This window comes from Prunus persica, chromosome G8 (genome assembly GCF_000346465.2).
Source record: "Prunus persica cultivar Lovell chromosome G8, Prunus_persica_NCBIv2, whole genome shotgun sequence".
Classification (NCBI taxonomy): domain Eukaryota; kingdom Viridiplantae; phylum Streptophyta; class Magnoliopsida; order Rosales; family Rosaceae; genus Prunus; species Prunus persica.
The window spans coordinates 4564626-4623374 of NC_034016.1; the positions used below are offsets into that span (position 1 = coordinate 4564626).

At 39.1% G+C, this 58749-nt stretch overlaps 6 protein-coding genes across 11 annotated transcripts in view; 3 read left to right on the forward strand and 3 right to left on the reverse strand.

Annotated features, from left to right (window-relative positions):
- LOC18767749 (ras-related protein Rab7) overlaps positions 1-74 on the forward strand; it is a 4008-nt gene extending 3934 nt beyond the window's left edge. Inside the window, exon 7 of the mRNA XM_007201789.2 lies at positions 1-74. This exon is cut by the window's left edge and continues 311 nt beyond it. The gene's annotated coding sequence lies outside the window, so the exon portion shown is untranslated.
- LOC18768068 (TMV resistance protein N) lies at positions 1820-7211 on the forward strand. 2 transcript variants are annotated; one of them, XM_020570725.1, is made up of 7 exons: positions 1820-2136; positions 2221-2281; positions 2723-3265; positions 3412-4507; positions 4632-4907; positions 5011-6030; positions 6115-7211. In XM_020570725.1, exons 3-7 carry the CDS (start codon positions 2754-2756, stop codon positions 6973-6975), a joined length of 3765 nt encoding a protein of 1254 aa, XP_020426314.1. In that variant the 5' UTR covers positions 1820-2136; positions 2221-2281; positions 2723-2753; the 3' UTR covers positions 6976-7211. The 2 variants fall into 2 exon arrangements, with proteins under 2 accessions (XP_020426314.1, XP_020426313.1); XM_020570724.1 differs by having other exon boundaries at positions 1820-2281.
- LOC109950790 lies at positions 13858-25345 on the reverse strand. Its single transcript, XM_020570914.1, is given in 5 exon segments — positions 13858-13917; positions 18451-19856; positions 19859-20360; positions 20826-23722; positions 25270-25345. Coding segments are annotated over 5 exon segments (4941 nt in total).
- LOC18768851 (TMV resistance protein N) lies at positions 32274-40498 on the forward strand. Of its 4 annotated transcripts, XR_002272884.1 has the most exons (8): positions 32274-32975; positions 33370-33909; positions 34049-35147; positions 35274-35555; positions 35670-36692; positions 36765-37663; positions 37981-38102; positions 38929-39138. XR_002272884.1 is itself a non-coding variant. In XM_020570244.1 (7 exons), exons 2-6 carry the CDS (start codon positions 33398-33400, stop codon positions 37635-37637), a joined length of 3789 nt encoding a protein of 1262 aa, XP_020425833.1. In that variant the 5' UTR covers positions 32275-32975; positions 33370-33397; the 3' UTR covers positions 37638-37663; positions 38929-39138. The 4 variants fall into 4 exon arrangements, 2 of the variants coding, with proteins under 2 accessions (XP_020425833.1, XP_020425832.1); XM_020570244.1 differs by lacking the exon at positions 37981-38102 and having other exon boundaries at positions 32275-32975; XM_020570243.1 differs by lacking the exon at positions 37981-38102 and having other exon boundaries at positions 32275-32975; positions 38934-39138.
- LOC18768678 lies at positions 41155-44156 on the reverse strand. The gene is made up of 2 exons (XM_007199340.2): positions 43432-44156; positions 41155-41700 (listed from the first exon to the last, which is right to left on the reverse strand). Exons 1-2 carry the CDS (start codon positions 43792-43794, stop codon positions 41488-41490), a joined length of 576 nt encoding a protein of 191 aa, XP_007199402.2. The 5' UTR covers positions 43795-44156; the 3' UTR covers positions 41155-41487.
- LOC18767069 lies at positions 44763-49172 on the reverse strand. 2 transcript variants are annotated; one of them, XR_002272886.1, is made up of 3 exons: positions 46587-49172; positions 45110-45262; positions 44763-44939 (listed from the first exon to the last, which is right to left on the reverse strand). XR_002272886.1 is itself a non-coding variant. In XM_020570245.1 (2 exons), the coding sequence occupies exon 1, from the start codon at positions 48939-48941 to the stop codon at positions 46593-46595; it is 2349 nt and encodes a 782-aa protein (XP_020425834.1). In that variant the 5' UTR covers positions 48942-49172; the 3' UTR covers positions 44764-45262; positions 46587-46592. The 2 variants fall into 2 exon arrangements, 1 of the variants encoding a protein (XP_020425834.1); XM_020570245.1 differs by having other exon boundaries at positions 44764-45262.

Here is a 58749-nt window from a genome sequence, read left to right on the forward strand (position 1 = left end):
ACGGAATCGATGCTTCTAGTTTTGACTTATGAGAATCAACTTCATGGAATCTTTAAATTAACTTTTGGGTAACAGTTTCTTATGTGGTCTTAAGCTATTATCTTTGGTTCTTCCTTATAACTTTTGTTTTCTTGTGTCCCAAGTATGTGGATTTTCATGTTTATTATACAATATTTGAGTTTAATTCAGCAAAGCTTCAGTAGTTCAAATGCATTGCCATCTCCCTTTCTCTCGGCTGTTTCTCATGCTTGTCCAAAATTACTTCACATTTTGGTTTTTTTCTTTTGGGTCTTTCCAGCAAATTTTCTTTTATATTTGTATGCTGAAATTGGCATACCCCTTTATATCTTAAACTAAAGTTCAGATTGTTATCGTACATCATCATGTGTGCAAAACTTCGTATGAATATATGAGTTGCACCACTATGAAAGTCGCGCTACTAACATATTCAAGCATCCTCTTTAGATTAAATACAGCTATAAGATTATTATTTACCTAACCAAATTAGAGGACAATATTTTGTGCTTTATTTATTATTATTTTTATTTATATAAGTGATATGTTGGAAAATTGGCTCACCTAAAGGATGCAAGGAGGTGAAGTTTGGAGCAAAGTGATCGATCGCCCATCACTATCGATTGATCGGTTTTTAGCCGAGAGGATTAGTTGCTGAAGAATTGAAAACAATCGATCGCCTGTTGAAAGCAATCGATAGCTTTTGTCTAGAGACGTTCAGAAGCTCTTCCTCTTCAAAGCGATCGATCACCTGTAACAAGCGATCATTCAGAAGACTTTTCCACGTGTTTTTAGGCCTCTCTCCATGTGCTTTGTCTCTCCATTTCAATGCAACGACTACCTAGTCATTTATGAGGTCTTGGGGCGTTGGCAATTTGCTAGGAGAGCTAGGAAGGCACTTATAGATGTTTGTTGACTTGTTTCAAGGCTTCCCACTCTGGCTTTATGAAGGGTGGTTGAATGTTGGGTGTGCATCTGGAGGAGCTTCCCTTCCAAGTTCAAAGGCTGATCTACACCAGCATTATAAAAGGGAGTTGATGCAAGAAAGTTAAGAAGCTGAGGGCCAGTGAGTAAGCCAAGAAAGCCAAGAAGAGAGAGTTCAAGAGTTGGAGTCTTGTAAGTCTAGAAATCCAGGAGGGAAAACTAAGTGGGAGAATTCACAAGTACATTAAGGGTTTGAGCTATGGGTGAGAGGGAAAAGAGACCTTGGGGAGATAATAGAGTTCTAAGGAGGTTTCTTTGTAAACCAAAGGTGTAACTTATTCTTTCGTTAGTGAATTTTCTCGAGGGGATCACCAAGAGGACGTAGGCATAGCCGAACTCTTATAAAAATTTTATGTTCTTTGTGTGCTTGCTTATTTTTCTGAGTGCGTGAGTGTTAATCCTTGTCAATTGTGAGGATTTGTTACGCAGTCCATTGAGAACAAGATCAAAGGGAGTTTCCGCACAACATGATATTGGTGGCGGGGAAATTGAACGTAAGACCTTTGGTGCAGGGATAATTCTCTTAACCAACTATAAGGTCATTATTTAATAGATTATACTGAGAAGAAATTTAATATGACTAATAGCTTGATTAAGGCCCTGAGTGTTATTTTGAAAGATCAAATTATTACTATGATGCCAAATTTTCCAACATATGCTAAAGAATCCTTTAAGAAAAGAAGGTGGAACCTGATGCCATCGGGACATGATCCTCTACATTAGCAGGTGGGGGATTTCATGCCAAAATCTTGTAAAATGGACCAGAATTGTTGTGCCTAATTACAATCCTGCACAATATGATTTGGGATTCAATAAAGTTATGACAGAAGGATAACACTGTAAATTTGCCAAAAGGTTCGACAAAAAAATAAAATTTGCTGAAAAGGAAAATCCTTGATGCTTTAAAATGTCGACATTATTGATTAATCGATTTACCAAGAAAGCAAAAGATACGTGTGCTCTCACTACGGTAACTACACGGTTTCCAACTTTACTCTCTCCTCTCTCTCTCTCTCTCTCTCTCTCTCTCTGCTCGCTACTTACTTATCTCTCTCTCTGTGTATCTCTTGACTGAGGCTGTTAGCTTTGCTTCTTGTTGTTGGATTCTTGGCTGATCTTGAGAAGTATTTTTTCTTTGTGAGTTTCTGGTTGGCTTGCTGGTCTTGTGCTTGTTATCTTACCAATTCTATCTGGCTTTGTAATTTTTCTTTTGGTGTTCAGGTAACATTAAACTAAAGCTGCTGCCGTACTTCGTCTCCATTTCCATAATTTCTTTGTTCAGGTAACATTAAGATAAAGCATCTGCATCATATTTTTGTTTTAAATGTTGAAATTGGTGCATAGCATGATTATATGTTGAATTTCTCTGTTTCTCTCTGCTGAACTGGAAGTACAAAGTAATGTTCTCTTGTTTGCTAAGATGGACCATACTTTGAAAGTATGACGACATAACATATAATATGGTCCAAATTGACATGTTTGCTGAGTTGTTGTTTCCTTTTCTTTTGCTCTGAAACTTGTTTTGCTGCTTATATGCCTTCAACGCCCGTATTTTTTCTCTGGTTCATTAAATCTTCGTTTACCCAAAAAAAAGAAAAAAAAAACCTCTTCAAAGTTCAATCCTTTTCATTTTTCAAGCCATTTGTGATCATCTTTGCATTTATTCAGTCGAGTGTTTGGATTTTTGTATTTTAATTAGGCAACTTCTTGTTTCATTGAGTAGTCTTTGCAGCAGCAGCAGCAGCAGATTGCCAATGGCGTTGAGCACCCAAAGAACCTCTGCCTTTCTTTCTTCAGCTGATCAGTCGGCTCCTCGTCAATGGAACCACGATGTGTTTTTGAGTTTCAGGGGTGTAGACACTAGAAACAGCTTTGTCTCCCATTTATACCACGAATTGCAGCACATGGGCATTAAAACATTCAAGGATGATCCAAAGCTTGAAAGAGGGACAACTATTTCTTCAGAGCTCTTCAATGCAATCCAAGAATCAAGGCTTGCAATCGTTGTTCTCTCGCAAAACTATGCTTCTTCTTCCTGGTGCTTGGAGGAACTTACAAAGATTCTCCAATGCATGAAATCCAAGGGCACAGTTCTGCCAGTGTTTTATAATGTGGATCCCTCTGATGTACGAAAACAAAGCGGCAGTTTTGCAGGCGCGTTCATTGAGCATGAGAAAAGGTTCAGGGAAGACATAGAAAAGGTGATGCGCTGGAGAGATGCTTTAACAGAAGTTGCCAATTTATCTGGGTTGGATTCAAAGAATGAGTAAGCATGAATTAGCAACTTCTCCATATGTCTTAATAAGACCCATACTTGGGTTTTTTGTAAGCCAATTTGCACTTTGTTGTACCTTTAGACCTTGTTATATCTATGGCTTATACTTTTCACTTAATCATTGTTCTTCCTTGTAGGTGTGAAAGAAAGCTCATTGAAAAGATTGTTGAATGGGTGTGGAGCAAAGTGCATCGCACATACAAATTGTCAGATTCCACAGAGTTAGTGGGAATTAAGTTTACACCTGAGCAAATAGACTTGCTTTTAGCTCCTTCAGATGATGTTCGTTTTATAGGGATATGGGGGATGGGCGGCATTGGCAAGACTAGCATTGCTAAGCTAGTTTATGAGAGCATTTCTATTCATTTTGAAGTTAGCTGCTTTCTTGCTAATGTTAGAGAGGTTTCTGAACGTGGTCATCTTGTTGATCTACAAAGACAGCTTCTTTTCCCGATCTTGAAGGAGCAAATTATTCGAGTTTGGGATGAACAGTGGGGTACCTATTTCATTAAGAATTGCTTATGTAATAAAAAGGTTCTTCTCATTCTTGATGATGTGAATGAATCAAGCCAACTAGAGAAATTGGTTGGAGAAAAGGATTGGTTTGGTAAGGGGAGTAGAATCATCATTACAACTAGAGATGAACGGTTGCTAGTTAAGCATGATATGCAGGTATCATACAAGGTAGAGGGATTAGGTGATGATGAGGCTCTTGAGCTCTTTAGTCGGAATGCCTTTAAAAAAATTGAACCCGAGGAAGGTTTTCAGGAATTGTCTAAGTGCTTTGTAAATTATGCTAGAGGCCTTCCATTAGCTCTTAAAATTTTGGGATGCTCTATGTATAAGAGAGATCGAGATGAATGGAAAAGTGAATTGGATAAGCTACAGAAAATTCCTAAGTCAACAATTTTCGATTTGCTCAAACTAAGTTATGATGGACTAGATGAGATGAACAAGAATATATTTCTTGATATTGCATTTTTCTATAAAGGAAAGGGCAAGGAGGAAGTAATTGAAATACTAGATAGTTATGGCGTATGTGGTCGTATTGGGATAAATGCTCTCATTCATAAATCGCTTTTAACTATCGTCCGAAACAACATTGTTGAGATGCATGATTTGATACAAGAAATGGCATTGAAAATTGTTCGCCGAGAGAATCCTGAAGAGCCTGGTGAACGCAGTCGATTGTGCCATCATAATGACATTTCTCATGTATTTCTAAACAATACGGTAAGAAGTTACGTAGAAAATATTATTTTGTGTATTTTTTTTGTTGAAGAAATATGATTTCTTTCTAACTCAATTTTTGACTTGAATGTGGAATTAACTTTTCATTTACTATTCTTTATTACAGGCAACTAACAAAATTCAAGGCATCGCCTTAAGGATGGCGGAACTTGAAGAGGTGGGTTGGAATTGTGAAGCATTTTCTAAGATGCTTTACCTGAAATTTCTTGAATTTGATAATGTGATCATTTCTTCAAACCCCACATTTCTTCCTAATTCCTTAAGAATTATGAAATGGAATTGGTATCCTTCCAAAATTTTCCCATCAGATTTTCAACCAATTTTCCTTGTTAGAGTTGAGATGCGTCACAACAAACTTGTTCGGCTTTGGGATGGAAGAAAGGTAAGATTATTGACCCTATGCCATCTTACAAATTTTTTGACAAAAAGTAAAAGTTTTTTCAGTCGCTAATTATATATTCTACTTTGTTTTCTGAATTGTACAGGACTTGCCCAACTTGAAATATATGGACCTTGGTTACTCAAAAAACTTGGCAACAACCCCAAATTTCACTCGCATTCCAAAACTCGAGGAGTTGTATCTTGAAGGGTGTGAGAAATTAGTTGAGATTCATCCGTCAATTGCAGATCTCAAATGGCTAAAAAGGTTGGATTTTGGTGGTTGCTCAAAAGTAAAAAAGATTCCAGAATTTTCAGGAGAAATGAAAAATTTGTTAATGCTTAATTTAGGGGGGACGTCCATTGAGAATTTACCTTCATCAGTTGGATGTCTTGTTGGCCTTTCTGCTTTGCATCTAAGCAATTGTAAAAATCTCTTGAGTCTTCCTAGTGCAATTTGTAATTTGAAGTCTCTTGCATGGCTTCTGGCGAATGGATGTTCAAATATTGAAGAACTCCCAGAAAACTTGGGGGATATGGAGTGTTTAAAATGGCTTCGTTTGGATGGGACTGCTATAAGACAGCTCCCACCCTCTATTGTTCGTTTGAAAAATCTGGAATATCTAGTTTTGAGTAGATGTGGATCAGAGGCTAATAAATCAAGGTTTTGGTGGGGCCTTCCCTGCTTATCTCAAAGAAAAGATTTTGTGATGGGTTCGCTACATGGTTTATGGTCTTTAACGGAATTGGATCTGAGTGATTGTGGTCTTTGTGAAGGGGATCTTCCCGGAGATATTGGCTGCTTATCCTCTTTACAAGAATTAAAGCTTAGTGGAAACAATTTTGTTACCCTTCCTGCAAGCATTAGATATCTTTCTAAGCTTAAGTCATTTTACGTGGATAGGTGCCAAAGGCTTCAACAATTTCCTCATCTTACATCAAATTACTTAGTATATATAGACATAGACGATTGCACTTCCTTAATAATGTTTCCAGGTCTGCCAACGTGGAATGGAAACATAAGAAATTATGATGTTAAGTTGAGTTGTGTGAATTGCTTTGGATTGGTTGAGAATGAAGGCGGCTGCGATAGTTTAATACTTGGAGTGATATGGAGATTCCTTCAGGTTCTCTCTTTCTATCTGTCTCTCGTTGTTTGCTATAATAGTAATAATAATAATTAACAAGTTATTAACCTATGCTTGGTACAGGTACAAGTTGGCCAATTAAACATTGTAACTCCTGGAAGGAGAATTCCAGAGTGGTTCAAAAATCAAAGTGTGGGAGATTCCTTAATTGTGGAGCTACCTCCGGATTCTTGTAGCACCTGGATGGGGTTTGCTTTATGTGCTGTCTTTGAAGAAGATCACCCAAATCCAGCTCGTGACCTTTCTGAATTTGATTATTTTACAATTGACTGTTCCTCCGGAGAAAAAGAGCTTGCGTATGTTTGGTTAGAGATAGGGCATGTTGTGTCAGATCACCTTTGTGTATTTTATGTGTCTAGTGAGGATTGGAAGAGGCAATGCAGTCAGATGAAGATTTTATTCCAAACTTATTATGAGAGTCGTTCTAGGCCCTCAGACAGAAGAAATTGCTCGAGTATAAAGAAGTGTGGGTTGCGTTTGGTGCACGAGCAAGACATGGAACAACTCAACCAAATCATGATGATGAACCAAGCCATCAACATCAGCATTACTGCTTCTCTTCGCAATTCAGCTGATGCAAGTTCAAGTGGTAGCTCTCAACAAAAATCTCTCCGCTGCAAGAAAAGCTATGCTCTTGCCAAAGGGTTTTTAACAAAACTTGTAAAGATTTTCTCCCTCCTTTTAACAACTGCAGTTTTTATGAAATCTTTCAACAATGGTGAAAAATGGGGTTGCGTAGGACTTTTGATTTGGAGGGTAACCACTTTGATGTCCTACTTAGGCCTTGCCCCCTCTTATTTTTCACTATTGCTAAAAAGTTTAATCAAAAGTGTTATTCTTAAGAGAGGAGCTAAATTTTTGCTAACTTTGTTAAAAACTCCTCCTCCTCAAGTGTCTGTACATAAATACTTGAAAGGCCAATAACGCTCTTCTCACAATTGATATTGTTAGTAAGTCACCACCTTCTGTCTCCTAGCACTATCTGTACTTCTATGCTGCAATGTACATACATTTTGCTGTGATGTAAATCTTGTTTTGTTACTCCAATCGCACATAAATAGGACATATTGTAACTTTTTTTCCTGCATTGATAGTGTATAAAACCAAGAGTGCTGTTGAAGCATTGAGAATTGATCTGATCTTCAATTGCTTTGTTGGAACTCCTCCCTTGTCTGCGTCATTGATCGTGTCTTTGATAGTTTGTGCAATCTCTTTCAATATGCAGTCTTCTCTTATTTATTTAGCATATCTTAGTTTTAAATAAATTATGCAACAGACTGGAATTATGAGAGGTTCATTAATATCGCAATATGTTGATTAGAATTGCGCAGTGCTAGTTGTATCTTGAATTACACTGTAGTAATTAACTTTTAGGAATATGTGGTTGTTAAACTCAGTGTCTATCATATAAATGATCAAAACCTATAAGATGAATCCTGCAGGTTCTTCAGGGGAACTTTTGCCATTTTGTTAGATGAACTCCAAGAAACCCCAAACTGTAGGAACCCATTTTGGATTGTCTCACTATGAGTTATTTCTCCAACTTTCGAAATGAAATCGATGCTTCTAGTTTTGACCTGTGAGAATCAACAATTATGTTAACTCATTCATTATTGAAACTGGTCTTATTATATATTTATTATTATTACTTTCTATTTGGGGACAAACACTCAACAAAATGAAGGACTGTTAGTTTAAAAAACCGAAATTCAGGACACCATGGCAAACGTATTTTGTGGGTTGTGTAGAACTGAGGATTCTCAGATATATTAACCCATGCTGCGGTGGGTTCATGTTGAATATCACACTACAAAGTTGTAAGCATTCAAAGAGCAGCAACTTTGAGCTAGCTTAAATAGTTGACCCTCCAACATGGATGAGTCCCTTTCCCACAATGATGGAGCCCATGCATCCTCATATTCTCGTTGCAGGCGCGGTGGTTGGATCATTTTCCCATTCATCATTGGTCTCTCTCTTTCTCTTGATCTCTTTTCTTTTAGTTTGTTAACTCATTCTAGTGATTGTCGAACATAATATTAGAGTTATAATTCTCATAATGCTATTTAGACACACAATATTGACCACCTTAGCTGACTATTTTAAGTGGCAGTTGACGTGTTAAGTCATGTCAATTAATGAATGTTGCCATGTGTATTCTATTTTTTATTTATTCTCTTTTCAATAATCCTTATAAAAAAAAAACTGAAATAACAAATTAAAAAACCCTAGCGTCCTTGGTAAGTAGCCTCACGTCTGTTCTCAACTCTTCCTCGCATCTCCAGCACTCCTTGCCTCCATTGTTGTTGCACTGTGATAAGAGTATCGCTAGAACGTGGCTGAGAGTTGAAGTCCTCTCAATTACCTAGATATATAACATATATATATATATATATATTATTTTGGCAGTGCTTATTATTTTGGTTACCAAAGGTAGTTGCAGCAGTCCTAACAATGGCGCTGTTAATCCTTCCAAGGTCAGTCGCTTTGTCTCAACCATACAGTACTAAATAAGCAGGATGTAGAAAACCATGTTGCATGAGGGATTGCTTATTTAAACAATCAACTTTGTTCTTGTCTATCATGATTCATCACAAACTCGTTACTCTCTCCTAATTGGTTTTCTCTTTATTGTAAGAATATACCTAAGTGCTCCTGAATTACATACACATACCTATATACAATATTAATTTAATTGGTATTATACTGTGTATGTATTACAGGAAGTTTATATTAATATTTTGAATTATTCAGGATGGAAGAATCTTCAAGAATCCATTCAAATTTGGAGATTAGTAAAGAAAATGATGAGGTTGAGATTGGTGAGACTGGACTAGAGAATACAATGAGCTCAGAAGAAACAACACAAGAACCTAAGGTGTTGATGCTCAAAATGGTTAGACCAAGGTTGAGTCTAACTTAGTGATGAGGTGTGATAGATGATGGATGAAGGTGAGGACCTTCACCAAGTGTGTGAGGATTTGGGCAAACGATAAACATATAGAAGACAAGATATACGTGGTTCACCTGAATGATGGGCTACGTCCATGGAGAAATGTGTTCTCATTATGATAATGTTTGTTTACATTTGTACAAGGGGATTAGACCTAAATATAAAGATAACAAGTGAGAAGCCCAGTCCAGAGATGGATCCAGAAGAAAGAGTCCCTTTCTCAGGGGAGAGTAGTCTTCTTTTATAGGTGAGGGGGAGTCTCCATCTCTTGTAGTTTTCCGATGTGGGACTCCTTTTGCTTTGCTTAGAGTTGTGATTTATGGTGATGCTTCTTTGGCTAAGGTGATGACCTCTCAAAGCATGGCACTCGGATGATCTAGCCTAGCTAGTTGCTCGGTCAGTTATGGTACAAACAGTAGTCCCCCAAGTTCTCGAGTAAGAAGGTACTTCTTGGTTGGGGACTTGTAATTTTAAGTGCATTGGCCGAGCAACACCATAATTCATCTTCCAAGCTGTATAGTGCACTGCCCATAGTTCCCCAAGTCCCCGGGTAAGAAGGACATTTGGAAGGGAGAGAACTTGACACGAGGGTGCCGAAGGTGAAGGGGTTGCCGAAGGCACAAAGTTGCATGTCGCAGGGTAAAGTGGCTGGGCACGGGGGGTGCCAAAGGCATAAGACTGGCATGTTGCAAGACAAGGTGTCGAAGGTGTAAAACTTGCATGTCTCAAGGCAATGTGCCTAGGCATGAGGGTGCCGAAGACGACACAAAGCGTGCATGTTTGTAAGGAAATGTAGCTAGGCACGGGGTTGCTGAAGGTCAAGGGGATGCCGAAGGCACAAAGCTTGCATGTCGCAAGGTGATGCGCCTAGGCACGAAGGTGCCGAAGGCGACACAAAGCGTGCAAGTCGCAAGGCGATATGCCTAGGAACGAAGGTGCCGAAGGTGACACAAAACTTGCATATCGCAATGCGATGTGGCTAGGCACAAGGGTGCCGAAGGTATAAAACTTGCATGTGGCAAGGCAATGTGCTTAGGCATGTGGGTGCTGAAGGCGAAGGAATGTCGAAGGCGACACAAAGCTTGCATGTCGTGAGGCAATGTGACTAGGCACGATGGTGCCAAAGGTGACACAAAACTTGCATGTCACAAGGAAATGTGCTTAGGCATGCGGGTGTCGATGGCGACACAAAGCTTGCATGTCGCAAGGCGATGGGCCTAAGCACTAGGGTGCCAAAGATGACACAAGCTTGCATGTTTGCAAGGCGATGTACTTAGGCACGGGGGTGCCTAATGTGACACAAAGCTTGTATGTCACAAAGCGATGTGACTAGGCACGGGGGTGCCGAAGGCGACACAAAACTTGCATGTCACAATGCGATGTGGCTAGGCATAAGGGTGCCGAAACACAAAGCTTGCATGTCGCAAGGCAATGTGGCTAGGCATGGGGGTACCGAAGGCGACACAAAACTTGCATGTCGCAAGGCGATGGGCCTAAGCACGAGGGTGCCGAAGGTGACACAAGCTTGCATGTTTGCAAGGCGATGTGCTTAGGCACGGGGGTGCCAAATGTGACACAAAGCTTGCATGTCGCAAGGCAATGTGGCAAGGCACAGGGGTACCGAAGGCGACACAAAGCTTGCATGTCACAAAGCGATGTGGCTAGGCACGGGAGTGCCGAAGGCGACACAAAGCTTGCATGTCGCAAGGCATTGTGCTTGGGTATGGGGGGAGCTGAAAGCAAAGGGGGTTGCCCAATACACAAAGCTTGCATGTCGCAAGGCATTGTGCTTAGGCACAGGGGTGTTGAAGGCAAAAAGGGTTGCCAAAGGCACAAGGGTGATAAAGGGAAAAAATGCATTATTATTATTTAGGAAAGAATAATAATAATAGCTTTTCTTTTCTTTTTTTAATTTTTTTTTTGGGGTACCTTGTGGGTGTGGCCCGATGTTTCAGCAAGTGGGATGGGTTGGGCCACGTGGAGCTGGGCCGCTTGAACTTGCGTGAGCCCAGGTGTGGAGAGTTGAGGCAAGTAGTGAGGGCTTGGCAGGTGGGCCATGTACATGACCATTGCCGTTCGGCAAGGGGGGCCAAGACTATGCAAGTTGGGCTTCGTTAAGATATTTTGGTAAAAAAGGCTGGGCCTTCGGCAAGCTTGACTTGGAACTGTGTTTTTTGTGACCCTCCCCTCAATTCTCATATGGCCCTTGCCGTTCGGCAAGGGTAGGCTTGGTAAAAATTCTTTGGCTCGTGGGTCTTTTGGCAAGGTTGGCCTTCGTAGCCCTTCAAGGGATTTTGTGAGTTGGACGAGGCTTCGGCAGCGTGTCGGGGGTTCGGCAAGGTTCTGGGTCTTTGGTTCTGGCATTCGTAGCCTATGGATTTGACAAGGGCAAGGAGGGTCGCCAGCTTCTCCGCCACTTCTGCATAGCCCTTGCCGAACGGCAAGGGTCGTGTGAAAATTTTTTGAGGCTTTTGTGTTTTTCTTGGGTGAACCAAGACTGCTCGGCAAGATGGGAGAAGACTTTTCAAGTACCAAGCCACACTCAGCGACTCTGCCGATCGGCAAGGATCGCAAGTATCCTCAGTGGCCTTTGAGCTCTTTGTAAGAGTATCAATGATGATGATATTGCCAAGTGTCAATAAATCAATGAGTAAGCTGTTAGAATGTGGTTAGAGTTGTTAGCAAAGTGAGTAGCCAGCTAAGACTGTAATTAGGCTGATATAAAGATTGTAATGTGCTCAGTTAGAGCTTAACAAAATACAAAAACCTACAATTCCTTCTCTAAAATTCTCTCTGCTTCTACAGTTTCTTTACTCTGTTCTTCAGTTTCTCTTCATCTTAACATGGTATCATTCGCCATGGATCGATCCTGATATTCTGTTCTTCTGCTTCTGCACTTTCTTCCTCTTTGTTTTCTCTCTCTGGCTTCTTTCTCTACTCAAACACAACAACCAATTTCGTGTTCTTTCCTCTGCCTATTACCTGTTTGATGTTTTGTCTCATTGAAAATTCTTCTTCAATATTTCTTTTTCTGAAAATTTCTTCTTTCTCAACCCTAAATTCTTCTCTTTTCTTCTTGGATTCTCCAGTGGTGACTACTACTCAACTTCAGATTCTCCAATCTCCGATTACCTCTTTCATTCCTACTGTTTCTACCTCTGTCACTACATCTATTTCTTCATGACTTTCTCCTCTACTTCTCCTTCTTGAATTTTATTCTTTCTAGCAAGTTTAAAGAATAGTTTTGCCTATCGGCTATTTGCTAAATTGCTCCAGTGAAATCCTAGTCTTGCTTTTCTCCAAAATTGACCTTTCAAATTATTCTTCTTGCTCTCTTCAACTTGTGCTCCTTATTTATGCTCAAATCTTGAAATCTAGCACAATTACAATTGACTCTTACTTAGAAGTAAGGCTCGATGGTGAAATTTGATTGGGAACCTTACATTCCTCTGTTTTTCTGCTTCCTCTGACATTTGAGTTGCAATTCTTGCACTTATGGTTAAAGAACGATCATTTCTAGCCCACGACTGTCATTACTCAGGTTATCTTCTTCATTATACTCTTTTGGGTTTTCTTGGGCTGCATCTCACTTATTAGTTGGTGTGAGTAAAGATTCGTTTCTTGGTCCAAATATGGTGACTACCTCTCAATTAGTGATTCCTCACTCTTCTATTGCATCACTGGTTCCTATGGTTTCTAATGTCCATGTCAAGTTGGATGATACTAATTACTTGCAATGGCACTTCCAAATGAACTTGTTGCTAGAATGTCATGGCATACTTGGTTTTGTGACTGGTTCCCATCCATGTCCACCTCAGTTTGTTGTTGGTTCTAATTCTAAGGAAATGGAAGCATATAAGGTCTGTCAATTACATGACAAAGCTTTGATGCTATTAATCTCTACTACTTTGTTTGCCTCTGCTATTTCTTGTGTAATTGGTAGTACCAATGCTAGGGAGATGTGGTTAACTTTGAAAGAAAGGTTTGCTATATTATTACCAAGACTAGTATTTTTCTTCTGAAGACTTGTCTCTACAATATGAAGAAAGGTTCAGAATCTATAGCTCAATATCTTAATCATATTAAGGATGCAAGAGATCAGCTATCCTGTGTTGGCGTGCATTTTGCTGATGAAGACATTATCATCTTGGCTCTCAATGGTTAACCTGCAGAATACAACACTTTTAGGTGTGTTATGCAATGCCGAGAAAGTATGCTCTCATTCAAGGAGTTTCAATGTCAATTGCTTGCTAAAGAAATAATGCTTATTGCTTGCTATAGAGGTTCAAAATATCACAGTCAAGGTGGAGCTGCTTCCTATTATCCTCAGGAATCAAGATTTTGTAATGCTACAGTCCCACAGTCGGTAAGTCAACAAGAGTTTTTGTTTACTACCTCCGCATCAACTGTTCCATCGTTACCAATCAAGACTATCTTTAGTATTGATGCATTTGCTGAAGAGGAAGCCACTGTGTCTCCAATTGGTTTTTCAATTTCTAAACTCCAACTTTCAGATGAAATAATTGCTGCAGATGATGTGCTGCCTCAGACAATGACCTTACATGATGGCAAGGCCTCTGGTTCTCATGATGAGGGTGAAACTGGCAAGACTGTTATCTTTGGAAATGCCAAGTTTGTTGGGGACATTTCTTTAGTGACGCCAAAATTGCACTTTGATCGCATCTCGCATTTTGATCTCAACGTAGTTCCAGATATACAAAAATGTGTGCTAGCCAATGATATTGATTACAATGCCACGGTCCTGCTAGTAGTTCCATCGACCATTGTTAGTTTCATTTTGGCATTGGCTGGTGGTTTTCAGTGGAAACTCAAACACATGGCTCAGCCTCCTAGTTTTACAGAAACTCTATATCTTGTTTGTACACTCTGGTCTTCCACATTTTGGATATTGCTTGCTCCTATTCTTTCTGTATCATAGTTCTTCACTATTCCAAATCCTTGTGCTCATGCAGTTTGTTACTCAGCCATGCTTGCGTCTGCAGCATGTTTCCTCTGCCGAAAAGTTTGAAGATATTCTTACGAACGGCCTCATTGCCTTTGTTTTACCACATCACTGTTCCAATCTTATGCTTGGCTCCTCCAAGCATGAGATTGAGGGGGGATGTAAGAGTATCAATGATGATGATATTGCCAAGTGTCAATAGATCAATGAGTAAGCTGTTAGAATGTGGTTAGAGTTGTTAGCAAAGTGAGTAGCCAGCTAAGACTGTAATTAGGCTGATATAAAGATTGTAATGTGCTTAGTTAGAGCTTAACAAAATACAAAAACCTACAATTCCTTCTCTAAAATTCTCTCTGCTTCTACAGTTTCTTTACTCTGTTCTTCAGTTTCTCTTCATCTTAACACTCTTAACACCATCTGCATGGAACCTACCGTTCGGCATAGAAACTGGTTCGGAAAGGGGGCTTCAGAGCATAACAGCGTTGGCAAAGGAGGGTCCGACTTTCGTGGCGGCTAGGTCCTTTGCTATTTTTGTGAACAAGCATTTACTTCTGCTCAACCCTTGCCGAACGGCAAGGGTGGATTGAAAATTTTTGAGAGCCTGTGGTGTCCTCGGCAAGAGGGCTTCGTCATTAGCTGTGCTGAAGGAAGGCTGCTTCGGCAAGCAGCAAGGTCTTCGTGGTGGCTTGGGTTCGAATATAAGGAGGTCAAGTCTTCGGCAAGGGTGTGGTTTGTTGTGATTGTGAGCCGGGCAGGGCAGCCGTAGTGTTGGCTCTTGGACGTTCGGCAAGCTTGACTTGGAACTGTGATTTTTGTGGGCCTCTCAAGTTCACAGCATGGCTCTTGCCGTTCGGCAATGGTGCTGGGTCTTTGTGAAAAGTGTGAGCTGTTGGGGTCATGACCAAAGGAGAGAAATCTTGTGACGTGAGTTTCGGCAAGGGCCAAAGATCAGAGAGTTGCTAAGGCTCAGTAAGTTGCTGTTTCGGCAAGGTTGATAAAGAAGGGGGCCTTCTCCAGTTCAGCAATTTCCAAAGGGGTTGTGGAAGAAGAGGTGCCGTGTGCTCCAGCTTTTGGCAAGGCTCCTGCAAATCGGCAAAGGTCTATCAAAGGAGTTTTGGTGAGCTTCCAGACCTGCACATGTCCTTGGCGTCGGATCCGGGGCTAGGCCCCTTGAAATTTGGTTGTGGGTCTTTGGTGATCACAGGGGTTTGGTGCGTTGGTTTGTGCTGGGCTCTAATTGGGTATTGTGTAAGATTTTGACAAAGTGGGTGCCTGTTGTGTTCTGTCCAAGTGCCAATATATGGTTAGTATAATGGTACAAGTAAGGGTGTCGAACCACAGGGACCGATTGGACCTCTATAAATTACTAGTTTTGAAAGAACCCTAACTAAAAATGAAAGTGACAATTTGAAAGTAGTTTTTGTGTTGTAAATGAAAAATAACTTCAAATGCAAAAAGAGTATGGTAGTGAATAATATATTGATGTAGAAAGAATAGGGAAGAGACCAGGGATTTCGAATTCACCATTGCAAAACTAATTCTATGTTTATAAAATTAAACCAAACTCAACTACCAACCTGTTTGCAGAGTTCGTTTTACATATATATGATCAGCCATATGATGTGTGGTTTTGATCAAATTCTCCTAATCTGCAACCTAGTTGGGATGTTCAACTTTGGTTCCAAGTTAAGAGTCATTAGCATGCAAGAAAACGTTAAAGAACCAAAGAAAATACACAGCATGATGTTTGCATAGCATTCTCTTCATTCATTCACATGTCTAACAAGATTAAGCATGATGTTTACTATAACCTTGTCTAGATAATCTGTAGGCGACTCTAATGGTGATCAAACATTAAAATTGACAAACAAATTGAACAATAGATTCAGTGAATGAAACAAGAAACAGATTGATGAACTGAATACTTTAACTTAGAAACATGGATCAATGTTGCAAGGCTACATCGAAATCCCTAGCTAAGAATTTAGTTACACATCACGTTCAAAGAGATTAAAACAAAAATAAAAAACATGAGTGAAAATAAATTCATGAGAGGAAACCCTTGAACCAATTCTGATGTTGAACTTCTCCAAGAACCACCTCTTGCGATGAGTCCTGATGGTGGAAATATATGGACGGCTAGGGTTTTAGTGTGCGTGAAAGGAGAGAATAACCAAGAAGTCAGATCTAGGGTTGTGAAATTCGTCCAAAATAAATAGGGTTTTTAAAAGTGGCTAAAAGGCAAGTTTTTATGTGGTAAACAAGGCTGCAAGATGTTCCAAAGATATCCTAACGAATCAGCCTTTATTTTGCACGTTTTTGCCTTATTTGGCACCTCCAAATCAGGCTAGAAATCCGCATTGCTTTCCCATTCTGCTCTTAGTCTTCAAACAAGCCAGGTTCGCCTTGGATTCTTTATTTGGACTTCAAAACAGGTCACGAAACTTGTTTCCACGTTTGAATAAGGGTCAGCTCCAAAAATGGCATGTTTTCATTTCTTTTGCCTTCAACTTGATCCTAAAGTATATGCAACTGCATACTAACACAAAATAGGATAAAACGCAACAAGTTTAACTCAAAAACATCACAAATATACTAGAAATGGATGGTATAAATGTATAAATATATGAGTTATCAAATACCCCCAAACCTGATTTTTGCTAGTCCTCGAGCAAAACTGAAATTAAAAACACACAAGACAATAAAATCTAACTAGACCACTTTTGCAGGTTAAACGATTGCACTGAGCATGTGCAACAAGCCTTTAAACCCCTAGGTGTCCCTAGTAGGAGGAGTTGTGTCTCCTGAGGGTTTACAGTGATGACGCCCACAAACATCTGCATACTTGCAAGCCAATTGGTTAAAGCATACTTATAGCAAACTAATAAGAACCAATGAAAGCTTAGTCATACATTCGAACCACTAGTCTGCCACTTCAAAGAATCATATCATAAGTATAGTGTAAAAATAATAATTACTCCATGTCCCATGATTTCAAAGACACCATACTCAAATGCCAAAGATAGAAATCGCCTCAACTCTAGTCCTCACAGATATCACTCAAATTTTCACTCAGATCCTAAGGTGTGGTCTCTCCTCAAACATATGTGAGTGAAGTTATGTAAAAGGGAATCAAAATCCTCACATATGAAATATGAAATAAAAGCACAATTTCTGGACATATCTCATGAAAGGAATTAAACACTAAGAATATGGACAGCACACATACTTAGCAGCACCCATGAATACATCCCCAAAGATCAGCTAGGTCTTTCACAATGTGTGTAATGTAAGGCTTAGGTCAGGAGCTATGAAAGAAAGGATAGGAAATACTAAAGCTTGGGACATACCAAAGTGTCTTCCTTGTGAAAGCAGCAAGCTCTCCTCTTGAATTGATCTTTGTTGTTTGTTCGTGGCATCCAGGACCCGTGCGATAATGGAAGGATTTAGAAATTACATCCTCTTTGATTCTTTTTCTTTTCTTTTCTTTTTCTAAAACTTTGTTTCTTTTTTCTTTCTTTTTTTCTACAATTCCAGCACACATACCTCGGTACATACCACTTTCTTGATGTAGAGCTCGAATTATCTTTGTCTTCATCACTTTGGTATTCCCCAAACTATAGGGTATAGCTGTAATGGGCTAAATATCTCATATTGAGATAAAAGGATATGGGGAAACAAATGTGAGAAAAGAAAATGGCTAAAAATGATTGGCTTCAAAATGGGGTAATGGCACACACATAAAGGTAAGAAATTAGGCCTTTTGGTGGTTAAGACATGCATAGCCTAACATCGTCTCAATGAGTTCATTCATGAATGTTACCAAACACATGGTATCTGCGAAAGCGAACAATTCTTAGCGTTCAATCAAACAAAAATAATGAGATAATTTGAAATGACATTGAAGCAAAAAGATAGGAGTACAAACACTTTAAACCCTCTCAAAGAAGTAAATAGGCTCAAAATCACTCACTAGGGTAGTCTCCACAATTCTTCTTCTAGAATTTGAGCATGATACTTTAACCGCCATGATTCCAAGAGTAACAGCTTTGAAAAAAAAAAGATATGATATGAACTTTTTCATGACATCGCAGTAGTACTCATTGTAAACCATAGCCCTCATATACATTCACATTAGTAAGCAAAAGCAAACTTTAACCAGAACTAAAAACAAACGAAAATCCCACACCCCCAAACCTAAACTAAGCATTGTCCTCGATGCTTAAAAAAAAAATGAATGGAATGGATGCAATGCAAATTGGCACAGTGTGCATGGAAAGAAATAAAATAAAAACTAAAAACCAACACAAATAAACGGAAAGAACACAAACCCAGCTAGGTTGCCTCCTAGCAAGCGCTTTATTTAATGTCTAGGCAAGACATAGTAGTGTGTCTAAGTTGCCATAAACCTGAGAGAATCTATAACGACATAAACCTGCTCCTGTGAAACATTCTCCAAATAAGGCTTCAAACGCTGTCCATTGACCTTAAAACGGGTGCCATTCTTGATGTTTTCTATCTCCATAGCTCCATGGGGAAATACTTGAAGCACTTTGAATGGTCCAACCCATCTAGACTTTAATTTACCTAGAAACAATCGCAAACGTGAGTCATACAAAAGTACTTTCATACCTGGTTGAAACTCCTTCCTAAGAATTGCTTTGTCATGGTAGAGCTTGGTTCGTTCTTTGTAGATCCTTGCATTCTCATATGATTCATTTCTGAGCTCTTCCAACTCATTGAGTTGGAGCTTCCTCACTGTACCAGCTTCTTTGAGATCAAAATTGAACTTCTTTATGGCCCAATATGCACGGTGCTCGAGCTCCATTGGCAGATGACATGCCTTTCCAAACACCAGTCGATAAGGGCTCATTCCAATTGGGGTCTTGTACGCTGTTCGATATGCCCAAAGTGCATCATTCAACCTTAGTGACCAATCCTTCCTTGTAGGGCCGACGGTTTTCATCAAGATGTTCTTTATTTCTCTATTGCTGATTTCCACTTGTCCAGAGGTTTGAGGATGGTATGGAGTTGCCACTTTATGTGTGATGTTGTACTTCTTCATCAATGCCTCGAAAGGTTTGTTGCAAAAGTGACTGCCACCGTCGCTAATGATAGTTCTCGGAGTTCCAAACCTAGTGAAAATCATATCTTTGAGAAAATTCAAAACAACTTTGTGATCATTAGTTCGCGTAGCTATTGCCTCAACCCATTTTGATACATAATCTACTGTCACTAGTATGTATATGTATCCAAAGGAAGATGGGAATGGTCCCATGAAGTCAATTCCCCACACATCAAACAGCTCTACCACTAAAATGTTGTTTAATGGCATTTTGTTCCTGCGACTGATGCTCCCCATTTTCTGACACCTATCACACTTAGAGCAAAAATCAAAAGCATCTTTAAACAATGTAGGCCAAAAGAAACCAGATTGTAAAACCTTTAAAGCTATCTTTTTGGCACTAAAATGACCTTCGCATGCCAATGCATGACTGAATGTTAGTATGCTTTGCTGCTCACTCTCTGGAACACATCTTCGAATGATTTGGTCAGGGCAATACTTGAACAAATAGGGCTCATCCCACATGTAGTGTTTCACCATTGAAAAGAACTTCTTTCTCTCCTGAAAAGTCAAATCATCTCTAATTACACTAGAAGCAAGATAATTGACAAAATCAGCATACCATGGCTCTTTATCTTGAATGACAAAGAGTTGTTCATTCGGGAATGATTCGTTGAGAATCAAAATTTGTCCATCTCCATGGTTTTCATCAACAAGACGTGACAAGTGATCAGCAACAACATTTTCACTCCCTTTCTTGTCTCGAATTTCTAGGTCAAACTCTTGAAACAAGAGTATCCATCTGATCAAACGTGGTTTAGCATCTTCTTGGTCAACAAAAACCTAAGAGCTGCATGATCAGAGTAAACAATAACTTTAGAGCCAATAAGATATGAACGAAATTTCTCTAAAGCAAAAACAACAGCAAGCAACTCCTTCTCAGTTGTAGAGTAATTGAGTTGAGCATCGTTTAACGTCTGACTTGCATAGTGTGGCAGCTTATTTACTCTTTGACCTAAAACAGCACCAATAGCATAGTCAGAGGCATCACATATTAGCTCAAAAGGCAAAGACCAATCTGGTGCCATAATGATAGGAGCAGAGGTTAGTTCACGTTTCAAGGTATTAAATGCATTCATACAATCTTTATCAAAGTGAAATACAACATCTTTGGCCAAAAGATTGCACAATGGATGAGTGATCTTGGAAAAATCCTTAATGAAACGACGATAAAAACCAGCATGTCCTAGAAAGCTTCTCACTCCCTTCACTGAAGCAGGGGCTGCCATATTTGAGATGATGTCAATTTTTGCTTTGTCAACTTCAATACCCTTGTTGGATATTACATGCCCCAACACAACACCTTGTTAAACCATAAATTGACACTTTTCCCAATTGAGAATCAAATTTGTTTCCTGACATCTTTGAAGCACTAGAGACAAATGGTTAAGACAATTATCAAAAGAAGAACCAAAAACTGAAAAATAGTCCATGAATACCTCAATAAATCTCTCAATCATATCTGAAAAGATTGCCAGCATACATCTTTGGAATGTTGCTGGGGCATTGCAAAGGCCAAAAGGCATCCTCCTATATGCAAAAGTGCCAAAAGGACAGGTGAATGTAGTCTTCTCTTGATCTTCCGGAGCAATCACAATTTGATTATAACCTGAATATCCATCAAGAAAACAATAATATGAGTGACCAGCTAATCGCTCAAGCATTTGATCAATAAAAGGCATAGGAAAATAATCTTTTCTAGTGTCTGAATTCAACTTCCTGTAATCGGTACAAACACGCCAACTAGCTGCAGGTCTCGTTTGAACAAGCTCTTTATAATCATTTTTTACCACTGTGATTCCAATCCTCTTAGGCACTACGTGAACAGCGCTGACCCATTTGCTATCAGAAATCGGGTATATGATACCCACATCTAGCAACTTCAGCACTTCAGCTCTCACTACTTCCTTCATGTGTGGATTGAGCCTTCTTTGTGGTTCACGAGTTGGTTTTGCTCCCTCCTCCAATAAAATTCGATGCATACACATGGTAGGGCTTATTCCCTTGATATCTGCAATAGACCAACCAATGGCTGATTTGAACTCTTTTAGCACCCTAATTAGCTTATCTTCTTCCAAAGGGGTGAGATCAGATGCTATTATAACTGGGAGAGTTTCAAACTCAGCTAGGTAAGCATATTTTAGATGTGATGGAAGTGGTTTAAGGTCAAGTTTTGGAGGTTTAACAATAGAAGGGATCAGATGTGTGGTAGATGGTTCTAATGGCTCTATAAGAGGCGAAAAAGTGGAGGGATATTGTTTTAGTGCTTCCAAGGCAGCCACCATCTCCATGAGCACTTCTTCATCAAAGTCATTTTGAGATTGACTCAAAACATATTGTAATGGATCATTGGATTGTGCCAGCAAAAACTTAGAGAAAACAAGTGAATCAAGCACATTAATCGAACAACAATCAATTGAACTAGAAGGGTGAGAAAGAGATTCAAACACTTTGAATTGTACAGTTTCTCCTAGCACAGTCATGGTGAGGAGACCATTTTGCACATCTATGATCGCCTTTGCCGTGGCCATAAAGGGTCTCCCAAGAAAAATAGGTAACTCACGATCATGTAGAGGAGCCTCTTCCATGTCCAACACTACAAAATCAGCAGGCAAAATTAGTTTGTCAACTTGAACTAAGATATCTTCCACTATACCTCTTGGATATTTCACTGATTGATCAGCAAGTTGCAATGAAATAGTTGTTGCCTTCAAACCCCCCAAACCTAATTGAAGATACACTGAATAGGGCATTAAATTGATGCTAGCCCCCAAGTCAAGCATAGCCTTTTCAACTAGCTTATCTCCAATGGTGATATTGATAGAAAAACTGCCCAGATCCTTGAGTTTTGGTGGGAGCTTTCTTTGAAGCACAGCACTCACATTTTCAGACACCAGCACCTTCTCATTAGGTCCATACTTCCTCTTATAAGTGTTTAGCTCCTTGAAAAATTTCCCATACGCTGGCATATTCCTAATGACATCAAGCAAAGGTAAATTAACATTCACTTTACTTAAAATATCAAAAATTTCTTTAAATGACTTATCCTGCTTGCTTTTGGCAAGTCTTCCAGGAAATGGGATGGGTGGAGAATAAGGTTTTTCAGCCTTGTGAAAATTTGGAGCTTCAAATGAAGAAGTGGCATTGCTTGGATCGTCATTCGGTTTCTTATTCTCTTCTTGAGTGGGACCTGCATTCACATGATCAGATTCATTAGTAACTTCATTGCCAACTCCATTATTAATAACCTTACCACTTCTAAGTGTTATGACCGCTTTGGCTTGCTCTTGGTTCCTTTGAAGTATCACCGGTTGGCTTGGAAATTTTCCGGGTTCTCTTTGACTCAAAGCATCAGCAATCTGACCTAATTGTGTCTCCATTTTGGTTAGAGCAGCTGAATGTTGTTGGAGAGTACTATTGGTAGTTTGCTGGAACTGAACGGTGTTTTGAGCTAGCATTTTGACCGTATCTTCAAGCGTAGTGGCAGGCTTTGGTTGGAAATTTTGAAATTGATTGTTATTCTTCCATGAGAGATTGGGATGATCTCTCCAACCAGGGTTATATGTATTAGAGAACGGGTCATTCATCGGCCTCTGATTGTAAGAATTCATGAGATTCACTTGCTCTTGAACGAATTCGGGATAAGCCTCACTAGCCGAGCATTGATAAGTAGGATGACCTGGTATGTTGCAAATGGCACACACCTCAGCTATCTTAGGCACCATATTGAGCATAGAATCAAGCTTCTTTTCCAAACTAGCCACCTGCAAGGCAAGATCATTATTAGAACTCATTTCATACACTCCAACTCGTTTACCTCTTGTATCTTTGTGTTGAGCATTAGATCCCAACATCTCATAAATGTTATATGACTCTTGAGCATTTTTTTTCTTCAAAGCTCCACCTGCTGCATTATCAACAGTCGATTGACATGTTTGGGTTAGTCCATCATAAAAAATTTGCATTTGTAAGTAAAGAGGTAACCCATGATGTGGACATTGCAGCAACAGCCCTTTGAAACGCTCCCAACATTCATTGAAAGGTTTTCCATCATCTTGTTTAAAGTTAAAGATTTGCCCTCTCAATGTAGCTGTCTTTTGAGTAGAGAAGAACTTCTCCAAAAATTTCTTAGCTACGGCATCCCAAGTGGTGAGCGAACCAGGTGCTAAAGTCATTAGCCAACCCTTTGCTCTATCTTTCAATGTATAAGGAAAAACCCTCATCCTCATATTTGCTTCAGTCACTCCCTGCAAAGGTAAACCACTCACAACATTGTAGAATTCCTTAATATGGGCTAATGGATCTTCGTTAGGTAAACCATAAAAAGAAGGAAGCATGTGAAAATGTGAAGATTTGAGATCATAATTTCTAGCTTCAGTAGGCAGCAAGATGCACGAAGGGGAATTTGGTATAACCAGTTGAGCATAATCTTCCAAAGCTCGGTTGTCATCGTTATTGACAGCCATCTCTTCTTCTCTGTCAGAATTGGAGTTATCAAAAGAATCTACACTCGCTGGGGTAGAAGAACTATTGTCCTCTTCTACACTACTAGTATGGGCACTAGCTGATATAGAATTCTCAAAAGTGTTGCTCTTCAACCGTTCAAGTCTTTGGCCTATCTCAGCAAGTGTACCTGAGAAACAAAAATAAAACGAAATTAGGGTTTGAGAACAAGCAATTATAGAAAACTGAAATCAGTCCCCGGCAACGGCGCCAAAATTTTGTTGTGTTCCGTCCAAGTGCCAATATATGGTTAGTATAATGGTACAAGTAAGGGTGTCGAACCACAGGGACCGATTGGACCTCTATAAATTACTAGTTTTGAAAGAACCCTAACTAAAAATGAAAGTGACAATTTGAAAGTAGTTTTTGTGTTGTAAATGAAAAATAACTTCAAATGCAAAAAGAGTATGGTAGTGAATAATATATTGATGTAGAAAGAATAGGGAAGAGACCAGGGATTTCGAATTCACCATTGCAAAACTAATTCCATGTTTATAAAATTAAACCAAACTCAACTACCAACCTGTTTGCAGAGTTCGTTTTACATATATATGATCAGCCATATGATGTGTGGTTTTGATCAAATTCTCCTAATCTGCAACCTAGTTGGGATGTTCAACTTTGGTTCCAAGTTAAGAGTCATTAGCATGCAAGAAAACGTTAAAGAACCAAAGAAAATACACAGCATGATGTTTGCATAGCATTCTCTTCATTCATTCACATGTCTAACAAGATTAAGCATGATGTTTACTATAACCTTGTCTAGATAATCTGTAGGCGACTCTAATGGTGATCAAACATTAAAATTGACAAACAAATTGAACAATAGATTCAGTGAATGAAACAAGAAACAGATTGATGAGCTGAATACTTTAACTTAGAAACATGGATCAATGTTGCAAGGCTACATCGAAATCCCTAGCTATGAATTTAGTTACACATCACGTTCAAAGAGATTAAAACAAAAATAAAAAACATGAGTGAAAATAAATTCATGAGAGGAAACCTTTGAACCAATTCTGATGTTGAACTTCTCCAAGAACCACCTCTTGCGATGAGTCCTGATGGTGGAAATATATGGACGGCTAGGGTTTTAGTGTGCGTGAAATGAGAGAATAACCAAGAAGTCAGATCTAGGGTTGTGAAATTCGTCCAAAATAAATAGGGTTTCTAAAAGTGGCTAAAAGGCAAGTTTTTATGGGGTAAACAAGGCTGCAAGATGTTCCAAAGATATCCTAACGAATCAGCCTTTATTTTGCACGTTTTTGCCTTATTTGGCACCTCCAAATCAGGCTAGAAATCCGCATTGCTTTCCCATTATGCTCTTAGACTTCAAACAAGCCAGGTTCGCCTTGGATTCTTTATTTGGACTTCAAAACAGGTCACGAAACTTGTTTCCACGTTTGAATAAGGGTCAGCTCCAAAAATGGCATGTTTTCATTTCTTTTGCCTTCAACTTGATCCTAAAGTATATGCAACTGCATACTAACACAAAATAGGATAAAACGCAACAAGTTTAACTCAAAAACATCACAAATATACTAGAAATGGATGGTATAAATGTATAAATATATGAGTTATCAGTGCCTTGATAAATTCAGTAGTTGGGTGTTGCATGGATTTTTGACGAGGGGACTTGGAATTGGCATTCATCAAGGCATGGGAGTCTCATGGTACCATAGATAGATGCCTCATACATGTAATTAGAAGTGGCCTCCGTTGTCTTGACTTGGGCATCACGCATATCCCGCATAGTGCACTTCAAAGGGCTGAGAGTTCACATGTACTCCAACAAGCCATGATGTGCCGTTCGGAATCCTCGACCAAGTGGGTGTCTTGAGAAAACCAGAGGCATGGCTACCGTTCGATAGCTGGTCGAGTGGCATTGAGATGGTGGTCTCTCAAGGCTCTTGGGTGGCTTGACCAAATGGGTGCGCCATTCAGTGTATTGAACAAAGACCAACCATGAGTCAGAAGACTTGGGAGCTTTTGGAGCTGCTCCTAGAGTTGCTGATCTGAAGCTTCCGAAGAAGCCAAAGTATGGCTACTGCCGAACATGGTTCTGAGCAATCAACCTTGGTGCGAGGCATGTGGAGTTTTCTGCGGTTGCCATTCAGTGTCCTTAGGTGCCCTGAGAAATTTTCCAAGTGTATGACAGATAGGTGAGTATGGTATCTTGCTTCAATTTGGGGCTGCCAAATGGTACTGGGTAAAATTTTGGAGGTGGATATGGCTTCTGAAAGCCATTGGCTGAAGCTAAATTATTAGAGATGAGCTCAGAGCATTGGGTGCCAATCTGGTCCTCGTATTTTGTCTTCAGATAAAGGGGTTTATGATGGCTTCAGTATGGGTATTCTATTGAATTGTTGAATAGCAATTGACAGGTGTTGAACAACACCTAAGCCACAAACTCATGGAAATGGACCATGTGGGTTGCCCTTTGGATTGGCATGTGGGCTTCAGTATGGGTACTCCATGCAAGCCATGCAAAGAAGATAATTTTGGTGAATTGGAGTATTGAGCAACTGCCAAATTGGAACTTTTCAAAGTAACCGAATCTGGACAGCTCCTATTATTCATATGCAATATTCATATTTGTTGAATAGGATTGTGCAATGAATTATTTAAATATTGCATGCTTGTATACAATATTTATATATAAAAAGAGAAATCTTATCTTGTGGTGAGGATGCACGTGGGCATCCTTCATATTGGAGCAATTTTTTCTTAGGCATGTTCAAGCCATGCATGGTGATATCCTTGGTGCATTTGGAATATTAGGCCACTCCCAAATTGAGACTCTTCAAAGTGATTGAAAGGTGGGTTGCTTCAGCAGATACATGTCTTTGGCATATTGGTTCCTTGAGACCCGATGGTGGCCTCTGCATATATAGTGCTAAACGATAAGCTAAAAGGCAATGATTGAAAGGGTGCCGAAGGGCACTGAAGGAAGGGAGAACGACAAAGGCTTCTTGTGTCAATTCCCACAGACGGCGCTAAACTGTTGATGCTCAAAATGGTTAGACCAAGGTTGAGTCCAACTTAGTGATGAGGTGTGATGGATGAAGGTAAGGACCTTCACCAAGTGTGTGAGGATTTGGGCAAACAATAAACATATAGAAGACAAGATATACGTGGTTCACCCGAATGATGGGCTACGTCCATGGAGAAGGGTGTTCTCATTATGATAATGTTTGTTTACATTTGTACAAGGGGATTATACCCAAATATAAAGATAACAAGTGAGAAGCCCAGTCCAGAGATGGATCCAGAAGAGAGAGTCCCTTTCTCAGGGGAGAGTAGTCTTCTTTTATAGGTGAGGGGGAGTCTCCATCTCTTGTAGTTTTCCGATGTGGGACTCCTCTTGCTTTGCTTAGAGTTGTGATTTGTGGTGATGCTTCTTTGGCTAAGGTGATAACCTCTCAAAGCATGGCACTCCGATGATCTAGCCTAGCTAGTTGCTCGGTCAGTTATGGTACAAACATAAGGTAAATATGATTTTTAACACAGTTGATGAGGTGCTTGATTATTATAAAAAATATGCAAACCGAGTAGGTTTCCCAATGAAGAAGAGATCATCAAAGAAATGAGTTTGTGGGGAGTTGAAATATATGATTTATCATGTTCTTGATCAGGGAGCCCACAAAGTACTGCAAGCAATGTCCTAAAGCCATATCCAAGCATAAAATGCAATTGCAGCTCAACTTAGGGCAGTTATATGCTTGGATGGAAGGTGGAAAGTGAACTCGATCAAACTTGATCATAATCATGGATTGAATCGAGACAATGCTCGATATTTTCGAATAAATCGTGCAATAAGTTCGAACATGAGTAGGATGGTTGAGGTTACAGAATTTGGGGTTGCAAAATCACTCAATTTCCTTAATTGTAAAATCGTACAATCAAGACAGAGAAACTTATCCGCAATTGTAGGAAAAGAAAATAAAACAGAACTTGGGGTTGTAGAATTTGGACTTGTAAAATCACTCAATTTCCTCGTCATTGTAGACCAAGGTCTAAAATATTGATGGTTTTGAAAATATCGGTAGTCCAAAAACACAGAAATTTCGATTGAAATATCGGGATATTATCGATATTGATAAAAATTGAATAAAAACCAAGGAAATTGTAAGAAAAACTTGAAAATTTTTCTTGAAACTTTGGAGGATGTTTATTTAGTCAATTATCTATTACTTTATCACAAAAAATTGGAAGGAAATGCATTGCATGATGGGTTTAACTGATTTAAGTTGATTATATAGCGAGACGACAAACACTGTGAGTGTAGAAAATATGTAGTAATTAATGAAAGATGATTATAAACACACCATAATAATTCATTTAGAATGATTTACTACAATATTTTACACTTTATACATTCCATGGTAAGATACATGAGTGACTTAGTACCACATAGAGTTCCTATAATGTTCAAATTTGAGTTATTTACACTAACACCTCCTGTTGTTTTCAGTTTTAGAAATTACAAGAATTCCCCCTGTTGTTTTAAATTGTTTTCATAAAACTCCTTTTCATTGATTTTTCATCAAAGGACTGATGATTTTATATCAAAAAATTCTCCAAATGACAAAGTTGGCCTTTGAGATTAGATTGCATATACTTCATTGACGTTAATTTTATAATTTGCATAAGTAGCGAACAGGGTAATTGAGGGCACTTCAACTCTCAGCCACGTTCTAGCGATACTCCTATCACAGTGTAGCAACAATGGAGGCAGGGAGTGCTGGAGACACGAGAAGAGTTGAGTGAGGCCACTTACTAGGGACGCTAGGGTATATAATATGTTTTTTCAGTTTTTTTTTAAATTTTTAAATTTTTATTTTAAGAATTATTGAAAAGAGAATAAATAGAAAATAGAATTCACATGTTAGCATTCATTAATTGACATGGTATGACACATCACCTGCCACATAAGGTGGTCAGCTAAGGTGATCAATGACAAGATCTGCCCCAGATTTCCCCTCGAAATCCGTGACAAATCCTGCTTCCCGTCTAGCATCCGGCAGATATCGGACCCACTTTACCAAAAAGCCCTTTAGCCCCAATTTAAACTCAAGGATATTCGACTTCTACGACAGAGTCTCCCTTGTAACTGGAATATTTCTCAATTCACAGTACCTGCAAATAAGTGCAAGAATAAACCCAACTTCTAGCATGCACAAAGTAAAGGCACACAAAACAGTTAAGACTATTCAAATGGACTTCATGTCCTCCAGAGACGAACCTAGGATTTGAAAATGATGTGGGCTAAATTTACCTTACGTACAAACTTATTGAAAACTCGATGGTACGGATGAATTTCATTGATAACAAAAAAATACACGGGGGACATTGTAACAACCCGATCCTTAATTAAGTCTTAATTACTATTTTATTCAAGGAAATGACTAGAATACCCCAAAAATATTTTATATGGTCTAAAAGTTGACTTTTTAACCGGGAAGGAATTTGGGAATTTCAATTTCAATTGTATCTTTGCTTAGAGCACGTCGATATGAGTTCGTAGACATGTAGTGAGCTTGAATCGGAGTTATAACGAAGAAAATACAATTAAATTACACATAGGGGCAAAATAATAATTTGCCAAGGCAGATTTTTAAAACCCATTTTCTCTCTCTCTTCGCGACAGAACCTCCTCCCCTATTTTTTTAGTTCAGCCGGGTGGCTTCCAAGAGCCACCGCCGCCACCACAAGCCACAGTTGGCCACGGGATCAGATCCAAAGTGACCGCCACCACTCCCTCTTCCCTTCCCGACTGATCTCAACCCCTGAGACGGCCGGAGATCGCCGGAAATTGCCATAGAAACGGCCGATTTTTGATAGATTTTCTCCAGCTTTGTTCGAACGATTACGGGCACCAAATCTTGCGATCCAGGTATGCTTTTCCAACTATTTTTCGTGCTCTAGCTGATGGTTGTGTAGGAATGGATCAATTTGTAGCATAGGCAACTCGATTTTCGAATTGAGGTTTAGCCGGATTTCGGGTTGAGATTCCTGCCACTTCCGTGTCAATTTTTGGGGTAGGTCCTAGAACAAAAGTGGCTCCAAATGAGGTTTTACACCTAGAGTAGGAAGCTTGGTCGGTGGTTTGGAGTTTTGCCGGCCACCAGAATTTACTCAAGGCACACACGGGTTGCCGGCGCGTGCAGCGGCGTGTGGGCCAGGCAGTGGACCGGCTTTGGGTCCTAAAATGACCTACTCGGTCTCACAAGCGCGTAGGTACTTTCAGATTTCAATTTGGTTAACGTTTGAACCCCGAACCGATCTCGCCTATTGTGCGATTTCCGAGTTCAATATGTTTGAGCAGTTGGATTGTAGTTATTTTTAGATATGTTGATCTGGATAATTCCAGGATCGTATAGGAGTCGACGGATCGTAAATCGGAGTCCTAGATACTCTGAAAATGCTAACCCTAGGTTTATAGTAACCATCCGATCGTGCGATCGTGATCAATCCGATTGTCCGATCGAGACCAAACTCACGGGACGCGTGTCCTAGGCTTATTAGAACCTTTAGTGACCTCCAGTTTTGCGAGGAAGGAATTGCGGCCCGGATAGAAGCGGTATCTCCGAGGCCTGCGAGGATAGATAGTTAGTTATAGGTTGCGGCCCGGATTAGGGGTAGGCATCGGCACCGGAAAGCCAGAACACCGAACCGAACCGGTGAAAAAAAATTGGAAAAAAAATTGGTTGACCAAAAAAGTCAACAAACTGGATCGGAATCGGATCGAACCGATTCCAACCTGTTTTGGTTTTGGTTTTACACCGGACCAAACCGGACCGGTCATATATATATATATTTTTATTTTTACAAAATTTTAAAATCTAATGCCATATTTTAAATTTTATAATCACTATTTTTCCAAGTTCAACTTCAAACAATTTATGAATGTATGAATTGGATTATTTGTTAAATTTTAAGCCAAAAAATAAGTTATTTATTATTATATTTTTATAAAAAAAAAATTAAAAAAAACATTTTTTTGGGAAAAAAATTTAAAATTTAAAAATATAACATTCTGGTTCAAAACCGATCAGAACTGAACCAGCTAGTTTTTGAATTTTTTTTTTTGTCTAAACTGGACTGTACAGGTTTCGGTTTCGGTTTGAGGTGAGAACTGGACCGAACCGGACCGCGCCCACCCCTAGCCTGGATAGAAGCGGTATCTCCGAGGCCTGCGAGGATTGCAGCTTGGCTTGCGAGGATAGATAATTAGTTATAGGTTGCAGCTCGGATAAAAACAGTATTTTCAGGGCCTGCGAGGAGGGTATTGATAGTATTAATGGAGTTGACAGATCCAAATTTGAGGTATGCCCAGGTGGAAAGAATTTCAGTTATAAGATATTCTTAAACTAAGATAAGGGAGTTCAATGTACGACATACTTATTCAATGTATGACTGATATGAGTATCGGAAAGAACTACGTGTGGCTTGATCCCTCAGTAAAGGTACGTAGGCAGCCTAGTTTGACATGGTGCAGCCACGAGGTCAGGTAATAAAAGGTAGTCCAGTTAAGTATTATGAAATCTAACACTGTTCCGAAGAGGTTCTAAGATTGTGATTTGAATGTTGTTAGCATAGTGTTTTATTCAATTTATTAAGGTCTGAGGCCAGAATGAAATGATGCTTGATTATTTGTTATAATTTGTTACATGCTGGCAGTTGAGTTGTATTTGTATATGCTTGTGTGACAGATGGAAGTTTTGGGGAAATAGTGATTTTATAGGGGGAAACTCTGCCGAATTTTCTGTAGAAGTCGAGCTTGGAATTCTTTGGATTTGGTTTAGAAGGGCTTTTTGGTCATTTGTGCTCGGCACCCGCCAGGTGTCGGGCACACACAGGTTTGGCTCGGATTCCAAAGTGGAATTTGGGTCTGGTTGTTTTAGACATAATGAGCCTTACCCCTCAAAAACCCCATATCCGATACCGCTATTAAAATAACATATATTTAAAATAATATATATTCAAAATAGTAATTTTCCAAATTAGCATATAATTGTTACTAGAATTCCTCAAAAAACAATAGCCCAATATAAAGGTGGAGGAAAAGACCTCTGTGGAGTTGAGAAAAAGCAGCCTTGGAACTGGTGCAGCTGATCGATAAGAGTGTTGGGTTTTTGTTTTTTTGGTTGGTCAGCCAGCCTAGTGAGGATTAGTTAATAAGATTGGCCTAGGCTAGGGTATTATTTTAGTCTTTAAAAAAAACAAGTCTCCTGGGCTATAGCAGGTTAGCTTGTTAGTAGTACCGTCCCTGATGCCCTCTACCTAAACTCAAAACGAGGAAGCAGAGTAATTATAGATTAAGTTTACAACCCAAAAAAAAATAGAATGTACAGAGTGATAGTAGCACACTCCTACGGAGCGGATAACAACGATGCCTCGACATGGTGGTCTCTTATTGACAAAAAAAAGTAATTTCCATAACACAGTTTTTAACTATCGTATGACCAAAAAATAAAAAGTAAAAAATCTCACCACAGTTTACCCAAAAAAAGCAACCATTCAAAAAATTGGAATGAAATTTGCATCTCAAGATCTACAAGCTCATTAGACCTAGCTTTGTTATAATGGCTTTGTTCTTATTGACGCAACTTATGTTAAACGATAGGAAAATCATTTCCACAAAAGCAGAGGATGACATTTTCAATCTAGGGAAATCATTTTGGAGCTATAAGAAGACTGGCATTACTACATATACCATAGTATGTGCCGTTCATTTTAGCGATCACAATATCCTAGAGAGGGCTAAATAAAAGAAAACCCATTTCAGAGAGGGAACTTCCATGAAATTTCGTATGTTCCTTCCGTTCTTTCTCATTGGAGACGTTGTGTGGCTGAAAAGATCAAGTAATTGCCTTTTCCTTCCACACCACAGTTTTTCATTATCGTGTGACGAAAAAATAAAAAATAAAAAATCTCACCACAGTTTACCTAGAAAAGCAACCATTCAAATAATTGGCCTGATGACACTCAAAAGAACTTGTCGGCAATGAAATGATGCTCTCCTTCCTCTTCATTGAAAAGTAAAAGAGATGACTCATTGACGCAAGAAGACTTGGACTCCCATTGGAGACGTTGGAGATAGCTGACCATAAAAACCGTGTACTCTACACCTCTCTCTCTGCTCGCCGCTACTTACTTCTCTCTCTCTCTCTCTCTCTCTCTCTCTCTCTCTCTCTCTCTCTCTCTGTATCTCTTTTCTGAGGCTGTTAGCTTTGCTTCTTGCTGATATTGTATTTTTTGTGAGTTTCTTGTTGGCTTGCTGGTCTTGTGGTGGCTGTCTTACCAATTCTCTGGCGTTGTAACATTAAGCTAAAGCTGCTGCTTTGCTTCGTCTCCCTTTTCATAATTGCTTTGTTCAGGTAACTTTAAGATAAAGCATTTGCAGTTTTTAGTTGACTGGTGTAGTTGGTGATGAGGCTTTTTATTGCCAACCCATTATTTGAGATGACATGATATTTTTGTTTGAATGTTGAAATTGGTCTTTTTTGTTCCTTATGAGCTGTGCTAAATAATATGTTGAATTTCTCTCTGCTGAATTGGAAGTAATGTTCTACTGTTAGATACTTGATATCTTTTGTTAACATGTTTGCTTAGATGATCCAAATTAACATGACAAAATCCATGTTTTGACTATCTAAATTTTCCCAGTTGCTCTGAAACTTGTTCTGCTGCATTATATGCCTTCGTATTTATTCAGCTGAGTGTTTGGATTGTTGAACATTTAATTAGCGAAGTTCTTGTTTCATTGAGTAGTGTTTACAGCAGAAGCAGCAGATTTCCAATGGCGTTGAGCACCCAAAGAGCCTCTGCTTTTCATCCTTCAGCTGATCAGTCGGCTCCTCCTCAATGGAACTACGATGTGTTTTTGAGTTTCAGGGGTGTAGACACTCGAAATAACTTTGTGTCCCATTTATTCCACGAATTGCAGCACAGGGGCATTAAAACATTCAAGGATGATCCAAAGCTTGAAAGAGGGACAACTATTTCTTCTGAGCTCTTCAAAGCAATCCAAGAATCAAGGCTTGCAATCGTTGTTCTCTCGCCAAACTATGCTTCTTCTTCCTGGTGCTTGGATGAACTTACAAAGATTCTCCAATGCATGAAATCCAACGGCACACTTCTGCCTGTGTTTTATAATGTGGATCCCTCCGATGTGCGAAAACAAAGCGGCAGTTTTGCTGACGCCTTCGCTGAGCATGAGAAAAGGTTTAGGGAAGACATCGATAAGGTGAAGCGCTGGAGAGATGCTTTAACAGAAGTTGCCAATTTAGCTGGGATAGATTCAAAAAATCAGTAAGCAACTTCTCCATATCTTAATCAAGACCCATATATACTTGGGTTTTTCGTAAGCCAATTTTCACTTTGATGTACCTTTAGACCATGTTATATCTATGGCTTATACTTTTGACTTAATCATTGTTCTTCCTTGTAGGTGTGAAAGAAAGCTCATTGAAAAGATTGTTGAATGGGTGTGGAGGAAAGTGCATCGCACATTCAAATTGTTAGATACAACAGAGTTAGTGGGAATTAAGTTTACACGAGAGCAAATGAATTTGCTTGTAGCTCCTACAGATGATGTTCGCTTTGTAGGGATATGGGGAATGGGCGGCATCGGCAAGACAACCATTGCTGCGCTAGTTCATGACAGCATTTGTATGCAGTTTGAAGTTAGTTGCTTTCTTGGTAATGTTAGAGAGGTTTCTCAACGTGGTAATCTTGTTGATCTACAAAGAAAGCTTCTTTCCCCGATCTTAAAGGAGCAAATAACTGATGTTAGGGATGAACAGTCGGGAACCTATTTCATTAAGAGTTGCTTATGTAATAAAAAGGTTCTTCTCATTCTTGATGATGTGAATGAATCAAGCCAACTAGAGAAATTTGCTAAGGAAAAGGATTGGTTTGGTAAGGGGAGTATCATCATCATTACAACTAGAGATGAACGGTTGGTTAAAAAGCATGATATGGAGATATCATATAAGGTAGAGGTATTAGGTGATGATGAGGCTCTTGAGCTCTTTAGTCTAAACGCCTTTAAAAAATTTGAGCCTGAGGAAGGTTTTTTGGAATTGTCCAAGTGCTTTGTAAATTATGCTGGAGGCCTTCCATTAGCTCTTAAAATTTTGGGATGCTCTATGTATAAGAGAGATCGAGATGAATGGAAAAACGAATTGGATAAGCTACGGAAAATTCCTGAGACTGAAATTTTTGATTTGCTCAAAATCAGTTTTGATAGATTAGATGAGATGAACAAGAATATATTTCTTGATGTTGCATTTTTTCATAAGGGGAAGGGCAAGAATGAAGTAATTGGAATACTAGACAGTTGTGACCGTTATGGTGGGATAAATGCTCTGGTTGAGAAGTCGCTCTTAACTATTGATATTTCATACAACGTTAACATTGTTGGGATGCATGATTTGATACAAGAAATGGCATTTGAAATTATTCGTCAAGAGTCTCCTGAAGAGCCCGGTGGACGTAGTCGATTGTGTCATCGTAATGACATCATTCATGTAATGATAAACAACACGGTAAGAAGTTATGTAGAAAATACCAATTTTTATTTATATTTTTTATTAAAGAAATATGATTTCTTTTTAACTCAATATTAGACTTACATGTGAAATTAACTTTTCCTTTTCTTTTCTTTATTACAGGCAACTAACAAAATTCAAGGCATTGCCTTAAGCATGACAGAACTTGAAAAGGCGGATTGGAATTGTGAAGCATTCTCTAAGATGATTAACTTGAAATTTCTTGAAGTTGATAATGTGATCATTTCCCCAATGTCAATCCCCAAAATTCTTCCTAATTCCTTAAGAATTATGAAATGGAATCGGTATTCTTCCAAATTTCTCCCATCAAATTTTCAACCGACTAAACTTGTTTCACTTGAGATGCAGGACAGCAAACTAGTTGGGCTCTGGGATGACAAAATTGTAAGATTACTGACCATATGCCATCTTCCGAATTTTTTGAAAAAAGAGAGTAAAAGTTTCAGTTTTCTTGTTGCTAATTATATATTCTACTATTTTTCATGTAATTTTGTACAGGACTTGCCCAATTTGAAATACATGGACCTTAGTGGCTCTCAAAACTTGGAAACAACCCCAAATTTCACTGGCATTCCAAAACTTGAGGTGTTGAATCTTGAAAGGTGTGAGAATTTAGTTGAGATTCACCCATCCATTGCATTTCTCAAATGGCTTACAGATTTAATTCTAAATAGATGCAAAAGTGTTAAGGGTCTTCCAAGGGAGGTAGAAATGGATTCTCTTGTACATTTCGAGGTTGAAGATTGCTCAAAACTGAAAAAGATTCCAGAATTTTCAAGACAAATGGAAAAGTTGTCAATTCTTAATTTGAGGGGGACGCCCATTGAGAAATTACCTTCATCAATTGGACGTCTTGTTGGCCTTACTTTATTGGATGTAAGCAATTGTGAAAATCTCTGGGGTCTTTCGAGCGAAATTTGTAATTTGAAGTCTCTTCAAGAGCTCACGGTGAATGGATGCTCATACAGTGACAAACGCCCAGAAAACTCGTGGGGTTATTTAAAGATCGGTATGCCTAATAAATCAAAGCGTAATAAATCAAGGTTTTGGTGGGGCCTCCAAAGAAAGGCTTTTGTGTTGGGTTCGCTATATGGATTATGGTCTTTGAAGTATTTGAATGTGAGTGATTGTGGTCTTTGTGAAGGGGATATTCCCGTCGATATTGACTGCTTATCCTCTTTAGAAATATTAGACCTTAGTCGAAACAATTTTGTTAGCCTTCCTGCAAGCATTGGATGTCTTACTAAGCTTTGGTCATTTTCGGTGAGAGGGTGCCAAAGGCTTCAACAATTGCCCCATTTCCGCTTTGGATTGGTTGATAATGAAGGCTTCAGCTCTATTTACATGCACACAGACGATTGCACTTCCTTAAAAACGTTGCCAAACTTGAGCATAAAAGGAGGAAGAGGTTTTGTTTCGTTGAGTTGTGTGAATTGCTCTGGATTGGTTGAGAATGATGGCTACGATGATAGTATAATACTTGGAATGCTCTGGACTGCTCTGGATTGGGGACTCCTTCAGGTTCTCTCTCTGTCTCTCTGTCTCTCTTTGTTTGTTATATTAATAAATAAATAACCTATACATGGTACACAGGTACGCCCTTCGCCTATTCCAACGACTTCCGCTTTCCAAATTGTAACACCTGGAAGTAGAATTCCAGAGTGGTTCAATAATCAAACTGTAGGAGATTCCTTAATTGTGGAGCTACCTCCATGTACCACGTCCATTTGGATTGCTTTTTGTGCTGTCTTTGAAGAAGGTGCCCCTGTGGATCACCCAAATCCACCTCATGACCTTTCTACCTATTTTCGAATTGAATGTCGCCCAGGAGAAGGTCGCCCTGTGCATAGTTTTGGAATTAATAAAGGCCATCTTGTGTCACCTCACCTTTGGGTATCTTGTGTATATCATTTTGTAGTCGACAAAGAATGCAGTCAGATGAAGATTTCATTCCATAAGTTTTCTGAGGATGGCATAAACAGAATATATTGGTCGGGTATAAAGAAGTGTGGGTTCCGTTTGGTACACAAGCAAGACGGGAAAAAACTCAACCAAATCATGATGATGAACCACTCCATCAACATCAGCACAAAAGCTACTTCTCCTCACAATTCTCACAATTCAGTTGATGCAAGTGGAAGCTCTCACCAAAAATCTCTCTGCCGCAAAAGCTATGCTCTTTCCAAATGGTTTTTAACAAAACTTGTAAAGATTTTCTCCCTCTTTTTAACAACTGCAGTTTTTATCAAATCTTTCAACAATAGCGAACAATGGGGATGCATAGGACTTTTGATTTGGAGGGTAACCACTTTGATTTCCTACTTAGGCCTTGCACCCTCTTATTTTTCTCTATTGTTGAAAAGTTTAATAAAAACTGTTATTCTTAAAAGAGCAGCTAAATTTTTGCAACCTTTGTTAAAAACGCCGCCTCCTCAGACGTCTGCACATGAATACTTGAAAGGCTAATGACGGTCTTCTCACAATTGATATTAGTAAGTTCCCATCACTATCTTTTCTAGCCATACATTTGCCAATAGATTCATCACATATTGTTCCCCCCCTCTCTCTCTCTCTCTCTCTCTCTCTCTCTCATGTACTTTTGTTATGAATGCACTTCTGTTTAAACTACTGCGGAGCGTTAATCAACTCATGTAGTATATACATGTATGCAAGAGCTGCATATTTTATGCATTTGAACAAAGTTTCTGTTAACATACTGCAAATCAATAAGTAATTACATTAGCAATCAATAAGTTCGTAATTACATTATTAGATCTAGCTAATCAAAAGTAGTCAACTCAAATTTTAGGTGTCGATACAGTATTTGAAGCTGATCAAAAGTAGTTGCGTGCTTATTGGCCAAGTTCGCATTGAGAATTGATGCTTTGTTGGGATTCCTACTTGTCAGCTTCACTTCTTCTCGTTGACAGTGTGTGCAATCTCCTTCAATTATGCAGTCTTCCCTTGTTTAGCATATCTGAGTTTTAATTATGTAACAGACTATATCTATAATAACTTTTTTTTTTATTAAAAAAGTTGGAGAATTGGATTTATGAGGTACTGACATTTCCACGAAAGCAAAGGACGGCATTTTCACGCTAGGGTAATCATTCTGGAGCTATAAGAAGACTGACATTACTACATATGCTATTAAAGTCACAAAAAATTAAGATGTATTGTGAGCTTCTTAAAAGGAACAACTAGGCTAAAAGGCAGTCTGCGACAAATACAACCCATTTAAGCACAACAGCGAGCCGAACAAACATCCAATGTAATTCAAACCAGAAGTTATGGATCCAAAAGTCTCATATATACAATTAAGAACGAAAATAGAGATCCAAGTAGGATTGTAATGTGGAAGAGCATAAAACTTCAAACGTTCAAGATTGAGGCAGATTTAGCTAACATGTACTTCTTGAATCAAAGTACCAAGAGAAGAAAAAAGCTACCACTCTTTATGCTGTTTTATTAAGTCCTATAAGCTAAAGGCATTTAAGGCATCAAGTATTAGAAACATATTCCACAATACCGCTATATACGTAGAGAAAAAAAAAATCAAAAATAATGTAACCATTTATAAACCAGTTAATTTACCGTCTGGATGCATTTTATATAATGCATCAGTTGATAATCATCCATTTATCAATCTATTGTTTTGAATCTTAACGTTGCAACAAGATGATCTTAGGAATGTTGTTTCCGAGATTTGGTATTTCAGACCCAATTTTAGTTTGTTGCTAATCAATTTATCTTTCAGTGCAGCTTGCCACCAATTACAGTTATGACGACGTCCAGATGAGCGTCACCTTAAGGATGGCAGGACTTGAAAAGGCGGATTGGAATTGTGAAGCATTCTCTAAGATGATTAACCTGAAATTTCTTGAAGTTGATAATGTGATCATTTCCTCAATCCCCAGAATTCTTCCTAATTGCTTAAGAATTATGAAATGGAATTGTTTTCCTTCCAGATTTCTCCCATCCAATTTTCAACCGAACAAACTTGTTTTGCGGGACAACAAACTAGTTCGGCTCTGGGATGAAAGAATTGTAAGATTGCTGACCATATGCCATCTTACGAATTTTTTGAAAAACTAACTAAAAGTTTAAGTTTTTCGGTTGCTAATTATATATTCTACTATTTTTCATGTAATATTGTACAGGACTTGCCCAATTTGAAATACATAGACCTTAAAGGCTCTCGAAACTTGGCAACAACCCCAAATTTCACTAGCATTCCAAAACTCCAGGTGTTGGATCTTGAAGGGTGTGAGAATTTAGTTGAGATTCACCCGTCCATTGCATTTCTCAAATGGCTTACAGATTTAATTCTAAGTGGATGCAAAAGTGTTAAGAGTCTTCCAAGGGAGGTAGAAATGGATTCTCTTATATATTTCGGTGCTGAGGGTTGCTCAAATTGCTAAATTTTTGCGACCTCTGTTAAAAAAACGCCGCCTCCTCAAATGTCTGCACATAAATACTTGAAAGGTTAATGACAGTCTTCTCACAATTGATATTAGTAAGTTCCCATCACTATCTTTTCTAGCCATACATTTACCATTAGATTCATCACTTATTGTTTCGTGGATGACAATTCCTCTCTCTCTCTCTCTTCATGTGCGTTTGTCATGAATGCATTTCTGTTTAAACTACTGCAGAGCATTAATCAACTCATGTAGTATATACATGTTTGCAAGAGCTGCATATTTTATGCATTTGAACGAAGTATATGTTTCCAAATAGTCAACTCAAATTTGGGGTCTTGATCCTGGATTTGAAGTTGATCAAAAGTTGTTGCGTGCTTATTGGCCAAGTTCGCATGAAATTTGCACTTCAAGAGAGCTACGAGCTCATTAGACCTAGTTTTCTTATATTGGTTTGATTCTTATTCACACAACTTACGTGACTATTTCAACTGCTCTATTCTGTTGTGTGCAGGATGGAATAAGCCAACAATAATTTTCAATCAGAATCTTAGCATTGAGAATTGATCGTATCTGAAACCGATCAATTGCTTTGTCAGGATTCCTACCTTGTCTGCTTCACTTAATCTCCTTGATAGTTTGTGCAATCTCCTTCAATTATGCAGTCTTCTCTTATTTAGCATATATGAGTTTTAAATTACCTCACGTAACAGACTGGAATTCTGAGAGGTTCATTAAACCGTCGTATAAGTGAGCGTCGTTTGAGACGACAATTTTTCACCGCGGTCAATATGTTCAGTAGAATTGGGCAGTGCTAGTTGTATCTTGAAATAAACAAACTATAATAACTTTTTTTATTAAAATATTTGGAGAACTGGAATTATGAGGTACCACATGATTTATGAATGAGTAGTAGGTGTCAATCTAGTCAAAATGTATGTACTCACATTTCCACGAAAGCAGAGGATGACATTTTCACGCTAGGGAAATCATTCTGTAGCTATAAGAAGACTGACATTACAACATATGCTATAATGTATATTAAAGTCACAAAAAATTTAGATGTCTATAGATACTTTCTTAAAAGGAATGTCCTAATGTGCTAACGCGCCTTATATTATTTGGTAAAGCAACCTTTCGCCTTTATTGATATGAAATAAAACAAGCTCACGTAGGGATATGGATGAAGGCTAAAAGGCAGTATGCAACAAACACAACCCAATTAAGCACAACTAAGGGCCGAACAAACCTCCAATGTAATTCAAACTAGAAGTAATGGATCCAAAAGTTGACAGTGATTTTAATGCCATTGTCATACATATACAATTAAGAACGAAAATCGAGATCCAAGTAGGATTGTAACGTAGAAGAGCATAAAACTTCAAACATTCAAGATTGAGGCAGATTTAGCTAACATGTACTTCTTGAATCAAAGTACCAAGATAAGAAAAAAGCTAGCACTCTTTATGCTGGTTTATTAAGTCCTATAAGCTAAAGGCATTTAAGGCGTCAAGTAGTAGAAACACATTCCACAATACCACTATGTACATAGAAAAAAAAAATTTGAAAAATAATGTAACTATTTATAAACCAGTTAATTTACCGTCTGGATGCATTTTATATAATGCATCGGTTGATAATCACCCATTTATCTATCTATTGTTTTGAATCTTAATGTTGCAACAAGATGATCTTATGAATGTTGTTTCCGAGGTTTGGTATTTCATAACCACATTTATCTTTCAGTGCAGCTTGTCGCCAATTACAGTTATGACTACGTCCAGATGAGCATCACTTGCTTCATCATCAAAATTCAGTTGATACTGAATCAAATTCTTTTTAACAAAATTTGAGAAACAAAAAGGCCTTACAAGGGAAAGCATCAATGGCGCCTTTCACCAACCATACTTTTTCAGCAAATCTCCGGTTCTCTTCCTCATCCGAGTAAAAACTATTACCACCAGAGCAATGATCCAAGGAGGAAAATTCAAGCCAGAAATGTTCAATTTTTGGACCCACTGTGGAGGATCTCTCAAAACCAAGGTTATCAAGACGGTTATAACAGCTACTCCAAGCAAGATTTTTGTCACTGGTTGGATCAAGGAATCCTGCATTTAGTGAAGAATTAAGTAGGAAAATTAGTACCAAAAGACATATCACATGTCACTGCAACATTCCACTGTCGGCAACATAATGCATATCAAAGAATCTTGTGGCAAATAAATTGTAAACAGTCCACCTGCAAAGCATTCCTTTACATGGGAGAAAATCAAATTATTTGTCTTTTAGAAGGAAATGCGAGGGTGGAAAGACAAAAGATACAGGAGATCCTGACAGACTGCTCATGAAATAGATAATAAACACATAAGAAAGTATGTGGTGCTGTGCTAATAGCAACAGTTTCTGACCATAAAAACGAAAAACGAGCAAAGACCCACCGTAACAATGCTTTGAAATCCTTTTTTTTTTTAAAAGGAATATGTTGTTGTAAAACTCAGTGTCTATGATAAAAATTATCAAAACCTATAAGATGAATCCTGCAGGTTCTTTACGGGAACTTTTGCCATTTTGACTTTTAGGAAAGGAGTCCTGTTTTTGTCAGACGAACGCCAAGAAACCCCCAACTGTAGGAACCCATTTTGGATTGTCTCACTATGAGTTACTGCTTCATGGAATCTTTAAATTAACTTTTGGGTAAGAGTTAATTATGTGGTCTTGAGCTACTACCTTTGGTTCTTCATTTAGCTTTTGTTTTCTCGTGTCCCAAATATGTGGATTTTCATGTTTGTTATACAATATTTGAGTTTAATTCAGCAAATCTTCAGTTCAAATGCATCTCCCTTTCTCTCAGCTGTTTCTCATGCTTGTTCAACTTCGCCTCTAATCTCTTCTCTCCAGTATCTCTGGATTTCCTATGGAAATATCCAAAATTAGTTCAAATTTTGGTTATTTCTTTTGGGTCTTTCCATTAAATTTTCTTTTATATTTCTAAGCTAAAATAGGCATACATAACCCTTTACATCTCAACCTAAACCTCAGACTGTTATCATTAAATACAGCTATTAGGTTATTATTTACCTAACCAAATTGGAGGACAATATTTTGTGCCTTTTTTTGGGGTACAAATGATACAAGAGAAATTTAATATGACTAATGGCTTGATTAAGGGATGGAGTCTTATTTTGAAAGATCAAATTATTACTTTGATGCCAAATTTTCCAACAAATGAAAAAGAATTCTTCAAGAAAAATGCTGTGAAATCCTACTGTTTAGGAATATGTGGTTGTAAAACTCAGTGTCTATCATATAAATGATCAAAACCTATAAGATGAATCCGGCAAGTTCTTTAGGTGAACTCAATAGTCAAAATCACATCCATTCTTAGGCTGCAAACACAATGTCATGTAAACAAAAGAACAGAAAATAAGCATGGAAATTGATGGCTCAAATTCAACGAAGTAAATTGCTATAATATATCTTGCTTTAAAGGTTTTGATTGTATGAAGGAACTACCCCATTGCTAATTGAGAGTGACCTGCAGCCTAGTTCATTTATTTCATATAGTTGGAATATCATGGCTGCAAACCATGAAAATATAAATTGCCTTAACAAAGCATTCTCAATATGAAAAATTCCGCATTAAATGTCAAACACTTCTCTATCTATTCTATCTCACACTCAAATTCAGTATCTCTTATGACCACATTAAAGTTACATTTATTTCTACCCAATGCAACCAAATTTTCTAGGCAATCAAACAGAAACTTACTTCGATTAATTTCACAAATTGGGTTTTCATAAAATTAAAAAGAAAAGAAATAGAAATAGAAATGAAGTACCTTGGGCTCTCCGTCAATGTGAACCGTAGATCCATCTTTATAAGCCAGCATAGACCTGCCGTTCCTGGGGTTAAACCGGATCGGAACGCCGCGACCCGACCCGGTATTGAAAGCGTAAAGCGATTTGAAGCCGTACTTGTCGAGAATGTCTCGGACCTCCAACTGGTTCTGGTCCCAACCCCCGAGGCTCGTCCTGAACGTGTCGATCGGGCCTTTGCCTCGCCGATACAAGTAGACCTCCACTTCCGGAACCTTCGTCCTCGCGGTTTTAGGATTCGGATTCGGGTTCCGGGATGACCCGTCGGATTTCGGGTCCGATTCCTCGATTTCGCCGACTCTGTTGGTATCTTCTTTGTCGTCCATCTTTGTTTCTGGGTTTTGATTTCCTTTCTGTGAATATGGATCCGACTTTTGTGGTGTACTATTTATATAGATTTTGTACTTGGAGACGAAGAGCGGAGGCCCCTTGAAGAATAAAGAGGTCAACACGCACAATAATATCCAGAGCAGGCGGTCGCTTTGGTGCCGATTGGAAATAAGCGGCTCTACCACCAAAAAATATTCGTGATTAGTAGAAGTTTTTGCTGATTGGATATGCGTTCGGTGACCCAATTTTTTATTAGTTTTGTTGCATCCAATCAGAGATATGGAGTTGGAAGGAAATGCTCATTTTGTTTTTTGTTTTCGTTTTTGAGTTACTTCTATTTCAAATTTCTGTTTTCTAATTCCGTTTTGGTTCATATTGGAAGGAACAATTTACAGAATTGAATTAAATCCAAATAATTCATTTATGTGCAAACCATTCCAAGGAGTATTCTATTCAATGCTCTTATTGAAGTTTCTCTCTTTTTGCAAGTTGTAATGTCCCTGGGATATGGGACGTTTCATTATGTTGGTTTTCTTGCTTGCTCGCTCTCTACAATATTGATATTTCAATTGCATCGAGTCTTAAATTGTGTCATTTTCAGTTCACTTTCTTTTCTATTTTCATATAAGCGATATTGAAAGAATGAAGGTTTCTCACACATACATTTTTAATATAACACAGGGGTTTGAACCTAACACCACTCATAGGCCAGTTGCAGAAGACGTTGGTTAGACCAATTACCGAAGGCAGTGATCCCGCCTTGCACCCACATTCGAATCCCCCTCCCCGTAGATTAATTTAATTTAGAATAATTTAAACTATCACTTATATTTAAAAATAAATATAAAAAAATACACTTACAAAAAAATAAAATTTACGAAGTGCCTTGGTTGGCCCCAAATCCTGTTCTCACTTCATTCAAACAGGTCTCCAAGGTTTAAAAGGCAGCACAGCAGGCCAGCAGATGAGAATGGCAAAATTCTGATTTATAAACACCACAATGAATAGCATAATAAAGCCAATCTTACTAACTTAAGGCACAAGTATGATCAGTAGGTATAATTACAAGTTCCAGCAGACCAGATAGATCCGCTTCAATGGCTTCATACTTGAGTTTAAAGGCCATTACTAAGACCATGCCCTGCAAACATGACTGATATCAAAACCAAATATATTTTCAAAAGAAACCTTCGCTGGTTCACTAACCTATAGGCATGCATGCTTCAAATGTTACGCAAATTGAAATTATGCCCAACAAAGATAAGCATAAAATCCTAATATATTTACGGATACCATACAAGCTAGTTATACCTCTAATATAAAGCAGACTACCAGTAAAGCAAAACGTTAGAGTCAACTACAAACAGTGCACAGATCTTCCGTACGTATATCGCCTCCTCCCCATCCTGTCCGAACTTGCACCAGGCTTGTGGCATGTGTTTGCAGAACTCAACACTCACCAGCCTGCCAAAAAACCATCACATGTAAAAGTGACTGAAAATAACAAGAGATTCATGAAAACAAAAGAATGACCACCTCATGAAAACAATTCCAGCACCTCTTGTGCCCCCATAAATGAATTACTAGGACACTTGGATTCAGGCACCAGTGCTTGGGTGTGCAGTGCATGTGTACAGTGAACACACATGCAAGCTCATACAATGTCTCATATGCCAATACGCTAGTAAAGAAAAAACTATTATAGGCATAAAGCCTTTTCCATGACTCAGTGGGGTTTCCAGTGAAGATACTAAGACAAATAGCACTAAATTTTCAGGGCACAGCATTGGCAGCAAAACCATCACTACAAATGATGCCACCTATATGATGGAGATGATTGTATAAGAAAGTCCAATGCCAATTAGGAAATTGACATCGTCATGGGTGAAGGGGCCAACACTACCACCCTACCACCACCACTGGATCCATAATTTCCACTACACTGATTAAACAAGTATAGATGCACATTAACTGAAACTTTCTTTTCTTTTGACTGTCAACACCTGCCAAACCAGTAGGAGAAATATATAAGACCGGGACACATTCTTCAATGAATCTTCTCTCTCTCTTAAACTTTCCATGACAAGAATCTCAAAGGAAGACCCCTTTGTTCTCTTCAGGATCACCCAAGAACTCCAAGCAAAGCAAAAGCCTCAACCATCCCCATGCCAGCGGACCATGCACCAAAAGATGATCCACCAAGGGGTTAATGTCCAGATAAAAAGGGGGTTAACCTAAGAGGGGCTTTGGAACATGCATCTTTCTCCATGGGAAGAAACTCTCCTCTCCACAACATCATGTGCCCGCCCGGCGCCGCGCGCACACCACCACCCAACCCCCCCCCCAAAACACCTGGACCTAATCTCAAAACAATTTCCCTATCCAATATAAGTAGTTAGACAAGGCAACTGGATTGTAGTGGTGTAGAAGAACTCTAAAAGATCAAGTAGATTTGCGCCGTGGTCCAATCTATTCTTTTCATTTCAAAGATAGACTATTGAGTCAAACTGCAGTAAGATCATATCATCACACAGTGATATATAGATGCAAGAAAAGTTCGAAAAATGTTATCATTTATATGAAAATTCCCAAAATCCAGACACCGTGAGAATCAAGTTTGGGAATTAAAAATAATAGAATGATCTCAGATTTACTTTTAGATATTAAAGCTTTTGTCTGATTATAAGGTATGGGGATACTGCATCACAACATCAGGACAAAGTCACATCAAATAACTAACTAAAGCCATATACGTTTTACACATTGATAACACAAATTGATGACTTACCATGCATCATTCTGTATCATTTGGGGCAGATTCTGTTAATTTTGCAGTCCTCCGTTTTGCAAGCCGTTCATGAAGAAGTTTCACTTCATTCTCTACATCCGGCAACCTGTTACTCAATAATTCAACATTTTTGTGGTGTGCTTCAAAGTTGCTAATCCACCCAGCTTCAAAGTCTCTAATCTTTTTTTCAATCAACTGACGGTTCATCCTCTCTTCTTCTTCTTTCTTCAGGCGTTGCTTTTCCAATTCCATAGTGCTCAAAACAAGGCCCCCAGACCCAGGAACATCCCTGTAGAGTGGCTCATCTGCCTGTGGACAACGTGCTCTATATTCAGCAAATGCTTTTTGTGTTTCCTTTAAAGCCTTCCTATAGCCATCCAAGAGATTTCCCATTACATAGAGCTCACGCTCAAGACGATACACCTCCACTTCTCTCTTATGCTGCTCTTCAGCCTTGACCTTATGCAAGTGATCAATCATCTCATCCCTTTGCTGCAATCCATCCATTAACATCTGCCGGTGAACAGTAGATTCCTCGCAAGCTTGTTCTTTCTCCACATACACCATTCTAGCTTTTTCCATCCAGTGCTGCATTTGCTCCATACAAGTCTCAAATTCACCAGAAAGCTTACCATCCCAAGGGCCATCAATCCTCAACCGCTTATTACCATTGAGAGGGTGATGAGAGTTGGCATTCTCGTGCATAAGCTCTCTCTTGAGACCACTTCCAAAGAGTGAGGAACTACCAGGAAGCATTCGGCTATCATCCCTTGAAGAAACAAACTCCCCGGAGAAATGATCTCGCATTGGCATACCAGAACTAAGAGGAATTTGTGCAGCTTCCATTGCCTGAATAAGACTACCCGAAGGCAACCCCTCTAATGGCATACCCTTGAGTGAAAGGTGAAAACCTCCCTCTTCCTCCTCCTCTTCGCCTTCTTCCTCCTCCTCTTCATTTCCTTCTTCCTCTACTCCTCCAACCTCCATACCTTTTTGTCCCTCTTCCCCAAAAACCAAACTCTTAACTTCACCAAGATTATTACAACGCTGCAAACAAGGTTCGCTTACATTACTCTTCCCATCTAAAAGCCATTGTCCATGCTCTTCCACCTTACATTCTTCAAAATTCATTGCATCCTCAACCCCTACATGCACCTTCTCAACACTAAACTCGAGATTTTCTTGCCCAACATCATCTCTCTCCACATTATCTGGCCCAACATCAGCTCTCTCCAAATTGTCTTGCCCAACATCAGCTCTCTCCACATTGTCTTGCCCAACATCAGCTCTATCCACATTCTCTTGCCCAAGACACAATTCAATGTTTTTCTCTTCCAATCCAAATCCCTTAACATCATTCTCCCCACCCATTTTCACATCCCCATTACCATCCTCTTCATCTTCCTCCTCTTCCTCCTTCGCATCCGCATCCACATCCACATCCACATCCAGATCAACATGAACCGTAGGCTCTTGTGCTTTCACCATTAACAACTCCTCGCGTTGCGATTTTATCAAACACTGCAAATGCGATGCATAGTAACAATCCCCCAATTTGGGCGCCTGAGCTAACTCCTTCTCCACCATAAACCAAATCAAACCAGCCCAATCCACCTTCCCAAAGTGCCCTTCTTTGATTGCTTTAGTCCAATTCAAAACCTCGCTCGGCATCATCCACGTATCCTCGTGCAAAAGCACCCAATTCGATACAAACTCTTCAATGAAAGCTATCGATTCCTCGGAAGCAGCAGGAGGCTCCTCAGCGCCATCCGCCACTGCACTCTTCTTCACCGGCAGCTTCAAGGCCCTTGCCAAGTCGGCCCGGTTGACCATAATCTTGACCCCATTGACATAGCTACCCCGCATGTTAGGGTTGAAGTGGGAGATCAATTGGGCAAGAAGGTCAACTCGAATAGTCCGATCGAAGTCGATATGAACGAAATCCCACAAGTTCAGCCATTTGAGGAGCTTCTCGTGTTTCTCAAAGTCGAGACTTTTGACGGGTACGAACGGAATGGGGTTTAGGGATTCTTTCTGAATCTGAAGCTTCTGCTCAGACTTCTTTCCTGCAACAGCAGCTCTTCGCTTCTGGCCCAACTTCTTTCGCTTCGTTCCTGTTCGGCGATAGAAGGTTATGGTAGTACTACGAGGAGATCGGACGGGAAATTCCTCTGGTTTGGGTTTGTTTGCATCCAATTGAAGAGGGTTTTGTTGGATTTCTGGGTCTTGAGTGGGTTCTAGGGTTAGGGTTTTAGATTGGGAATGAGATTCAGAATCAAGGTTTTGGTTTTGTTGAGGAACTTCTTCTTCAACTGGGGTCATGGTCAAGTCAGGATTTTCAGGTGGACTGGTCATGGTGATGTATGGTGGCCTTAAATTTTTTTTCGAAGCTCACATAGACAGAGAGCAGAGCAGGTAAAGAACAAGACTCAGAAAAATCCGCATATGGTGGTCTTCTGCGTTAGAGGAGGCTCCTCTTTTTCTTTTTTTTTTCTTCTTTTTTTATCTAAAGCAAGGTAAATAATTTAGGGAAATAACATAAAACACCACCTATTTAATAATGTTTTGTGAAAATACCACCCCTCTCCAAAAATTTTAAAACTACCACTTATAAATATATCTTCATTGTCCACTGATTGCACCCATATCACATTTTCAGAAATTTAGTTCTCTCTCAACTCGCTCAGCCCCCTTTTCTCTCTCTGTCTGTCTCTCTATCTGTCTCTTTGCTCTCTCTCTCTCTCTAGCGCGTCTCTCTGTCTTTCTCTTTGCTCTAGCGCAAATCTTTGTCTCTCTCTCTCTCTCTCTCTCTCTCTCTCTCTCTCTCTCTCTGTTTTGAATCACGAACCCCTCCCTCGACCCCATATTTTAGGTATGTCTTCTAAATAGTTGCTTGCAACCTTGAAGCTCTACTGGATCGTCGACCTCGAAAAGGTAGGGTTGATGGTTATTTTCTTAATATCTGTGGGATTATGTGAAATTTGTTTTGTTTTGATTGCTTGGGTTTCTGTTAAATTGGTTTTGGGTTTAATTGCTTTCGGTTAGGTTTTTTGAATCTTCATGCTTATCCATCTGGGTTTTTACCAATTGCATTTAGATTGATCTAGATATGTGAATCTTGAAACTTGGGATTTTCCATTTGATGTAGTGGATGCTGTTGTGTTCCTATTATTTTGTTGTCGTATTGTTGCTGTTATATTACCATTATATTGTTGTTATATTGCGTTTATATTGCTATTGTATTGTCTGCTTATTGCCTGGTTATTGTGGTTGTATTATGGTAATAAAATGTTGTTTTGTCATGGTCAGAAATGGAGACAATTGTTATTCTGGTTTCCTACAATGGAAAATGGGTAACCTCAAAGAAGATGTGCAAATATGAAGGGAGTGACTCAAAAGGCTTAATAGTTCCACGGACCATCACATTTGCTGAACTGTTGGATCGTGTGCATCAGATTGGTAATACAAACTGCAGGGAAGACAATGTTTGCTTAAAATTCTCAGTTTTGGTGGCCTCGAATGAGTGGAAGCACATAAAGATTAAAGACAATGATGATGTCAAATTTTTTATGAAGCAAATGAAAGTGTAGCCTAGGTTTTCCCTTCACGGGATAGTATTGTTAGGGTTTGGTGGCGATTTATTTTGCATATCTAAAATATGGATGTTGTTTGGCTTAATCTTCATATATGTAATTCTTGTCTTAATAATTGACATAAATTAATCTCGTAATCCTCCAATTATTAACTAGTAATGAGTCAAGATAAGTAAATGAAATGAAACAAAACAAGAAACCCAAAATAAACACAAACAACAATTTCTAGCACCCTTTTATCACCTCTATATTGCTACTGTATCACAAGGTATCGCCATTTTATTGTGTTTTAGGCAGAAACGAATTATGCACTTCCTCTGTTTTTCAGTTTTGCCATATGTCCATTTTTTGACCTTTAAGTTTTCTACCCATTACGCAAATTTTGTGTTCTGTATATGGTTGGATTGAGCACAGAAAAATAAAGAAAAAACTACATGGGCCAAATGTAAAAAATGGATACAAAAAAGAGTAGAAATCAGTGGAAACGAACACATCGTTTCAAACAAGTAAATTGTTATACCTCCATAAAGAGCAAGTATGTTTATATATCGAGCAGTACGAAATAGTTGAACTTCACAATCTAAAGAATAAGTATGCTAATCACGATTGCAACTCGAAAACAAAACCCAAAAATGGAAACAGTTTATGTGCCATGTAAGGCAATTAGCCACCGCCACCGACTGTACAATATTACATTTCACCATGTACAACATGACCGAAGACCCTGGAAATTATTTCACCTTGCTACATAGAATACCTAAACCAAATAGCTCTATCAAAATGGATGGATAACCATATAAAGCACCTCTAGCACAGCTTCGATGTCTGCATCTTCATATAAAGGATTTCTTGACATAATTAAAGAGCACAGTGAATTCCCAAGTGATAAGTGAACACTGAACTCAATTCACTAACATTATCATATTTACCTCATATATATATGCCTCAATTGCAAGCTTGAGTCGGTAATATGTGATCTTCGAAGGGTGCCTAATGTAGAGACTATAAATGAACACCTACAATTTCCCTCCTTTGGATGAAACAAAACAACAAATAAACACATAATCCAATTGCATAAATTGCCAAAACCATTAAAACCACAATGGAACGAGAATAAAACCATAATAAACTAGCAATAAAACAGCACTACGATGCCAATATAATACCACTAACATGGCAATCCAATAGCAATACGATACCAATAACAACAACAAAATAATAGTAGTTTCAAACAAAGAACACACTCCTTCACTGTTTCAAACAAGGAATCATCACAATCAGACAATTTCAGGGAAACCCCTAAACCTTAAACCAAATTCAGAGAAACCCTAAACTAATTTCATAGAAACCCATACACCCTAAACCAATTTCAGAGAAACCCCTAAACCCTAAACCAATTTTGAAGAAACCCCTAAACCAATTTCATAGAAACCATACACCCTAAGCCAACTTCAAAGAAACCCTTAAACCCAAAGAAAATGATGATGAACCATACCTTATGGATGCAAACGGTGGAGTTAAGCTTCGATGAATAGACACTGCTAAGGGAGGAAGACCACTGCGTCAGAGAGAGAGAGAGAGAGAGAGAGCTACGCAGACTGAGAAAGATGGAAGAGAGAGTGAGAGCTCAACGAAGACAGACTGAGAGTTGAGCGATAGAGAGACAGAGCAAAGAGAGATTGAGAGCTGAGCGATAGAGAGAGACGGAGCCAAGAGAGGTGAGAAAGAACAAAATTTCTGAAAAAATGATATGTGTGCAGTCAGTGGACAATAAAAATGTAGTTATAGGTGATAATTTTAAAATTTTAGGGGAGGGGTGATATTTAAAAAAAAATTATAAAAAGGGTGGCATTTTGAGCTATTTCCCTAATTTTTATATATAGCAAAAGGTAAAAAATGGTCAAACATTCAAAATACCAGAAACTGCCATTAGTTAATGCAAATATTAAGAATTAAAATTATTAATTAAATAAGAATAATACTATAAATTCACACTTTTTATATTTAATTTTTTTAAAATAAAAACAAAATCAAATAATGGATCTTATTTTTATAAAATACAACTACCCATTATCCTTTTTAATATTAAAAAAATAAATAAATAAAAAACAATTGGCACATGCTCACAATAAATAATAAATTAAAAAACAACATTTTAAAATACAATAAGTTAGGCGTTTTAGTTGCCATAGTCCCTCAACTTAGACTTAATTTATATTTTTGTCCTCGAAGTAAAAAAGGTTGATGTTGTCTATAGTTGCGGAGCCAGGATTATATGTGTGGGGGGCCAAACTGTAATACAAGTATAGAAAAAAAAAATCAATCTTACATCAATAATATATAAGAAAAAATGGACATTTTTTAGAACTTTGTACTCAATTCATGTATCAAAACAGAAAACTCTACTGATAAAATCTCATTTCCCTTTAAACTATTTATTTTCTATTCCTTTTTTTTTTGGTCAAACTATTTTCTATTCCCTTGGCTCATCGCTTTAATTATTAGAGGATTAATACTTCCTTTTTTATGTCAGTTGTGTAATGAGCCCACAAACATTTTACATATAATTATAAACGAAGTTATTATGGATTGCAATTTGGTTGGGGGGAAGGGAAGTCTCGGGGGGGAGGAGAGGGGGGAGGGGGTTAGGGTTGGGGTTATATGGTTTGCATTGTTAAATATATGAAATAAAACCCAAGCTTTACTATGTTAAGAACAAATTGTGGAGGGGCCAAGGCCACCTCAGGCTCTAGAGTACCTCCGCCCTTAGTTGTCCATTAATTCTACTTTCATTAGCAGTGTTGATTATGTATGTAAATTCAGGGGTCAAAAAGTACTTTTATGTTCTCTTTAATGGGCACAGTCGTATTTTTATGAATTTTTCTTATTTAAATATTTATTGTGAAGACTTATATGTTATTAAATCTTAAGCCTAGTATGAGATTATCCCTTTAGTTGAAAGATGACACCATTCTTGTTTTCCACGTGTAGAGACTTAGAATTGGGTTTAATCAAATCATCATTGCCATGCCACCTTGCATGCTAGTAACAAGTGGTGTTGTGATATTATTTACCAAAGGTGGATGACTCATATTATTCCCTTACTTTTCTATCTTATCTTTTGGTGGTGGTGTTGTGATATCATCTTACTTTTCTATCTTATCTTTTGGTGGTTTAAAATATTGTATATATAAATATTATTTGGTTGCATCCGTAGTCTCTCCTATAAGTATCATGCTTCCTTACTTCAATCATTTATTCCAATCCTTTAAGATAGATTTCTACAATGAAGTAGTGTTAGAGAGAGAGAGAGAGAGAGAGAGAGAGAGAGAGAGAGAGAGAGAGAGAGAGAGAGAGAGAGAGAGAGAGAGAGAGAAGAAAAAGAAACAAGATGGAAGAGTGTGTGTCTTGCAATATTTCATACTTATCATGGTGAGTGGTTATGTAATATGTTCTAAAAGTTCTTATTTTGTGATAAATGTAAAAATCATGAGTTTATTCTATTTACAAACCTCTCTCTATTTTCAAGTCAAGCACGTCTAATTTGTGCAATATTTCACACAATATATATTATTTGGAGTTTTTATGAAGTATGTATTATTCATGAAACATGAGAACTTCAGTGACACGGTATTGGAAGGATAAATGTAACAGATGGGGACATAGGGCAATGAGGCCGATAGGGGTCACGTACTGGGTACAATTTGTGAAGGATAACCAAGATATGAAATAATGATGTGATATGATTTGGATTATGTATCTTTTTATTATATTTTTCTAGAATGTGTAAAATGACATTGCTTGATTGACATATTACATAATCTATTCACTGAGTGGTGGTTTGCTCATCTCTCACCTATTTTATTTTTCAAATCAATTAGTGGGCAAGACAAAGCCGAAACCAGAGAAGTTGGATTAGTTTAGAGTGATAAACTTTTATTTATATCTTGTATATTTTTAAGATTATTATAATTTATATATATATATATATATATATATATCAGTCCTGATCTCTTGGACCACAGGAGTCCAAGAGATTGTGGTCACCCACCGTTGGATATTAATCCAATGGTTGAAAATGATATATATATGCAATATGACATAAATGATTATTACCCGATTCAAGTCAACCGTTGAATTTACATCCAACGGTTGGTGACCATAAATCTCTTGGACTACAGGGGTCCAAGAGATCAGGACTGATATATATATAGTGGTAATGTATTTTAATCAATTTTTCAGTCTTTTTATTTATTTATTCAATTCAAGTACCCTGATTCTGGAATATTATTTCCGGATCGGGGCGTGACAACGGTAGTCCACACAAAGACGCCAAAACCCATCCTTTTTCTTAACAAGGAGAACAGGGGATGAATAGGCGCTGCAACTGGGCTAGACAAGACCAATAGCAAGTATTTCATGGACAGTAGTTTCAATCTCAGATTTCTAAAAATGTGGGTACTTATATGGCTTGACATTCACTGGTGGGGTGCCTGGATTAAGTGGAATCCAATGGTTAGTAGTCTAAAAGGTGGAAGACTAGTGGGCACAGAAAAGAGCTGGGTGAACTTGGCTAAAAGAGGGCCAAGAGCAGTAGAAGATGTTGTTAGAGGAATAAGGTTGTCAAGTGCCACAAGCTGAGCGATAAAACCTTGTTTCTCTTGGGCCAATATCTTGGTCATAGGCTCGGAGTCCCCCAAGAAAGTGGTAATAGAGGTTTGGCCACTAAGCAACGCACTCTGCCAGCAGCCCTGAATATCATGATTTTATTTTTGAAATTCCAACCAATGAAGCCACATGACCAACAATGTGCATAGTGCGGGAGCAGGCAGAGCCGATGAGGTGAGTGCCTGAATGGAAATAAAGGGCTCTAAGTCAGACGTGGTAACTGACGGCAGAGATTCACTAGCACAAATTTCATGGGCACTGATGTGCTCAAATGAGGTGGCTGGAGGTTCACAATCAACCTCAATCATCAAAAGTTGAAGCTTTAACAACGGTGTCCAGCACGAAACGGTTCATCAAAATTGGAACATGATTTTTTTTCACGACGTTCCTACACTTCAGCAGCCAAGAAACGACGAACAGTGGGGGTGCTAGAAGACCCCAAGGGATTGGCAAGAGAAAACGAATGGGAAGGAATGCTTAAAGCCGCTCTAGAATTTCGGTTGCGATGGGTGGAGCAATTAATGGCACACCGATAATAGAGAGCGCGGGTGAGGCGTTTGGCCTCTATCAAAGTGGTTGGTTGCTGGAGGAGTACGTCGTCGCGAAGGTCAGGCTCTAGATAGCTAACATAAACACCCATGAGTTGGTCATCAGTCCAATCAAGAGCTCGATAGGAAAGCTTGCCAATTCCGCATTATACTCGTCCACGAAACCATGTCATTCAATTTTTGGGGTTTTCAATGTGGTGTTCGAGGGTGAGGAAGGAGGTGGGGAGGCATGCAGGAAGGGGTGAGTTGGGGAGTTTGTGGGAAAGTGAGTTGCGGCTCTAAGGGTGGAGGAAAACGATGTGTGACGAGTGTGGGAACCGAATTAAATCAGACCATAGGTCAAATAACTCCTTCCATTTGGGGATTATTTGACCTAATTGGGAATTAATCAACCTAATTGGGAGTTACTCAATTTAATTGGGGATTACCCAATTAAATGGAACGTTACCTAATTAGGTTGAGAATTGATTTGATTCCTACCACAATTCCCAATTAAATGAGGAGTTACCTAATTAAATTAGGATTTGATTTGATACCTACCACAATTAGGGATTTGATTTACCTTAATAAATCAAATCTCTAATTAATCAAATCAATTCTAAATAAGGGAGGAATAATTCCCTTCCATCTACAAAATTATTCCTCTGAAACCCTAGCCTCCAAAACCACTATAAAAGGATAGCCACATACAAGGGTTGCGGTACGTCTAAAATCTCTACTGAAGCTCTGCAGAAAATTCCTCTCAAACCCTAGCCACCTCTTTTCTCTCTCTTTTACATAAGGCTCCGACCGCCTGGTTTACACCTTAAACACATCTCCGTACCCTAGTTAGCTAGTGTTTTTCTTACAAACTCTTGAACTAATTTAGGCATCGAAGGGCCTTTGGCTAACACCCCCTGGTGTGGTCCTCTTATTTGTTCTATTTTGCAATCCACCGAAGCCTTCCAAACAACCATGGTTGGAAGCAAGAAGACGAGAGGCAAAACCGCTACAATGGCTAAATCCGTGACGGCCCAAAGCCACTCCACTCGAGATCCTGCAATCGACATAGTGGCACCGCCACCTCTTACCAGCGCACCAGCCACCGTCGCCGAACACAGTGGAACTTCCCATCAAGGTGGACTTGTCACCACCGCCGACTTAGGCTCGGTCTTAGAGCAACTCCAAGCATTCCCTTCATTGCCTCCACGGTCAACGCACGCTCCTGCGTACACCTCCAATGAAACCCTAGCCCGTGTGCAATTAGGCTCCACCCATTTCTCTCCTCCCGATCCAGGAAGTCAAACAGACCTTAACCTGAGAGTTGACTAGCTAGCCTAGAGAATGGATGACCAAAGCAATCTAATGAGGCAGCTCCTCAACTACATAAGCTTGGCTCAAAACCTTGGCCTTGGACAACCGGGTGAAGATAGAAGGATGGACGAACGCACCGATAGGCAGCTCGACAGGTACCAAGCAGGTCAAGCAGGAGTGGGCAGACAAGGCTAGGGACAACAACATGATCGGCCTGCCGACATGTCACAAGCATCTGCGAGCCACACTCAGAGCAGAATGAGTTTAAGGAACAACGTGCGCGAAAGGCTGGGCCCACGGCTCGACGTCCGCCCCTGCCTGGGCCCGTAGGGAAATGTTCATCAAAGGCTAGGCCCCCAAGGAGGTCAGCCAGACATCTCAACGAGGATCGTGAAGAAAGGCATTCAGTTGTCTACTCGCAGAGGAGCATTCATGAAATGCTAGGCCCTCAGGGAGGTCAACTAGATAACCTTCATAATGAGGACATGAGGAAAGGTGCTCTGCTACTCACTCTCGAAGAGCCGATTCTCGTTGACAAGCTATAGAGAATCTTTCGCAGGCGCAGTCCACCAACACGCCACCTAGGCAGCACAGACGAGAAGTTTGATCCTCGAAAATCAATGAGAAAGTCAGTCAGCATCGAACAATTCGTAAAGGTCGCCAACGTAGCCGACCAGCAATCTGTGTGGAAGACGTATATAAGCTTGTAAATGACCGACTTTGAGACTTGAAGATCGGCGAAAATTTCGAAGATGCACTACGGAAGGAGATAGACCAGGCAAACTCTACGCCTTTCACTGTCGAAATCGAGCAGGTTGCTCTCCCGAAGCGATTCTCAATACCCACATTCACACACTTCAAGGGGGATTCTGATCCCGAGAGCCATATAAAACACTTCAAAAGTGTCATGATCCTCCACAAGGCCAACGATGCGTTGATGTGCAAGGCGTTTGCGATGACCTTGTGAGGGGCCGCCCAAGACTGGTTTCACACTCTATCATCCGGGTCGATCAACAGCTTCAAGGAGCTGACTTACGTCTTCACCAAAGAATAAACCTCTTACCGGACAATCAAGAAGAACCTTTACCACCTGTATAACCTACGTAAGAAGTCCGACGAATTCCTTCGAGATTACATCAAGAGATTCAAAGCAGAAAAGGCCAACATTGTAGGATGTGACGACCAAATCGCGTCCTCTGCTTTTAAGAAAGGCCTTCCGGCTGAGCACTACTTGTACCGCGAGCTGACCATCACTCCCAGCCAGTCTCTAGTAGAGGTCTACACGGCCGCGGAACACTATGTGCTCTGGGATGACGATCGAATTGCCGTAAAGAAGTCTACTAAGTAGGAAGATTAGCCGACTAAGTGGGTAGGCCAAAGAAGCGACAGATTTCGCAACAGGAACAAGGACAAGCGAAGGTCGCACCTACAAGAGGATGCTACGACAGGAGAGAACTACACCAAGTTCACCATCCCCATACATCAAATCTTAGCCTAAGTGAAGAGCAAACCTTAGTTAAGAAGATCACCACCCTTGAAAAGAGATCTAGACAAGAGGGATACTAGCAAATATTGTGCCTTCCATGGAACGCACAGACACACTATGAACAACTGGTTCGCTTGGAAAACGCATCTTGAAGAACTCTTGAGAGAAGGTCATTGCATGGAATTCATTGCGAAGTAGGCCATCCAGCGGATTGGAGATCGTGACACTGCCAAGGAGCCGCCCTAGAAGGTCATAAGAATTAACACAATCCTAGCCGACTCCGAGGAGTCTGGGCTGACCAACAAGTAAAAGAAGAGGAAGATCAAACAGGCCACTGTGATCTCCCAAATCTCGACCAACCTGCCACCAGCAGAAGACGATCCTGTGATCGGCTTCTAAAAGAAAGATCTGATCAGCCTCGACATGCCACATAACGACGCCCTTGTCATTAGTATTCAAATTGCTAAGGCCATGGTTGACCGAATTCACGCAGACGAGGGCAACACAGCCAATATCCTGCAATTGGCAGTTATCCAACAGATGGGCTTGGAGACAAAGATTAACAAATTAGCCAG

Bases quoted from the DNA above. Each gene is read 5' to 3' on its own strand.
- LOC18767069 (XM_020570245.1), bottom strand. From the start codon at position 48,941: ATGACCAGTCCACCTGAAAATCCTGACTTGACCATGACCCCAGTTGAA.
- LOC18768851 (XM_020570244.1), top strand. From the start codon at position 33,398: ATGGCGTTGAGCACCCAAAGAGCCTCTGCTTTTCATCCTTCAGCTGAT. The intron at 35,148-35,273 runs GTAAGAAGTTAT...TCTTTATTACAG, and splicing joins ATGTAATGATAAACAACACG to GCAACTAACAAAATTCAAGG. The intron at 36,693-36,764 runs GTTCTCTCTCTG...CATGGTACACAG, and splicing joins TGGATTGGGGACTCCTTCAG to GTACGCCCTTCGCCTATTCC.
- LOC18768068 (XM_020570724.1), top strand. From the start codon at position 2,754: ATGGCGTTGAGCACCCAAAGAACCTCTGCCTTTCTTTCTTCAGCTGAT. The intron at 3,266-3,411 runs GTAAGCATGAAT...TCTTCCTTGTAG, and splicing joins GGGTTGGATTCAAAGAATGA to GTGTGAAAGAAAGCTCATTG. The intron at 4,908-5,010 runs GTAAGATTATTG...TGAATTGTACAG, and splicing joins GGCTTTGGGATGGAAGAAAG to GACTTGCCCAACTTGAAATA.
- LOC18768678 (XM_007199340.2), bottom strand. From the start codon at position 43,794: ATGGACGACAAAGAAGATACCAACAGAGTCGGCGAAATCGAGGAATCG. The intron at 41,701-43,431 runs GTACTTCATTTC...CACTAAATGCAG, and splicing joins ACATTGACGGAGAGCCCAAG to GATTCCTTGATCCAACCAGT.